This window comes from Mauremys mutica, unplaced genomic scaffold (assembly GCF_020497125.1).
Source record: "Mauremys mutica isolate MM-2020 ecotype Southern unplaced genomic scaffold, ASM2049712v1 000845F_np12_obj, whole genome shotgun sequence".
NCBI lineage: Eukaryota > Metazoa > Chordata > Testudines > Geoemydidae > Mauremys > Mauremys mutica.
In genome coordinates, this window is record NW_025423062.1 from 61,524 (window position 1) to 132,745 (window position 71,222).

The following is a 71,222-nucleotide window of genomic DNA, read 5'->3' on the forward strand; positions in this document are numbered from 1 at the left end:
TAAGAAGGCCCAGGAAAATGTTTAGGCTCAGTGCAAATAGGATCCTCCTACAGCAGTGACTGGAGCAGGGAAGGAGCTGGAAGAAGCAGAGAGATCTGGTGCCTACAGACCTGTCCTGGCCTTTTCTCAGCAGCAAAGAAATCAATTTGCCCTTCCAGTGAACAATCTACTGAAACTAATGGCAGCACAGGGGCGATGTTTCTAAAGTATGCACCCACCTCTACATTTTAGAACTTACTCTCCTTTTTCTAGTGTAGCACTTTGTATATGAATTAGGCAAAACAAACTACACAGGTAAGAGAAACAAGGGCTTGAGAGAAAGCTTGAACTCATAACCCCAACAGATGGCCCCTCTGCACTAGCCAGTTGCACCCCTAAAGATGTTTTTTAAACACAGTTGGGAAGCAGGCAGTTATCAGTCTCTGTGGTTCACACCTTTGCCTGGTAATTGAAAGGCTGCTGGTTCAAACTTAACTCAAGATGCGGCTTTTCAGCGATGAGACTCCAGTACATTTTAACAGGAAGAAAATCTCTATTCTGGCTTTGCCCCATTAGACTCCTTCTGCCCATCTTCTCCCCCTCCCCCAGTCTCTTTCCTTCCCCACTGGGGCCATGCAGAGAGGAGCCCCAGTCAGTCTCTGTCACAGAAAGTCTGTATCCCATAAAGGAAGGGAGGGGTTACTTTAAAACACTGATAATGGGGAGGGGAGTGGTGCGTGGTTAGGGGGGAGAAAGGATGGAGAACTAACAGTGGGGCACAGAGAGATTCCCCCAGATTTGGGAGATCCCCTGCTGACCCCCATCAGCCAGCTGTGAGAAGAACTGTGGTGGTGGTGGGGTCTCCACATGCTGCCCCCGCCCCAACTGCCAACTGTGGCAATGGGAGCTGCAGGGGTGGAGTCTGCGGGCAGCGGTGCGCAGAGATGCCCCCGGCCCTCCAGCTTAGGGGCTGTGGGTTGCTTTTGGGAGATGCCCGAGGTAAATGCTGCACCCCTCACCCTCTCCTGCAACCCCAACCCCCTGCCCCAGCCCAGACCCTACACCTGCACCCAATCTCCCTCCAAGAGCCTGCCCCCCACACCCACTCCTGCACCCCAACCATCTGACTGAGCCCAGACCCTGCACCCAAACTCTCCCAGAGCCCAACCCCTCTCCCTCCCACAACCAAACTCCTTCCCAGAGCCTTACACAGGTGTGTGGGGCAGGACTTGGTCCCATTCTGGGCACCACCAAAAATTATACAAACCTGACACCCCTGTCCAGCCCAACCTTCTGCTGATGCACCTCAGCCCACACCCGTGCAGAGTTTGAAGCTTTCATTGCTTAAATTCCAGGACACGGAGGGATTTCAGCTCCCCTTTGCCCAGAGGGAACCTTCACCCCACTCCTAACCAGGTTCTTGTCCATGGGATCACTGTAGGGGGGCTGGGTCCCTCTGTGTCTTTTCTCTCTCTAGGACAAGTCAGGGTGCAATAACTGGGGGCATCTGAGCACCCAGGACCTTCTGTGGGGCTGCCATTCCCCTTCCCCTTCTGTGGTCCCATCTGCCATTTACTCCAGCCTTTTTTCTATCCATCGTCAGCACCATCCCAAGCCAGCAGCACTCGCCTCAAAAAGACAAAGAGTCCCGTGGCACCTTACAGACTAACAGACGTATTGGAGCATAAGCTTCCGTGGGTGGATACCCACTTCGTCAGATGAATGTAGTGGAAATTTGCAGGGGCAGGTATTAGTATGCAGGCAAGAAGCAGGCTAGAGATAAGGAGGTTAGTTCAATCAGGGAGGATGAGACCCTCTTCTAGCAGTTGAGGTGTGAACACCAAGGGAGGAGAAACTGCTTTTGTAGTTGGCTAGCCAGGCACAGAATTCCCACTCCATTCATCTGACGAAGTGGGGATTCACCCACGAAAGCTCATGCTCCAATACATCTGTTAGTCTAGAAGGCGCCACAGGACTCTGTTGCCTTTTACAGATCCAGACTAACACGGCCACCCCTCTGATACTCAAAAAGACAGTGTCCCCTGCTGGGAGTAAATCATTGACCTCTCTCCTCCCTGAGCACTGACTGCCCCTCTGTTTCCTTGCCTCTCAGGCTGTGCAGAGGGGCCTTTCCCTCCAGTGCTGGAGGATTCGCCCTTCTCATCTACCATTGTCCCAAGCAGCACAGCAGGTGCGAATCTTAAATGTACCGAGGTGACTTAGGAGCAGAACCCCCCCCCAGACCTTCCATATAATTGTCACTTGCCCCTCACTAAGCAGGACTGAAACTGGTGCAGGGAGACTGGTGGGCCACATCCCCTCTGGGCATTAGCAAAGCAGCAGGGTGAAAAAATGATCATGAAGATGCTGGGGATTGAACCCAAGGCCTCATACATGCAAAGCATATGCATAACTACTGAGCTACATCCCTTAGCAGGTTGTGTGTGCTATGGGTTACACTCAGAGCCCTCCTGTTTCCAGAGCATCCAGTGATCTATAAGCTTCACGAGAAGCCCATTCCCCTCTCTGAGGACCAATCCTGCTCTCCTGGAGGTGACTTGTTCATAGGGGGCACTTTTCAGCAGGGCCAGATTCTATGTGTGGGGCAGAGAGAGTGGGTGCCCTGGTCTCAGGGTGTAGAGATACACTCAGCCATCTCTCCTGCATTGGGTTGGGGGTGCTGCAATCCCCTGCTGCAAGGTCATGGTGGGGGATGCTGTGAGCAGCTCAACACCTCACCCTGGTGGCAGAAGTGGTGTGGGAAGCTCCAGGTATTTCTAGGATCTACTATTTCCACTTGCCTGTGAAGTCCAGCCTTCCCCAGCACATTCACTGCGGTGCAATTGGGTCACTGTTTCCATGGCTGAAAAGCAAAGAATCGCTCCCAGTTTCCCTTCTATCGGCAGCAGGATTAGCCTGTGTCAGTGGTTAATTAGGTGGATCTTGTTGTAGATTGTTATTCGTTCCCCACCTTGACAATTCACACAGTCCCTTTCCCAGGCAGATTTCCAGCACCTCAGTGATCCTGGTAGCAGGGTTGGGTCCTGAGATTTTCAAGGTTCTTTTCCCCTCCACCTGGAGTGAACTCAGCTTTTTCCCCATCCCAGACAATCCATGAAATAGCAACAGGGGCATAAAGAAAGAGGGGAGGGAACATCTCACGGCCAGGGCTGGATGTGCCCAGAGCCCCCTGCTTGTCCATTGTTTCCATGGAATTTGGCCCCCTGCTTTGCACAAGGGACAGAGAAAGATCTTGCTGTTCCTGTGTCTGTGCAAAGAAAATTGTGCTTCTGTATGAAAGAGAGGCAGGAAATGGGCCCATGATGGAGCAATAGCCTCAGGGTTAAGAGCAAAGGACAATGATGGGAAGGTTCACAATTGACTCAGTAGTTGCATACAAAGGTGCACGTTTGGCAGTTACATTGGGAAATTCAGGCTCCTTCTCAGGCTCAGGTTGGCCACCCTGGTCTAGGTGTAGAAGTTACAACATTTAAACTTGAAAGAGGGGCCAATTTCCCCATCATTTCACACCTTTACACCCAAACACGATGACTTTCTGAATGAACCCTCCTCGTTCAGCCAGAAGATCTTGGGGTGGATGTAAAATTCTCTGGACTCTGTTCTGAATCAGGTCAGAGCAGAGGTACCTAGTGATCTAGTCTGGCTGTAAAAATCTATAGATCAACACCATTAATATGAAATTAATCCTCAGAAACGGCTGTTCCCCACCCAGACCCCAGCAAAGGGCTCTCCAGGGAAGGGGCTGTTGAGGAAGGAAAGAAGAAAGACGTCCTTCTCCCTCTGGAGGAACTGGGCTCTGCGCTTTGGACAGAAAGGAGGGGAAGGAAATGGCCACACGATGGCAGCAGAACCTAAGAAATGAAACACAATAGGGTTATGTCCACACTGCAATGAAACACCCAGGGCTGCCCCATACCAGCTCAAGCTCCCGGGGCTTGGGCTGTGGGGTGGTAAATTTGCAGTGTAGACATCTCGGCTCAGGCTCAATAACGGGCTCTGAGACCCCACAAGGCTGGGAGGGAGTGTAGCAAGTAAAAAAGGTGGAACGGCAGTGGAGTATTACCCTGGTCTCAATGGCATTTCTCCATTGGTCTGTCTGCTCTGAGGCAGGGACAATAACACGTCCTGCTGCATTCGTTATTTCAAAGGGCGGTTTAGGATTTTCATTCTCACACGTGGTGCACGAAGCAGGACTCAACCCTCGGCATAAACTAAACGAGCTGCCCACAGATTCTGGCAGCCACAATGAGGCATTTGGTGTGAGAGCTCAGACCTGCCCCTGTCCCACAGGGACGGGGTCATCTGTGAGGGGACTGGGCCACTGACCTACCAGCTCCTAACTCCCAAACTTTCAGTAACTCTATCATCAGTGCCTGTGAGTGTAATTTAAACCATCAAAACAGTCATAGTGGGTAGACCATAGTCTGGACTTCGGGTCTGGAAAAGAGCTGCCACAATCCATAGACCAGGTTGTTATATAAAATGCACATGGATTTTAACCCTTCACATACAGTAATGGGAAAGTTCTTGGTTCAGGCTTGTAGCAGTGATGGAATAAACTGCAGGTTCAATAAACAGCTGGGATGGGTCATTCAGTCCTTTGTACAGAGCTTCAGTTTGTAGCAAAGTCTCTCCAGAGGTATGAAGCAGGATTGAAGACAAGATGGAGATGAGGCATCAGCCTTTTATAGTCTCTTGCCATGTGGTCTTTGCTTTCTTTGTCCCAAGGACACTCTGTCCAGCACGTGGCATAGAAAAACCTTAGAGTTCTGTCCATAGGCAGGTCCCTGCAGACCTTGCTGAGTTACAAGGCATATCTGCCTTCTCTCAGTGGGTCGATTGTAGAGCTGATGGTCTTTAATGGGCCATCAAGCAGGCTAGGCAGAACTGACACCAACTTGTCTGGCTGGGGTGTTTCCCGGAAGCAGAGCACAAGTTTGAAATATGGACAGAACAGAGCCAATACTTATAAGGTCAACTACAAAAATGATACGCATCTAGAGATGGCATCATTATAATCAGCCAATCAGAACCTCTCCATAGACCCCTTACACGACAACCTTTCTACAATATTGGCTGCAAATATAGAACAGCGGTCGCAACGGTGATCTATACAGTTACAGATTATGTCAATAACGTCACAGGAGGTGACATGGCATCAGCGAGACTGATAGTGGAATACTGCCTCCAGTTTTGGTGTCCTCAGTTGAAAAAGATGTTGTGAAACTGGAGCTGGGGCAGCAAAGAGCCACCAAATCATAGAATCATAGAATTCAAGATCAGAAGGGACCATTATGATCATCTAGTCTGACCTCCTGCTAGATGCAGGCCACATAATCCGATCCACCCACTCCTTAGCAAGCGACCCCTGCCCCATGCTTCGGAGGAAGGCGAAAAACCTCCAGGGCCATTGCCAATCTTCCCTGGAGGAAAATTCCTTCCCGACCCCAAATATGGCGGTCAGCTGAACCCCGAGCATGCGGGCAAGACTCTCCAGCCATACCCTCTGGAAAAGGTTATATCATACCATTGACCCATTGGACTATTTACCAGTGTGGCACTTAATTGACCTATTGACTAAGCCCGTTATCCTATCATACCATCTCCTCCATAAACTTATCTAGCTTAATCTTAAAGTCATGGAGGTCCTTCGCCCCCACTGTTTCCCTCGGTAGGCTGTTCCAGTATTGCACTCCCCTGATGGTTAGAAACCTTCGTCTAATTTCAAGCCTGAATTTCCTGACTGACAATTTATATCCATTTGTCCTCGTGTCCACATTAGCACTGAGCTGAAATAATTCCTCTCCTTCCCTGGTATTTATCCCTCTGATATATTTAAAGAGTGTAATCATATCTCCTCTTATCCTTCTTTTGGTTAAGGAAAACAAACCGAGCTCCTCAAGTCTCCTTTCATACGAAAGGCCTTCCATTCCTCGGATCATTCTAGTGGCCCTTCTTTGTACCCGTTCTAGTTTGAATTCATCCTTCTTAAACATGGGAGACCAAAACTGCACACAATACTCCAAATGAGGTCTCACCAACGCCTTATATAATGGGACTAGCACCTCCTTATCCCTACTAGAAATACCTCGCCTAATGCAACCCAAGACCGCATTAGCTTTTTTAACGGCCACATCACATTGCCTACTCATAGTCATCCTACGATCAACCAGGACTCCTAGGTCCTTCTCCTCCTCCGTTACTTCCAACTGGTGCGTCCCCAGCTTATAACTAAAGTTCTTGTTAGTCATCCCTAAATGCATAACCTTACACTTCTCACTATTGAACTTCATCCTGTTACTAATACTCCAGTTTACAAGGTCATCTAAATCTCCCTGGAGAATATCCCGATCCTCTTCCGAATTGGCAATACCCCCCAACTTGGTGTCATCCGCAAACTTTATCAGCCCACTCCTACTCTTGGTTCCCAGGTCAGCAATAAATAGATTGAATAAAATCGGACCCAAAACCGAGCCTTGAGGAACTCCACTGGTAACCCCCCTCCAACCGGACAGTTCCCCCTTCAATACTACCCTCTGCAGTCTCCCCTTTAACCAGCTCCTTATCCACCTCTGGATTTTCATTTCGATCCCCATCTTTTCCAATTTAACCAGTAATTCTTCATGCGGTACCGTATCAAACGCCTTACTGAAATCCAGATATATTAGATCCACCGCATTTCCCTTGTCTAAAAAATCTGTTACTTTCTCAAAGAAGGAGATCAGGTTGGTTTGGCACGATCTACCTTTCGTAAATCCATGCTGTAATCTATCCCAGTTGCCATCGGCCTCATGCTCCGGAACCACTCTCTCTTTTAAGATTTTTTCCATGACTTTGCATACTACAGATGTTAGACTAACAGGCCTATAGTTCCCCGGGTCACTTTTTTTCCCCTTCTTGAATATAGGAACTACATTAGCTAATCTCCAGTCAGTCGGTACAATCCCCAAATTTAGGGATTTATTAAAGATTATCGCTAACGGGCTAGCAATATCCCTCGCCAATTCCCTTAATATTCTAGGATGAAGATTATCCGGGCCCCCCGATTTACTTCCGTTAAGCTGTTCAAGTTTGGCTTCTACCTCAGATACCATAATGTCTACCCCCATATCTTCATTCCCATCGGTCCCTCTATCACTATTCCTTAGCCCTTCATTAGCCTCATTAAAGACCGAGGCAAAGTATTCGTTCAGATATTGTGCCATTCCAAGATTATCCCTAATCTCCACTCCGTTTAAAGTTTTAAGTGGTCCCACTTCTTCTTTCTTGGTTTTCTTCCTATTTATATGGCTAAAAAACCGTTTGCTATTGGTTTTAATCCCCTTCGCTAGGTCCATCTCCACTCGTCGCTTTGCCTTTCTCACAGCTTCCCTGCACCCTCTGACCTCAATAAGGTAGGTTTCCTTGCTGATCCCTCCCATTTTCCACTCCTGGTACGCTTTCTGTTTTTTCTTAATGACCCCTCTAAGACGCTTGCTCGTCCAGCTCGGTCTAAAACTGCTACCTATGAGCCATTTCCCCCTTCTCGGGATATATGCCTCTGACAACTCCTGCAACTTCAACCTGAAGTAACCCCAGGCGTCATCTGCCCTTAGATCCCTAAATATGTTAGCCCAGTCCACTTCCCTAACTAGTCGCCTTAATTTAGTAAAGTTAGCCCTTTTGAAATCGTACATCCTAGTCTCAGATGCACTATTCATTATCCTCCCATTTATTTGGAAACGAATTAGCTCATGATCACTCGAGCCAAGGTTGTCCCCTACAACAATTTCCTCAACAAGGTCCTCGTTACTCACCAAAATCAAATCTAAAATGGCATCCCCCCTCATCGGTTCAGCAACCACTTGATGAAGGAATTCATTAGCTATCACGTCTAGGAAAAGCTGAGCCCTATTATTATTACTAGCATTTGTTTCCCAATCTATATCCAGGAAGTTAAAGTCCCCCATGATCAAGCAGTTCCTATTAGTGTTTACCTCCTTAAAAACATTAAAGAGCTCTCTATCTGTCTCCAAGCTAGATCCTGGCGGTCTATAGCACACCCCAATCACTATCCCGGGTGAGGCTCTGGTAGTTTTCTTCCCCAATGTGACCATTGCCCAAACAGACTCTGTATTATCCATTGCATTGCTAGTTATCTCATTACATTTCACCTCATTATTGATATACAGTGCTACTCCCCCACCTTTACCTTTGCATCGGTCTTTCCTAAACAGCACATACCCTTCCATACCTGTACTCCAGTCATGGCTACCGTTCCACCATGTTTCGGTTATTCCTACGATATCCGGTTTCAATTCCCGGACCAGGAGCTCCAGTTCCTCCATTTTGTTACCTAAGCTTCTCGCATTGGTGAACAAACATCCTAATTTTTCCTGTTGGGCTCCTCTCACTCTTTTCACCCAACTCGGTAGGGACACAGTACTTCCAGTATGACTTATAGATCTAGTATCCATCCCCCCCCCTCTTCCTTACACGTAACTGCCCCCCTCTGGCTATATCTGTTGTTATCTTGTTGTCCTCACTCCCAATGTATAAATTTGGTGTGGAGAGCACCAGGACCTCTCCCGACCGTCTCCCCCCAGTGTCTAGTTTAAAGCTCTTTTAATCAGATGAGCCAGCCTCCCTCCTAGAAGTCTACTTCCTTCCCTACTTAGGTGGAGCCCATCCCTTGAGAACAGTTGTCTGTCCCCAAAAGCCTCCCAGTGCCCATACATCCCAAAGCCCTCCTTGTAACACCACTCCCTCAGCCAACTATTAATCGTCACGATCCTCTCACCCCTTTGGCGCCCTTCCCTAGGGACAGGTAGAATCCCACTGAAGATCACCTGAGCCTCAATTTCCTTGAGCGTCTTACCCAACCTGGCATAGTCTCCCTTGATCCTCTCTAGCGAGAATCTAGCCGTGTCATTCGTTCCTACATGAAGGATGATCAAAGGGTTTTTACCCGCTCCTCTTAGGATCCTTTTCAACCTCAGGTCCACATCCCGTATTTTAGCACCCGGTAGACAGCACACCCTTCTGTTCTCCGGATCGGCCCTGGTCACAGGCCTGTCCAACCTTCTCAGTATGGAATCCCCAATCACGTACTAGCCCGTGAGGCATTGCAAACCCTTCCCAAAACACCCTGCAGCCAGTTGCACAGTGGGATAGTTACTCACAGTGCACTGCTCTCTCTTGCCATCCAAGAACTGCTAGCATGGATGTGCTCTGGTGACACAAGGGGCATAGGGAGGACATTCAATAGCTGTTTAGTTAAAACACTTTAACTAAAGCAGCAATGCCAGGGGGTTGGTGGCTCCTTTCTTTCCTCACCCTGGAGTAAACGCAGCTTTTTATTCCATTTTTGATGTTTCATGGAATAGCAACAGACGACCGAAGAAAGACGTGGACAGGGTGGGTCTCAGGGGAGGGGCAGAGAGGTTCGAGCGGTGGGCAGAGCAGGTCTCGGAGGTGGGGGCAGTGGGCAGGGCAGGTCTCAGGGGAGGGGCAGAGGTGAGAGAGGTGGGCAGGGTGGATCTCCAGGGAGAGGCACAGAGGTGTGGGTGGTGGGCAGGGTGGGTTGCAGGGACGGGTCAGCGAGGTGGCGATGGCGGCTGGTGGGCAGACCTTGTGGTAGGGAGTGGAGAGGCACGAGCAGGAGGCAGGAAGGCCTTCGGGGAGGAGAGGAGCGAGCGAAAGGTGGCTCAGCTGTCCTCAGCCAAAGAGGAAGAACGGGGATGGGAAGTGGCCAAACAGGAGCAAGAGGGGAGCACAGGTGGGGCCTCAGAGAGAGGAGAAGGGTGGGGGGGGCAGTGCCATGGTCTGGGCACCAATGGGCCCCCCACTTTTAGGGAGCTTCCAGCGCTCACACCCAGCCTCCCCAAATGCAAGAGCCATGGGCCACCTATTCTCTTCATCTTCACTAACCAAGCCCCTCCCCAAGCTATGCTGATGGGAGAAGCCCTCCTGTTGACACAGCGCTATCTGCACCGGGGTTAGGCTGATATAACTGCATTGCTGAGGGAGGTAAATTTTTTACACCCCTGAGTAATGTAGTTACACCGATCTAATTTTGTAGTGTCGACCTGTCCCCAAAGAACCTTGGGAGTAAAACTTCCCCTGCTCCTCTGCTTTACTGAATCCAAACAAGCAAAGCTTGTCAGGCGCAGATGGAGGTTGGCAGAGAGTCAGGTATGTGCAGACATGATCCCTTGAGCAGCTGTAGGCACCATGGCTTAGCTGGCTAAAACCACTGTTTTGTATACAGGAGATCCTGGGTTCAAGTTCCAGTGGTACCTTACTGAGTTGCTTTTGGGGCACCTGGTACTGGCTACTGTCAGAAGACAAGATTCAGAGCTAGATGGACCTTCGGTCTAGCCTAGTGTGGTTTTTCTTATGGTTTAAATTACACTCACAGGCACTGAGGATAGAGTTACTGAAAGTTTGGGAGTTAGGAGCTGATAGGTCAGTGGTCCAGTCCCCTCACAGACGACCCCGTCCCTCTGGGACAGGGGCAGGTCTGAGCTCTCACACCAAATGCTCATTGTGGCTGCCAGAATCTGTGGGCAGCTCGTTTAGTTTATGCCGAGGGTTGAGTCCTGTTTTGAGCACCGAGTATGAGAATGAAAATCCTAAACCGCCCTTTGAAATAACAAAAGCAGCAGGACGTGTTTCTGTCCCTGCCCCAGAGCAGACAGACCAATGGAGAAATGCCATGAGTCCAGGGTAATACTCCCCTGCGGTTTTACCATTTCCACTTGCTAAACCCCCTCCCAACCTTCTGGGCTTCTGGAGCAGGGGACTGAGCCTGAGCCGAGACACGGACACTGCAACTTTACAGCCCAAGCCGCATGACCCTGATTAATGTGACACGGGCCAGTCGTGGGTGTTTCATTGCACTGGAGACGTAGCCTAATGTTATGTCTGCACTGCGATTAACACACCCAGGGCACCTGTCGCAAAGCCCGGGTCAGCTGACTCAGGGTTATGCGGCTTGGGCTGCAAGACTATAAAATTACAGTGCAGACAGATGGGCTTGAGCCCAGTCTCTGAGACCCCACGAGGGGTGAGGGTTTCCAAACCCAGGCTTCAGTGTGAACACAAATATCTGCACCACAGTTTTTAGCCTCTCAGCTTTAGCTTCATGAGCCCACGTCAGATGGTCTAGGCCAGCCATGCTGCCATCTTTATCCCAGGAGAGATGGACTCTAAGGGTACGTCTCCATTGCAATGTCAGCCCAGGGGAGGCTCGCTGTGCTCAGAGCAGCACCCTGGAAGCCCCATATTCACCAGTCTCATATAATGATGATACGGTTTGTACAAAGTCTGCCTGGTGAGGTATCATTTCAAAAGTCTTGGTCTGTTGAACCTTAATATTGTGTTGGATTGTGTGTGTAGCATTGGCTGGGAAGTTGTGCTCTGTGTGTGTTACTGAGATGAGGTTGGGAAATGCCCACCACCAGCCTTTCAGGTGTGACAATGGAGGAGCCAGACCCGCTGGTGGCCTATTAAAGAGATCCACACTCCCAAGGACTATCCCAGGAACCGGGTACAATGCAGACTTCTCCGAGATAGCACAGCGACAATGGGCACTGCTTGACTCACATCCTAGCAAAGGTACTTCCTAGCCAGTTGGAAGAAACTATGAAAGGCGGGGTAGAGACATGAATTGGCCTCTCTCCCCCACAACTCCACACCTGTAAACACATCTGGAGGACAAACACTGTTAGGTGTGAGAAGTATAAACTGTTCAATATGTTCAGTTAGTTGGTTAATAAGATGTTTATGAAGTAAATTGAAATTTAATGTGGATAAATGTAAAGTAATGCACATTGGAAAAAATAACCCCAACTATACATACAACATGATGGGGGCTAATTTAGCTACAACGAGTCAGGAAAAAGATCTTGGAGTCATCGTGGATAGTTCTCTGAAGATGTCCATGCATTGTGCAGAGACTGTCAAAAAAGCAAACAGGATGTTAGGAATCATTAAAAAGGGGATAGAAAATAAGACTGAGAATATATTATTGCCCTTATATAAATCCATGGTACGCCCACATCTCGAATACTGTGTACAGATGTGGTCTCCTCACCTCAAAAAAGATATTCTAGCACTAGAAAAGGTTCAGAAAAGGGCAACTAAAATGATTAGGGGTTTAGAGAGGGTCCCATATGAGGAAAGATTAAAGAGGCTAGGACTCTTCAGCTTGGAAAAGAGAAGACTAAGGGGGATATGATAGAGGTATATAAAATCATGAGTGATGTTGAGAAAGTGGATAAGGAAAAGTTATTTACTTATTCCCATAATACAAGAACTAGGGGTCACCAAATGAAATTAATAGGCAGCAGGTTTAAAACAAATAAAAGGAAGTTCTTCTTCACGCAGCGCACGGTCAACTTGTGGAACTCCTTACCTGAGGAGGTTGTGAAGGCTAGGACTATAACAATGTTTAAAAGGGGACTGGATAAATTCATGGAGGCTAAGTCCATAAATGGCTATTAGCCAGGCTGGGTAAGGAATGGTGTCCCTAGCCTCTGTTCGTCAGAGGATGGAGATGGATGGTAGGAGAGAGATCACTTGATCATTGCCTGTTAGGTTCACTCCCTCTGGGGCACCTGGCATTGGCCACTGTCGGTAGACAGATACTGGGCTAGAAGGACCCTTGGTCTGACCCGGTACGGCCTTTCTTATGTTCTTATGTTAAATCACTGGCTTTAAAATAAGATCCAATCTGGAGCATATGAACTATTGACCCCTGGACTCCATCTCTGAGAGGGGACTTGTTTACCATCAGGGGACAGGCTCAAACCAGTCCAAACCGGTTTTTCCCGCCAAAACCAGCCCTCAGCGTTCCATCTCCTCAGCACTTTTCCCGCCACAGAAGTGATATAAGGACGTGCTCAGCGCCTGCGCGGGGCCGCCCCCCCCCCCAGCGACGGCCCCTCCACGGTCGGGTCTTCCCAGTGCTCCCGAGCCGGAGAGTGATGAGCCCCCTCGGTCCCGCCGTGAGACTGAGGCACAGGAGGCCTGTCACCCCCATTCCTGCCGTCCTGCATCCCTGGTGTCCAGCCTCCCACAGGGCCTCCCTGCCAGCGACGAAACCCACCCGTCGTCTGGACTCCCCAGGGCTCCTCCTCAACGGCTCTAAACCAGCCGGCGAGTGGAAGGTCCTGGGCCTCGCGCCGGCCTGTGGGACCCGCTGCACCTGCACAGGGGGGAAAGGTTTCTGTGCTGGGACATCGTTTAGTGTTTTCCGGTTTCCAAGGGAGGGTTTCTGGGCCTGAGTGTTAAGCTCCCAAAGCCAGTCGCTGTTTGATTGGATTCATTAAGTTTGCATTTTCCCTTCTTCCCCCAGGTTTCTGTACCTTTACCCTGACTACACTGACCTTTGTTTGTGCCAAACCACCTTGTTGCCTCTTTATTTTATTGACAGCTCACAAGGAGGGAGGCTAAATCCACTGGTGATAGAGACAGGAGGGAGTCGAGTTTGTATGTCCTGAGAAAAGGGGCGTTTTCCTTTCCTATTTCTCCCCTGCCACTTCTAACGTTTTCCTTTGAAGCGCTGCCTTATTCCCCTGGAGGTCACAGAGGGGACGTGGCCACCTTCCCCTCTGACAGTGAGATATTGGCTCGGCTCTTTCTTTACGCTGCTGCTGTTAGTCCATGAAACATCAGGGATGGATGCAAGGCTGAGCTCACGCACCAACCCCCTGAAACATTTCAGTGCCCCAGAGAAATCCTGCCCCCGGCTATTGGCATCATCTGGTGGCCTCTGGGTGACTGGGCAGTGCTAAGATGTAGCCACTTCTGGGGTGGATCCAGGGTGGCCATTATTTCCTAGTGACAGGCCATGGACATTTCTTACCTATTTTGTCCCTCCAGGCCTTCCATTCTCCTGTTCAAGAGACATCCCCCAGGGCTCCCTCTGCCTGTGTGACTGGCCAGCAGGGGGCGGTGGTCACTTTCTATCCACTTCTCAGGCACTGTGAGGTAACAGTGTTGCTGGGTGGGGGTGGGGCTGTGTGGGGAGGTAGCAGCTGAAGGGGGATTGTGGTAGGGGGAGGCCTCTGGGTGGCTGGGCAGGGGGTACCCTAGTGAGGTTGGTGGGTTCTGGAGGTGGGTATCGCTGGGGGCCTGGGGGCTGCAGAACAGCCGGGGTGGGCGTCTCTTGGGGAGGCGGGACAGGGGGTTAGAGGGAGCCTGGTGCTGTGCCAGGGGCTCTGTCTGGGCTTCCCCCGCAGACTCCTGGGATCGCTGCCCTGCCCAGTGCACAGAGTGTGTGTGGGAGAATCCCCGGCGCTAGGCCAGGGGGTGCCCCTGTAAAGCATCAGGGGATCCCGCAGGGGGGAGGAGGGGGTGCCAGGCAAAGGGCAGGGCAGATCCTGCTGGAGGGCGGAGGGGATCCTAGGCAGGCAGTGAGGGACTGAGTTCCCAGTGGGGGTCCCTTTTGGGGGGGTCTCTGGCTGTTGTGGTCTCTTGGTGGGGGGAACCTTTTGGGATTCCCAACCTGGCAATGAAGGTCTGGTGGGAGTTCTCTGGCCGGTGGGGCTCTGAGGGGTATCTGAGGTCCCTGGCCAGGGACTCTGGAGGCTGGGTCCCAGGGAGTATCTGGGGGGGGGGGGCTGGCTGGGGCTCTAGGGGCTGCTCCTGACCCCTCTTCTTCTCCCTGATTAGCTTATGCCAGAATCCTGGCTCCAAGCACTGCCCGACATTCCCCGGCCAGGCCCAGTCACTGTGATAACTTTCTAGCCACTTATCAGACACTGTGAGGTGAAATCACAGATTTTTGTTCTGCTCCCCTCTTGAAAACTGCAGGAACTTCCAGTTCCATTGTCCTAGATTGTCTAGTCCATTGTCCAGTCCTTGTCCTAGATCTGGGGGGTGAGGGAGGTGGGAGGGGGGTCAGCGCTGCCGCACAATGGTCTCTTCCACAGCATTCTGGACTCTTTTTTTCTGAACTCTGGTTTCATTGAGACCATTGTTAATCCAGAGTCACTGTATGGAAAGACAAGGAGTGACTCCGGATGGACAGTGGGGCAAATGAGATCAGCAATTCTCCCTGTGAGGAGGGGCTCTCATTAGCTGCTCTCCCCAGAGAGCTAAAGGAGGGAAACTGCTCAAACGCTCTGTCCCTCTCTGCTCAGGATACTGGGGTTCAGCTTTCTGGGTCAGACGTTGCAGCCTCCATTGTGATCTGGGAGACCAGGCTTAGCAGCTGCTGCTCCCCCAGCGGGGTTCTGTGCTGGGAAGTGAACTGAATTCAAGCTGCTTCTCTGCCCGGCCCAGGGGATGACTTTCTCCAGCTGGTCCTAGCCCCCTAGGGCAGCCCTGGGCCCTGTTAATACTAAATTCTGAGCCAGAGTCTCCAGGTAACTGAAAGACCTCAGGGAAAGTGCTGGGGTCTGGTAAGAAAGTGACTCTGCACAAACAGCCCCTCCTCGTTTCTCCTCCCAGTAGCAATTGCCAGGAGAAAATCCAGCCATGGGAAAGCAAAGCCCACAGGAATGGGACTTTCCCAGCCAGAGGGGCAGGGAGAGAGGACGAGGAAGGAGAGACTGAAAGGGGCAGTGGGAGAAATGAGTGGGGGGAGAGATTTCCAGCTCTCTAGTCCACCCAGACACATGTATTGCTGCATCCCTGGGCAGAACCACTTTCCAGTGAACAAATCAAGGATCAGAGAGAGGAAAAGCCAGTTCCTGACTCCATATTCCCCCTTCTGGGGTGTGGCTGCCGTGGGGTCAGAGTCTGAGGGAATCCCCCACAGTGACTCCTTTGGTTCTGCTCTTTTCTAGCCTTGTGTTCAGAGACTTTGTTACAGGGTGAGGGGAGGGAGAAGGGAGGTTAAAAATGTGTCTGGGCTTAGCCTGTCAGGAGGGGCCAGGTCTACATTGTAATAAACAGATTGAGCATTTCCCAGCATGGCAGAATCTAGGGTGTCTGTCTGCAGGGAAAGGGTCTGGGGGAATTGTGATGTGAAATTAACTAAAACCTGTTCTGAAACACCCACAACTGCCCTTCTCCCCCAGACAGGCTGCAGAATGACGTCCATGTCTTGCTCCAGCTCATCCCAGCCTGCCGTGGGACAGGGAAGAGAAATGGCTGCAGTGGAGCCAACTCAGGTAGAGATTATCGGGGGGTTGCTGGTGGTTCCTGCTGGAGGAGAGGGAGAGCTAATACACCAGAGATGGGAAGGTTTGCACAGTCTGGTTTGGAGGTTGGAGCAAGGCAGGAAATTCACAGCGTGGGGAAAGGAGGAGGCCAGGGTGTGGCAAACCTGCTGGGAGTTATTTAATAAGTGGCCTAGATTCTAGGAACAGACCCAGGAGGTTGGGAGGTGGAAATGCCCTAATTTGTGAAGAAAGAAAATAGCCCACCTACATGGAGCTAGTCAAACTGACCAGACTCCCAGTGCTGGAGCCTGAGCTCACTAACCAGCGGCTGCTGTGAGATATGAAGGGGGCACCCATGAGTCAGGCTTATTGGAGCTGCCTCTCCCTTCATATCCCGCTCCTCACAATGAGGAGGTTATTGGGCTTCCTACCAGGGAGCTCTCCCTGGACCCTACTAGGGGCTCCATCTCCTGTATCAGTCGGTGTCTAGTAGGTGTGTGATGGATCTGCTGGGAGAGACAAGGGGCTCTCTCTTCGTCCCCTCACCCTGGTATTTGCTGGATACGCTGAGCGGGGTCGGGGTGGGACTCTGTTGACTGCGATCCACCCAGAGCTTCCATTTGATTGGCTCCTCTCTGCCACAAATAGTGGGGCTGTGAGTGGGGCAGCAGGTCCTGAGTGTTGGACTCTTGCTCTTTCAGGGGCCGGTGACCTTCGAGGAGGTGGCTGTGCATTTCACCAGGGAAGAGTGGGCTCTGCTGGACCCCGCTCAGAGAGCCCTCTACTGGGATGTCATGCAGGAGAACTATGAGACGGTGACCTCGCTGGGTAAGGGTTCTTGTCCCCTCGGATCTTGGAAGGGGAAATGAAGAGTGAAGGTTCACGCCAGCCCCACAATGCCACCTCTACTCTGTCCTGTTTCAACATCACGCTCAGGGAGGGGTCGGGTGGCGCTCGCGGGGACAGGGTGGCGTGCTTTTTTTTTGCTTGGGGTGGCAAAACTGTTAGAGCCGGCCCTGGCAGCATCACCCCAATATGCCAGTGACACACACACTACCAGAGACCCTCCCCTGCTGCAGAACACTTTGGGAACAGAGCACAGGAGCAGTATCACACAATGTCAAATATCTCCTCTTTACTGAAGTAAAACTGGGGGTTAGGTCCAGCCTAACGAACAGAAGCTTCCTACCCCCGGCCTTCTCTCAAACCCTGAGCCTTCTCTACCCAAACCAGAATGTGCTTGGGGTGTAACAAGCAAGCGACTGGAGTCAGAGCTGCTGGTCCAAGGTTACTTATCACACAGACACTCAGTGCGTCCTTGAATGCTGGCTGGGAGTATCCAGACAGGGGATCTCCAGCAGCAGAACACTGAATCTCACCCAGGATTATAGATGACACAACTCCTGACTGCTCTGGATTGCGCCCCAGCATGTGAAAATGGCCTAAATTGGTAGTGACATTTCTTGAGACATGCAGAGTCTTGCTCCGATATCACCAGGTGTAATAACAATAACAGGAAAGGCCAAATATGGAAAACTTATTGTTCAGCTCGCTTTTGACCTGCATCATATTTTGCAATATATTCCAAATAAGGAAATTAACGTGCAACATATGTGTCATTGTTTGGGGTTTTGAGTTTTAAAAGGCTTGTGTGATTTTTAGCTCAGGGGGACAGTATTCCAATAGCTGTTGCTCCCTGCGCACTTTTAACCAAAAGAAGAGCCTCAGGCTGAGCTGATTCAAAATCAATCATGTGGTTGTTTTCCACAACAGCTTCAAGAGGTCCCTGTGATGGAATGTAAATGTCTTCTTCACACCGTCCCCCTGCAGGAGACTGGCTGTTTGACCAGCTGTTTGCCTTGCTGTCTCTGAGGAACTGCTCTGTGGGTGTTCCCCAGAATTGTAACTTTTTCAGTAATATCATACAGTAAAATCTCATAACTTTACATACAGTGTTACTACACATTTTAACAGGAGGATAATATTCAGTAGATTATGTGTTTTCAAATGATACCTCACAAGCCATACTGTGTACAAAATTGATCATAATTTTCAGGAAGAGTGAACACAGGGATATAGACTGACACAGTGTCTGTGTGTGTGTTCCCAGCAGATATGTTGGTATTTCAATCCCTCATAAGCATAGTGTTCAGCATCTTCAAGGACCTGGAGAACTGGTCCTGGGAATTCACTGGTTTACCAAGTGCGACACTGGATGGAATTGTGAGACACTGTGGTATTAATAATAAAATAATAATATAATCTGATAAAATTGCAATGAATCATGCTAGATATGCCATGCCAGGTGTCAGTGAAAATGTTATGATTTTCCACGTATGATAATATTGTTTCTATGTTTGTATCACCTTTGTATTGTGAGTTATAGATATGCAGGGTATATCTGTATTTCCAGACTTGTGTAGTGTTTCTGGGTGACACCCCCAGACATATTGGCATCAACACTGCTTAGCCTGTTTGATGGCCCATTGAGAGTCATCAGCTGTACAATGAGCCCATGGAAAGGACCAAGGGGATACACCTATTGAGTCAGCAAGACATGCCGGGGTATGCCTGTCTACTGAGAACTCCAAGGCTTTTCCATACCATGTGCTGTGAATCTTGTGTTTGGGACACAGGAAGTACAGGCCACATGGCAAAAGGAATATATAGGGCAGCTGCATCATCTCCATTTTGTCTTCAATCCCCCTTCCTACCTCTGGAGCAACTTCTCTACAAACTGAACCCTGGAAGAAAGGAGTGAATGACCCATCCAATCTGTGGATGTGTTCCAGACAGACTTTCAACTCACCAATACTGCTAAGAACCTGATATATCCATTTTGGAATGTATCTGACTGCTTTTCCATTTAACTTCTTTCTGTCTTTCTTTCGTTTAAACCTTTAGTTTAGATGCTAAAGGATTGTCTGGAAGGATGGAATTTTGGGTAATATCCAAACCTATACTGACCTGGTGATGTGGCTGACCCTTTGGGGTCAGAGGAACACTTTGTTTATGTGAGCAGAGTTTTTAAATAACCTCTCACTGTACTGGACCTAAGTGCTGATTAGGAGTCAGAGAACTGGGATGCAATAAAGGGGGCCGTGTGATTTCTTTTTTCAGCTTCTCGATAACCCATGTGGGGGATCAGAAGCACAGTTGGTGACTGGTCAGTGAGTTTAACTTCAGTGTTAACCAGCAGTTTTGGGCGCATCTGCTCTCCCTTTTTCAGCCTGTCCTAACTTTGGCATTTTCAGTGAGAACTGCCCCTGGCCCACCAGGTCACACTAAGCACTGAAGTTAAATTAATAGAATGTTTGTTTATGACCAAGTCTTATGAAATCAACTGAACTCCTTTGTTTTCTTTCATCTGAGCAGGGTTTCTAGTTTTCCAACTTAATGAGATCTTTCAGCTGGAACAAGGGGAAGAGCCATGGGTCCCAGACCTCCAGGGTTCAGAGGAAAGAGAGATCCTGAGAACTCCCTGCACCGGTGAGGAAACATTAAACCACCTCAGAATCTGTAAGCGCCTGAAGGAAACGTCTGGGATGCCCAACAAAGCCCTTGGGGAGGTCTCTCCATTCATTATTGTCCCTAACAGGAGTCGTATCCTCAGGGTAAATATAGTTCATGGCTTCTGTAGATCCTAGCAGACACCAGGCAGTAGCTTCCTCTCTTCCCCCTGCATATTTGGATGGGATGTGAAGGCTGAATTCATCCTCCTCCTCTCTCCTATTTGGGGGAAGAGTTTGGGGGAGTTCAGCTCCTGATTTTTATTTGACCTGTCTTCAGCACTTGTTTTCGTTCGGACTTCCCCTTTCCATCCCTGTTTGAGGTTTCTGTCTCTGTCACAGCAGGTGATGCAATGGCATGTGAGAAAGAGGAGCAGAATTCTCAGCCTGAAAATGTTGAGCCAGTGGGTAAAAACAGAGCATTATCGCAAAGATCGAAAAGGAATGTGTCTAGGAGTCCTGAGCAGGGAAACTCCTGGGAGATTCAGCACAGACCAGAAACAGATCAAGGAAACCAGCCAGGGGAGAAAGTGGATAAATGTATTTCCTCTTGGGGAACTTATAAGGTCCTCATGGAAACCACAACACAGCAGGATATCCTCAGACGACAGAGAAAAAATACATGCACTGAGTGTGGCTTCACTCACAGATCAGACCTTTCTAGACATCAGAGGATCCACACAGGGGAGAGGCCCTATGAATGCCGTGAGTGTGGGAAAAGCTTCACTAGCAGCTCAGGCCTTTCTAAACTTCGGAGAATCCACACGGGGAGAGGCCCTATGAATGCAGTGTGTGTGGGAAAACCTCTTGGCACTCAGCCCATATTAGGCATCAGAAAATCTGCAAGGGAGATCAACACTGTAAAAATCTCTAGGGCTATCAATACTTTACTTTTCCTGATTCCCACATACTAATTTTTAAAGCTTTTTGAACTTTTTGCAGCACCGTTATCTCTCAGCTTGACCAGATGAGTGGCCCATTTTTGCCTTTTGCAGTTCACCCTCTTTTGAGATGGACCCATTTGTCCTTTCTATTGTCCCACAAGTAATCTGACTGTGCCCTTCGTATGAGGAACCAGGGAGCATCACATTTATACCATTGCTCCTATTGCAAAGTTATTGTTAGAGTCACCAATGATTCAGATTGTATCATTGCCAGTTGTTCTTGCGTTGCTCTCGGTTCCGCTGAAGAGCAGATATATTGGAAACTTTTCAAATTTTATATGTAAATGAAGAGGAGTGGGAAAAAAGTGTCATTTCAGCCTCTGTGACACCGGGAGAATACATGGTGACACAGAGATTCCCTCCTTCCCCATCACCGCAGAACTTTTACCTTTTGTCTGAGCCATGCAGAGTTTATCTTCATCACATTCTATCCATCCACTTCTCAAAGTGTCATGCAATGAAGCATTCTGCATTGTCTGTGCTTGCAGATGATGTTTTGACTTCTTTAATCCTATATCAGAGTCGCTATGACTGGAGATGAAAGTGAAATTATAGGTGAAGTTATTGGTTAAAGATATTATTGTGTGATAATCTGAATTATTTTGGAAAACTGAAAGTAATCTTGTTTTTGTGTTTTGTTAGTCGTACAGGAAATGATGGCTAATCTTGAAAAGTTAATTAGATTTAATTTACCCTGGTTCCTCAACTGTTGCTACAGCTCTAGTACCCATCAATCCAAAGACTGAGAGAAATGGAGAGTTCCAACCATTGTCCTTTTAGTATCTTATTGTTCCTCTCTCCGTTTTTTGTGCTGGCCTTTCTATTCTATTACTTTCTGCCTTTGTTTAGTGGTAACAGTTGGTTTCCATCACTCACGTTTGTTTAAATCTCTGTTGTGAAATAAATGTTTTGCTTGTTCGATAACTGTACTCAGGTGCTGTGTGAGATGCAGTAGCAATGGTCCACAGTAACAACTAGTAACCTGGAATACCTGGGGAAGAGAGGATCTGGGATTTCACCGGGTATCTGGTGATCCGGGCTGGACCCCAGAGGGGGACACATTGAAGGAACTCAAGGGTTAAGGTGGCTCCTGTAGCTCAGAGGAGGGTCCTTGATTTCCAGCAGGCTGGTGAGTTTGGTCACTAACATCCAGCTGCCAAATGCAAAACTCCCTCTTCCTTGTGGCAGGTGGCAACAAGGAGACTCACAGCCCTCAGCAGCCTGAGAAGGGTCACAATGTGTCTCTATGTTGATCCACCTGTCAAATTCACACAGGGAAAGCTCCCGATAGCACAAAACTCTGCCCTATGAAATCATGGAACATGTGCTCTTTGCTCTGTGAAAGCATGTAAAGAATCCAAGCGCTGGAGGACAGGGTTTGGGTCCAGAGCGACCTAGACAAATTGGAGGATTGGGCCAAAAGAAATCTGAGGAGGTTCAACAAGGAGAATTGCAGAGTCCTGCACTTAGGACGGAAGAATCCCAGGCACTGCCACAGACTGGGGACTGACTGAGTGAGGGGGGTTTGATAGCAGCCTTCAACTATCTGAAAGAGCAGCATTGTGGGGTTTCTCCTGGCCACTTTTGCTGGGCTGGGCAGGCATCCTGGAGGCCTTTCTAGAAGAGAATTGGGAACGGAGTTAGAAAAACCAATGGGAAAACCAGAACCTCAGGTTTAGACTCATTTATTTATAATATTAAATCTTCAATTCTAGTGTCACAGTCAATACAATTGCTTCAGCCTGATAGTTGCCCAAAGGGAAACTTAACGTCTCTCCAAGGGGAGTGGAGAGAAAGCACTTCTCAGAGTCCAAGAGAGACAAGGCGGGTGAGGGTAAGAGCTTGCAGAGGACCAACCTCTGTTGGTGAAAGAGACAAGCTTTGGAGCTAACCCAGCACCCTTCTTCAGTTCTGTGTAGCCTGGAAGGTCGTCTCCTCCATAACCAGCAGTTAGAATATAAGAACAGCCACACTGAGTCAGACCAGTTCATCTAGCCCACTCTCCCGAAAGTGGCCAATGCCCGGCGCCCCAGGGGACCCCTGGAACCAACATGGATACAACACCACAAACAAGGTTAAAAGTCAATGCACATGGGAGAAGCATCTTGTGTTTCATTCCTTATGTCCTAGTCCCATCATGTGGCCATTTCCTTTTCTTCTTTTCTGTTAAAAGCTTTGGTGTTTTGCACAGAAACATTATTTCCCCAGGAGAGATCCAGGAGTGGGGGCTGCATTCCTGTGCCAAACAGTCACTGGAAGGGGGCAGACAAAGGCCTTTAGGACGAGGCATCTGTCACTGTCAAAAGATCATTTCCCTCCTGCAGGTCACTGGCAGCCTGAATTTGTTCCTTATCCTCCCAGAGTCTGGGGGCTGGAATCAGCACTACCCAGCCCCTCCGTATGTAGCAGGAACAAACACAAACCTGGTCTTTAAAACAAGCTGTCCCCTTCCTCCTCAGGGAAGATTTTTCTGTGATTGAAGTTGAGCTTTAGTTCCCCTCTCCTAGGGGCGGGGCTGGTGTGGGGCCAGCTCCCAGTGAGATCTGTTTTCACCTTTGCCCCCTTTCAGCCACTCTGGGATGGTAACTCTGCTCCCAGCTGTCAGGCAGCTTCCAGCCCATCCACCCTGCTCACTAACTCCATGGTCATGTGTCACCCCCTTTCACAGCACACAGAACCTGCAGGAAAGCTACTCCTGCCAGATGCATTGGTGGTATAGTGGTGTGCGTATGTGTCTTCTAAGCCGTTGATCTGGGTTTGATTCCCAGCCAATGCAATAATGGCTTTTCCCTTCTGTTGTTTCCTCATCTGGAAGTGGTTTAATTTCAGTCACATTGTGTTACAATCACATTATCTATAGAATGAATAGAATGAAGTCCAGCAGGTCGTACAGGATGGAGGCACACAAGGGGCTGGAATGTGTCATCTGAGAAAGACAGAAACCTGCATCTCCCATCCCCTGGCCTTGCGTGTTATGATTCCAGCTGCGTGAGCTGTTTGTAGGATGTTCCGGCATGATGGGGAAATGAAGTTTTGAGTCAGTTTTTGCTCCTGCAGATTCCTTTGCTGTTATAATGATAATGACATGAACAACAGGGAGGCAAAATAAACATAAACCCCAAATTGCAATACAGGTGGGGAAAGAGACGATCACGGTTAAGCCAAACACGTCAAAATAAAAATTAATACTAAAACAGGGGATGGGGGAAGAGATCAGGTATGTGGAGATCCCCTTGATATTTCAATGCACATTGTTAGAATCAAAGTTCAGACTTGACACTGGAAAACTACCTGTCTCTCTCAACACCTGTGATGAGCAAGATAGAGTTGGGACACCTGTTCTGCTTCAATCATTTATTGTCTCTCTGTTCTCTCCTTCTTCTCCCCCCAATTCCTCATCTCCAATGTCTCTGCCTTTCTCCTCTTGCTCCCTCTCCCCTGCCCTTTCCAGGAACTCACACTCTACAGCATTTAGGACAAGCCAGAGCTCCCATGTTCTGCACATGAGCCTGTGTCAGAGGACGTGTGACCCCGTCAGAACCAGTCACCAGATCAATATGACCCTTTATGGGCGACTTCTCTGCCTGCTCTGCAATTTACATCTCCCCTCTTCCCCCCCCCGCAAACAGGGTGGGGTACAGCTCTGAGTGAGAGGCCTCACAGGAGAAATTTCAGCCCAAAGACAAATTTGTGTGAAATGTTGAGAAATGAAGAGCCCCCCAAATCCCCAGAACTCTAGTGTCACCCCCATGGCACCAGCACAGGGAACCCAGTGAGATGGGGTTACAGAATACAAGGGGGGAGGCAGCAGGGAGAGAGGTGACAGGGAATCTCTCTTTTTCTTTCTCTCGTCACTTTCTGTTCTTCTCTTTCCTTCCAGGAACTGCAGTCACAGCAGGGAAGGGTTTGTCTCCGTGTCTGTCACGGAGGTGGTGGAAGTCACGGATTCTGTGATTTCCTGCAACCTCCGTGACTTCTGCAGTGGGCACAGTGGCTGACTCCAGGGCCATTCAATCAACTGGCTCCAGGGACTGCCCAAGCAGCGGCCAATGCGGCTGGCCCTGGGGACCACTTGACCAGTGGTCCCGAGGGCAGCAGGAGCAGCCACAGCTTGGTGGCCTCTGGCAGCACTTCTGGGGTGGCCAGAGCAGCAGCTGGCCCCCTGGGGCTCCCCCCTGCCCCAGCAGCAGCTGGAGTGGCAGCGACTCTCAGGGCTTCTCCCCTGGTAGCTGGTGCTCATTATCCATCAAATAAATCAAAACACTTCCCCCTGCAAGTGGATTTAGCCCAGGACCCTCAGAGTCAGCAGCTGTTACGCCCCCACTGAGCTCTCTGGTCAGGTGTCCTAGTGCCGGGAGCCTCTGATGTAGATCCTAAAATAGCGTTTTTGCACCACGGGCGGCTGAAATTTTGGACCAGACATTGTAGCTCCACTGTTATTTTACTGAATTGCTTCAAAACAGCAAGTGTAGAAAGTCTCCTAAGTGCCAGGCTCTCTGCCACAGCTGCCCCTGCTCTGCAGGAGTCTGTGCGTTCCACCCAGCAACGCACACACCTGCTCCGCACTGAAGGGGGGTCAGACAGTGACGGTAACGCAAATCTTCCGACTATTAACCCAGGTCCCTTTCTTTAACCCAGGATGTGCTAGTCACCTGTTAGCCATGGCGTTATCTTCACCTTCAAATACCTCTCAGGACATTTAACAGAGGAAGTGAACCCCCCCCCCCGAATGGCTCCCTGTTGAGGCGTTGTCCCGGACCTGCCCCTGGAGACCGTCTGGTTTTATACTCTTAGAGCTTTTTCTCTTCAAACCCCTTATCCCAATCTCTGGGCCAACCTCCGCATTTCAGAGTTTAGAATTTACTCTCATCACCCTCCTATGGCACTTTCCATGTGAATTGGGCAAAGCAAGTAGGGGAAGCTGCATGGCTAATGAAAACCAATGCTCTGGGTGAGGCCTGAACTCATACCCACAGCTGTATTTCCCCCTGCATGAGCCACTATAGGTGCTTCTTAGACAAACTTGGGCTGTAGGTGGTTATGTGTGTCTGTGCTTCACCACTTTTGCTGCTCTGTGAAAAGCTGATGGTTCAAGCAGAAGCTGGTGGGTTTTTGTTTTGGTTTAAGCAATTAGAGTCTAGTACATTTTAACAGGCAGAAAATGTCCTATTCTGGTCTAGCCCCATTTGACTCCTTCTGTCCATCTTCTTCCTTCCCCCTCAGTGTCTTTCCTTCCCCATTGGGGACATGCAGAGATGAACCCCAGTCAGTCTGTGTCACAGAGAGTCTGTATCTCCTAAGGAATGTGGGTGAAGGATTCCAGCTGAATTAACGCCGCTCACCTGGGTTAGAAACATTTGTTTCTTTCGAGCACATAGTGGGAAATGGGACATTAATTCAGAGCCAGGAGGCAAGGCAGAGGCTTCATGATCTTGATCTCCATGAAGGGAGAGAGGATCCCCAGGAAGGAACAGAGCTTCCTTTAGACTCAAGCTGGGTCTCCTGGAAGTTGGAAAAGACCCTTGGTCACTGAGGATCTCATGGGATCGTGCTGCTCCAGAGGCTCCAGAGTCCTGGGTGTGGGGAGGGTGTCACTGCACAGTCTGAAATGGAAGGGAGGACCCTGGAAGGGACGGGGAGGAACAGAAATGGAGAGGAATGAAACAGAATAAACACCTCTTCTCTCTCCCCTCCCCAACCCAGCAAGAACTGTTATCAGTGGGGAAACTCCCCACCATGAACGGCAGAGAACACAGAGACATTTGCCTCACACTGAGCAGTAGGGTGACCAGTCACCAAGTGTGAAAAATCAGGAAATTTCACCAGCTGTATTGGTGCTATAGTGGTGAGCATAGCTGCCTTTCAAGCAGTTGACCTGGGTTTGATTCCTAGCCAATGCAGTGATGTGATGTTTCTTCCCCTGGGAATTGGTTTAGTTTCAGTCACTTTGTACCTGTTTATCAATAGAATGAGAGAATCAGTGTCCCAAATCCCAACAGGTCATTAAACACCCAAGGGGTGGGACTATATAATGAGCAGTTGGAGTCATCCTTGTATTACAATGCTTGGTTTATTTTTTTTTTTTAATTTCCTTTACTTCCCTCTCCCTTTTAGACTCAGAGCCTTTAAGGTCAGAAGGGACCAGTGTGATCATCTTGTCTGACCTGCTGCACCTTGCAGGCCAAAAGACCCCACCCACCCACTCCTGTAATAGACCCGGGAGGAGAGGCAGCTCCGTGCTCTGCCCCTACCCCAGGCAGCGCATGGAGGCCCTCTGCTCCCCTCCCCCTCCAATGGGTGAGCAGAGATGTGCCAGAAGCACTAAGGTGGCTCCCTGCCCACTCTGCCTCTGTCCCTCCGTGCCGCTCCCAGAAGTGGCTGGCATGTCCCAGCATCCCCTGGAGTGGGGGGAGTGTCTCCACGTGCTGCCCCTGCCCCGAGCACCAACTCTGCAGCTCCCATTGGCCAGGAACTGTAGCCAATGGGAGCTCTGGGGGCAGCGCCTGCAGACAGCAGCACATGGAGATCCCCTGGCCCCACCCACCTAGGAGCTGCTGCCAGAGGGTTGTGTGTACCAGTCACTTTGGGAGCTGCACCACCCCTCCTGCACCCCACCCCCACCCCCAGCACAGCGCCCACACCCAAATTTCCTCCCAGTGCTTTGCTTGTCTTCCTTTCACCAGAACCATCCTTCTTCTCCTGGGCTGCAAGTAGCCACCCCTGGGAAGCCAAGAGGCAGGCACAGGATTCTGCAAGGTAAGTGTCCCCCTTCACAGGCATTCAGAGAGGAAGAAGAGACAAAAATGGGAATGGGGGAAGTATAACAGACCTATTGAGCATAGAAATCACTGCTGCTCCTACAACAGCAGGGACAGGCCACTGGGAGCTGGGAAAAATTAAGCCATCATGTTTCTGCCTGGTTTTGTTAGGCAAACATGATAACCACTACACTACAGAAACTCTGTTTCAGGGCTCTGCCCCTCCCTTCATAAGAACATAAAAACGGCCAGACTGGGTCAGACCAAAGGTCCATCCAACCCCATATCCTATCTGCCAACAGTGGCCAATGCCAGGTGCCCCAGAGGGACTGAACCTAACAGGTGATGATCAAGTGATCTCTCTCCTGCCATCCATCTCCATCCTCTGACAAACAGAGGCTAGGGATACCATTCCTTACTCAGGCTGCCTAATAGCCATTAATGGACTTAACCTCCATTAATTTATCTGCAAAAATAATGAGGAGTACTTGTGGCACCTTAGAGACTAACAAACTTATTTGAGCATAAGCTTTCATGGGCTAAAATCCACTTCATCAGATGCATACAGTGGAAAATACAGCAGGAAGATATATATATACACAGAGAACTTGAAAAAATGGGTGTTGCCATCCACACTATAATGAGAGTGAGCAGTTAAGGTGAGCTATTATCAGCAGGAGAAAAAAACTTGTAGTGATAATCAGGATGGCCCATTTCCCACAGTTGACAAGAAGGTGTGAGTAACAGTAGGGGGACAAATAAACATGGGGAAATAGTTTTACTTTGTGTAATGACCCACTCACTCCCAGTCTTTATTCAAGCCTAATTTAATGGTGTCCAGTTTGCAAATTAATTCCAATTCAGCATCTCTCGTGGGAGTCTGTTGTTGAAGGTTTTTTGTTGTAATATTGCGACTTTTAGGTCTGTAATCGAGTGACCAGGGAGATTGAAGTGTTCTCTGGCTGTGTTTGAATGTTATAATTCTTGATGTCTGATTTGTGTCCATTTATTCTTTTATGTAGAGACTCTCTGGTTTGGCCAATGTACATGGCAGAGAGGCATTGCTGGCACATGATGGCACATATCACATTGGTAGATGTGCAGGTGAATGAGCCCCTGATGGCATGGCTGATGTGATTAGGTCCTATGATGGTGTCCCCTGAACAGATATGTGGACAGAGTTGGCAATGGGCTTTGTTGCAAGAATAAATTCCTGGGTTAGTGTTTTTGTTGTGTGGTTGCTGGTAAGTATTTGCTTCAGGTTGGGGGGCTGTCAGTAAGCAAGGACTGGCCTGTCTCCCAAGATCTGTGAGAGTGAGGGATTGTCCTTCAGGATGGGTTGTAGATCCTTGATGATGCACTGGAGAGGTTTTAGTTGGGGGCTGAAGGTGACGGCTAGTGGGGTTCTGTTCCTTTCTTTGTTGGGCCTGTCCTGTAGTAGGTGACTTCTGGGTACTCTTCTGGCTCTGTCAATCAGCTTCTTCACTTCAGCAGGTGGGTACTGTAGTTGTAAGAATGCTTGATAGAGATCTTGTAGGTGTTTGTCTCTGTCTGAGGGGTTGGAGCAAATGCGGTTGTATCTTAGAGCTTGGCTGTAGACAATGGATTGTGTGATGTGGTCTGGGTGAAAGCTGGAGATGTAGGTAAGTATAGCGTTCAGTATGTTTCCGGTATAGGGTGGTGTTTATGTGACCATCGCTTATTAGCACAGTAGTGTCCAGGAAGTGGATCTCTTGTGTGGATTGGTCCAGGCAGAGGTTGTAGGTGGGATGGAAATTGTTGAAATCATGGTGGAATTCCTCAAGGGTTTTCTTTTCCATGGGACCAGATGATGAAGATGTCATCAGTGTAGCACAAGTAGAGTAGGGGCATTAGGGGACGAGAGCTGAGGAAGCGTTGTTCTAAGTCAGCCATAAAAACGTTGGCACACTGTGGGGCCATGTGAGTACCCATAGCAGTGCCGCTGACTTGAAGGTACACATTGTCCCCAAATGTGAAATAGTTATGGGTGAGGACAAAGTCACAAAGTTCAGCTGTGACATTATCGGGGATACTGTTCCTGACGGCTTGTAGTCCATCTTTGTGTGGAATGATGATGGAGCGTCTACATAGCCAGACAATCCTGCTGTCAGGGTGCCAATGCCTGAGATGATGGGGCATCCAGGATTTCCAGGTTTATGGATCTTGGGTAGCAGATAGAATAACCCTGGTTGGGGTTCTAGGCTGTCTTATTGCCAAGGGACGGAGAAACTCAGCCAGCCGCAGGGGATGCATAACACCACCCTAGTGTGGGGGTGACAATGCCTCTGGGATCCTGACACCCCTATTGGTTCCACTGCTGGTTGTTTTTCTTTTCTGGTGGGACTTTGGGCAAGTTGCTCCCCCCTCTAGGGCTCCGTCCCCAGCAGGCAAATGGGGATTTTGTACCTTCCCGCTATTGGAAAGTGCTGGGAGAATCCCCCAGCCAAAGCTGCTCTGACAGCGCTAAGCAGCATCTGACCATTCAAGGTCGGAGCGCACGGCCCAGGAGGAGGAGTGTCTGGCTCTGGGGTTTCACTTCAGCCCAGTCTAGAGAGAGGGGCCCAGCCATGGGGTTTGGCTCAAGAAGACCAAGTCTCCAATTCGTTAAGGGCGTTTTGAATTCCAGTCCTGTGCTCCAAAGTGCTTGGTGTCATTTCCACATTTTAGAAGCATGATCTCCACTCCATTTTCCAAATCATTCATGAAACTATTGAATAGTACTGGACCCCAGACTGATCCCTGCCGGACCCACGAGGTGCCCCCTCTCTGTTGGGCAGCCAACCATGGAGAAGGGCCCTTGGAGTCTGGGGTTTCAACCAGCTCTGCACCCACGTGACACTGATTGCAGCTGGACCGCATTTCCCTCGTTTGCTTGTGAAAATGTCCTGCGGGACTGTGTCAAAAGCCTTAGTATTCCCAAGATAGATCCCATCTACTGTTTACCCACCTCCACTAGGCCCGGAACCCTGCCAAAGAAGGAAAGAGGATTGGTTTGGGATGATTTGTTCTTGACAAATCCATGCTCGCTTGTCCTAAGAACCAAATTCTCCTGTAGGTGCTGCTGACAAACTGTTTAAGAATGTATTGCAGTATCTCTCCAGCTATGGAAGTGAGGCTAGCTAGTCTGTAAGTCGCAGGGGTCTCTTTGTTCCCCTTTGAAAGATAGGTCCTGTCTTGTTCATGGATGGGAAGATGTTCTTTTTCAGGGATCTCAGATGAGAACTGGGGCACAACACCTGGTTTGTTAAGGCCACAAAAATGGAGGCAGGAACCGCTTCTCTCCTGCTGGCAAAGAACCCCAGGTACTTAAAAGACAGGGACTCACATCCCTGAATGGGCTTTAGAAAAGGCAGTGGTTAAAAAGTTTGGCCCCGACCATTTCTTGTTTCCGCAGACTAGACATTTTAGCAAACTTTAGAATTCCTTGGTGTTAAACACCGTGAAATGCCCCTTTCTCCTTCAAAGAGGGCTTTATCGCCCCTTATCTCACTCAGGCTCACGACTGCCCAGAGTTTGAGAACTGTCCCTGTTCCCATTGGGCAGCTGGGGAGGAGCCTGAGGTATAGAGAAGGGAAGTGACCTGTCACCAGATGGATCAGACTGAACAGGTTTCAAACCTCGAGGAGGCTCTTACCTTCTAAACAGGGACGACTGTTTTCTAGTAAAATGACTAAAAGGGAAGGAGAAAACTCGAAAGAGGTTCCTCCTGGCGCTCACGTCCGTGAACCCGAATACGCTCTCAGTCCTCAGAGAGAGACCTGGAAAAGGAGACTTGCTGCAGCAAAGCCACAGGGGTCTCTGAGGTTTCCCTGGCCCCTCACCCCTGTCCTGCCTGGCTGATGTCAGCATCTCTCTGTGAGGTCACCACCTCCCCACCACCTTGGACCAATAGTCTGAGGTCCTGCAAAAGGCCTTTGTGATGTCACTGCCCCACCCCTCCTTTGCTGTGCCAATGTCCTGCCCCTGGCCAGGCACTTTGCAGGTTTGAGCTACTCCCTGTGGATCACCCCACTCAAGGAGTGTTCGTTCTAGGCAGCAAGCCGGCTAGACAGGGAAACATCAGACGCTGCTCCCAATGCTAAACTCAGTTTTTCAGAAATGAGTCGACTTTATGGCCAGAAGAGACCATTAGAGCATCTAATCTGACCCCCTGCATATCACAGGCCTCCTGTATGACACAAGAGCTATTTTGGGGGCAAACACATTCCAGAAAGGCATCTAGTCTTCATTGACTGACATCAGGAGATGGAGAATCCACCACTTTCCTTGGTAGCTTGTTCCTGTGGTGAATCATCCTTGCTGTTGAATTTTTGTGTCTTAGTTGTAATACGAATTTGTCTCTTTTCACCTTCCAGCCATTGGGTCGTCTTATGCCTTTCTCTGCTTTATTCAAGAGCCCTTTAATACCCAATCTTTTCTCTCCATTAAGGCACTTCAATGAAGTCACCTTTCAATCTTCTTTTGATAAGCTAATCAGGTTGAGCTCTTTCATTAGCTCACCAGAAGGTATTTTTTCCAGTCCTCAGAACATTTGGTGGCTCTTTGCTGCCCCAGCTCCAATTTCACAAGATTTTTTCAAATGAGGACACCAAAACTGGAGGCAGTATTCCAGTATCAGTCTCACTGATGCTGTGTAATCTTCTGTGACATTGACTTAATCTGTAACTGTACAGATCACCGTTGCAACCACTGTTCTATATTTGCAGCCAATATTACAGAGAAGTGGTCGTGTAAGGGGTCTATGGAGAGGTTCTGATTGGCTGATTATAATGATGCTATCTCTAGATGTATATCATTTTTTGTAGCTGACATTATGAATATTGGCTCTATGCTGCCTGTATTTCAAACTTGTGCTCTGCTTCAGGGAATGATGCCTTTGTTTAACTGATGAAAACATAAACTAGACACTTATAGGATTGGAACTGATTTCAGCTGATGGACAGGTGTGCTAGGTTTTTATGCATTTGGACAGTGAAATGTTGAGTGTGCCCATTCATTTCAAGCATCCTCGTATGGTGGAGCAACTGAACATAATGGAGAATGAAAATGTTTTTTTCAAGAGGGCACGCTGGTTTGAACAAAGGACCACTTGATCTGCAATCAAACACTCTACCCCTGAGCTGTACCCCCAGTGCAACAGGAATATGGAATCGTGGTCTCCAGGACTTTGAAGGACAGACCCTGCTTCATCGAGCTCCTTTGCCATTCCCAGACCACAGGTGGTTTTAAAAATGGGGTTTGATTAAACTTCTTAAATGTGGTAAACACCACAGCTTGCACACCCACTGATATAGCTTCTCCCCATGACAGAGCTGCCACCTCCTGGGGAAGTGGATTGACTATACCAACAGGAAAACTCTTCCCCCTCAGCATGGAGCAGTGGTTCTCAAGCTGTGGGTCAGGACCACAAAGTGGGTCGTGACCCTGTTTTAATGGGGTCACCAGGGCTGGCATTAGACTTGTTGGGTCCTGGGGCTGAAGCCAAAAGTCTGAGCCCCCCCCCACCCAGGGCTGAATCCCTCAGGCTTTGGTTTTGCCCTCCCCACACTGGGGCTCAGTCTTTGGCACTCCCCCCCCCCTGAGTGGGGGGGGGGCTTGGTCCCTTTTTCCAGGGCTACGTATTAAGTTATTTTGGCAGAAGGAGGTTGTAGTGAAAGGATGTTTGAGAAACCCTGGCATAGAGCATCTCCATTACTGAGCTGCAGCAGCCTAGACTCACTGTTTGAAACATTGACCTGGCCTTAGCCTCTGAATATGTCTAGGCTTCGCTCCCTATGGCACTGTTGTGATCAGACCCTGAAAGTACAGCCATGGAGACACCACACACCAGCCTTGCCTAGCTGGCAAGGATCAAACCTTCACAGAAAGGCACCCATGGTTTTCTAGCCCAGCTACCTAAGGCCTCAGCCACAGCCACTTAACACAGGGGCCTTTCTACACTCTGGTTCTGTTCTCACTGAAGGGTCATTTCCAATTGTTTGCTCAGACCAGCTTCCCCAGCACACTCACTGCTGTGCAGCTCTGTACGTGTGCTCACACCCAACAATTCAAAGTAGCCATTCAAAAAAAACTTCAAAAACAGACTTCAAAGAGAAATTGCAGACGTTATGAATATTGGCTCTATGCTGTCTGTATTTCAAACTTGTGATATGCTTCTGGGGAACACCCTGGACAAGTTGGTGTCAGTTCTGCCTAGCCTGCTTGATGGCCCATTAAGGACCATCAGCTATACAATCGACCCACTGAGAGAAGGCAGATACACCTTGTGACTCAGCAAGGTCTGTAGGGACCTGCCTATGGAGAGAACTCTAAGGTTTTTCTGTGCCACGTGCTGGATAGAGTTTCCTTGGGACAAAGAAAGCAAAGACCACATGGCAAGAGAGTATAAAAGGCTGATGCCTCATCTCCATCTTGTCTTCAATCCTGCTTCTTACCTCTGGAGGGACTTTGCTACAAACTGAAGCTCTGTACAAAGGACTGAATGACCCATCTCAGTGGGGGATGTACTCCAGAGACTTGATTTGAACCTGCAGTTTATTCCATCACTGCTACAAGCCTGAACCAAGAACTTTGCCATTACTGGATGTGAAAGGTTAAAATCCATGTGCATTTTATATAACAACCTGGTCTATGGATTGTGCCACCTCTTTTCCAGACCCGAAGTCCAGAGTATGGTCAAGGGACCAGAGGCCTAGCAAATAGTGACCAGCTAAGAGAAAGCTGGGTAAACAGAAAGCCTTGCTTGCTAAGATAGGCCTGGCCAGCAAATTGCCAGGTGTTGGAGCTGAGAACTAAATAATTGTGTCTTATTCAGATTTGCAGATTGAGCAAAGAATCCCTATTCCTATTGTGTTAGTCTCTTCTGTAGGGAGACGTTTTTCCCACAGAGCCAACCTTGAGTTTATGAAAAGTTGGCACGTCAGTATAAGATATGGCATCCTTCCACCTCCCTTCCCAGGGACCAATGCCTGCCGTTAGACACACAAAAACAATCTTTATTGCCATTTTCTTTCACTGTTTCTTTGCTTTAACCCCTAGGAATGTTACTGTTGGACAATCAATGGAGTTGCTCCATTCCTATGGACCTCAAATCAGAATTCAACATATATATTTTATACTAATAACACATTATCAAAGTATTAATGAAATGTTAACTTGCTAACTTGAGACCATGGGTGGAGACATTATGTAACCTATTAACCATTGGCTACTGTGCTATCTTGTCTTGCTGCAAAACCTATCCCAGGGTTTGGAACTGCCTACGCCGTCACTTTCCCCCACCCATGGAAAATCTATATATTCTATTGTAATTAATTAATTAATAGTGTCTCTGAGCCTAATAAGCCCACTCCGCCATCACTGTGTGTAATAAACTCCTATTCTTTTCCTCTACACAGTGGAGATTTGTGTCCTTCACAGACACCTGCTGAAGAAAGAGGAGATTCAGCATCCAGCTTGGCTGAATGTGTCTCCTCTCCCCACAGCTTGGTGATTTTTAGGAAATGGAGAAGACTGCCTTTGCCTAGCTGTACATTGCTTGCAAAAGAAACAGGTCTTTTTGGTGACAAGTGTTGAAAGGAGCCATTAGACAAATATGGAGACAGGAAAAATGTCCCCCAACTAAACTGGCATCTCTGGATGCTGAAGCCACAACACAAAGTGCTAAACAGTCTATGAGAACGGGTGGTGTTAGAAGAGTCTCTACCAAAGCCTTTTGCCACCAGCAGGGGCGTCTCTGTGCACAGAACTCCTGGTAGTGTGATGGCTGCAGGCAGTGGAGAACTCCATTTTGGCATCTCTTTGTCGGTGAACATCTGCAGTGGCTGTTTAAAGGTCTCTGGATAGTGATCTTTGGGAAGAGCTGGCTGAAGTGTCTTCCTAGTAACCAGAAGATCCTGGCTTGGCCTGCCAGTTCTTCCTTGCAAGTCTTGAGGGAAACGGGGAACGGCTGTAGTTTGGAATTTGCAGGTGTTGTCCTGGACCATCAAATGGAACAGTTGCAAGTATTTTCTTGAGGCAGGCACCATGGCTTAGCTGGCTAAAGTACCTGTCTAGCAAAGAGGAGATCCTAGGTTCAACTCCTAGTGGTGCCTTGTTGTATAGCTTTGTCTCCTCTGCTTACATTTTCCTGTGTCTTTCCGGGAAACAGAAGAGACCTCCCTTGTTATCCAAGTAATTGCTTGCTAAGGAAAAGGTTTCTTTGGAGAGAAACATTGGAAAGAATCAAATCACAAGCCTGGAGTTGATGAAAAGGCTGCTGTGACTGGCATTAGCATGTTGGTTGCTTCAACTGCAATTGCTGCAACACGAGAGCCTGCGCCACACGTCCTTGTGATTCGCTGGGGATGTCTGCACACAGATGTCATGTCATCTTCCTTTTGAATGTCACTGATGAAAAATGGAGCAGCTGGGAGAAAAGTCCCAGAGGCACCTGCCAGGTAAAGTGGAGGTTAGAGATGCAGCACCCAGTGGTGCCTTGCCAAATGTGTCCACTCCTCCCACCTTTTGGTCAATTTTTGAGGAAACAGAGAGGACTGCCTCTGCCTTGCAATGCAAATGCTTCCAAAAGAAACCGGTTGTTTTTTCTGACACGTGTTGGAAGGAGGCACCTAAGAAACGTGGAGACAAGGAAAAGGTCGCCATAACTCAACTTGCATCTATGGCTCTTGAGGCCACAACGCAGAGCACTAAGCACTGTACGACCACAGCTGGGGACAGAAGGGTCTTTTCCACAGGCATTTTCCACTAGCAGAGTCCTCTCTGTGCACAGAATTCCTGATAGTTTGATGTCTGCAGGCCCTGGAGATCACTATTTTGCCATCTCTCTCACTGTTTCAGTGAACATCTGCTGTGGTTGTTGAAAGTCTGTGATGGGATCTATGGGATGCAACCTGAACAGTGGGACCCCTGAGCCTGTGTCCCACTGCCTGGGCTCCCTCTCACACTGTGATGCTGTGAGGAGCTGTGAATCTCTGGCAGATATTGCACTTACACAGACATCCACAGGTAGGGACACATCCAACTGTTACATGAATGCTTCTCCCAGCCACTCAGAACACTAATGACAGAGAGCTTCCCGCCAATTCCCCCCAGCTCTGCAGCCTTGTGCCCCTGGATCATACCATCTTGCCTTAATCAGAAGCCTGATCAGTGTGAGTTTATTACGCCGGGTCCACCCCTCCCTCACTGTGAATCGTACATGAACCAGCCTTGTAATGGAGCTGCGATTTCCCAAGAACTTCAAGCAAAATACACCAGTTTAAGTACAGCATAAAACAGATTTATTAACTACAGAAAGATGGAGTTTTAAGGATTATAAGTGGTAGGCATAAAAGAGCAAAGTAAGTTACCATGGAAATTAAAGATAAATTCACAATCTAAACTTTACACCTTATTACACTAGGCCGTAGTTCGGTTATGCCACAGGAAGGCTTAATGCTCGAGCTGCAGTGCATGCTGGGCAGGCTCTAGGCCGGGCTCCCCATGGCAGGAGAGAAGAAGATGACTCGGCCCCTGGAGGGGCAGGCTGAGGCTTTCTGGATCCCATTTGCTCACAGCCAGTCCCCCGCCCCTACCCCCAAGTCATTAATGGCTCCCCCAGGTCAGCCAGAATGGAGCAGCGGTTTTCACTCCACCAAGTCCACTTATGGCTTACAGGCAACTCCCAGACCCACCATCTCGGCCAGAAAGGAGCCCACTCAGCCTCGCCATTGCTGCTTTTCCTTCCCCCCAGAACCCCGCTTCTCCTGGGCTGCAAGGAGCCACCCCTGGGAAGCCAAGAGGCAGGCACAGGATTCTGCCTCCCAGCAGCCAACCGCACCTCCCCCGGCTTTGCAGAACGAATGGTGATGCTCTACTAACCCCACTTAGCCGCAATGATGTGCTTACTTTCTGCCCTGCCTTCCTCAGCTCGACTTTCCTCTTTGGCCCCATTCCTGCCTCACTTCCTCCTTTGGCAAGTCACGCAGAGGAGGCCAGCAGGAAGAGTCGGCCTCCACCAGCCAACCTCCAACAGCAGAGGAGACCAAGCCACAAGCCTCCAAAAGGTGACACGCCGCACTCCTCTAGGTTCTCCAGCCTGACACCAAGGTGCTTTCTCCACTGCTGTCAGCACCCTCTGTCATGCGGGGGTTGGAGTTATCCCAGGGACAGGCCAATAGGAGAAGGAGGAGCATCTTCCTGAACAGCAAGGGGATCTGGCAAAAGGAAGCCAGCATGTTTCTGCCTGGTTTTGAACCAGGGACCTTTTGCGTGTTAGGCTAACGTGATAACCACTACACTACAGAAACTCCATCTGTTTGGTTCTTGCTCACCCTAGCACAGACCGATGGACAAACCTAGAGAAAGTGGTGGCAGCCCTTCGATGGGACAGCTGGCAGAGCAGAGGGCTGGAGCCAGACTCAGGAAGTCGTCCTTACGTCGCCCTTGTGACTCCAGCTTGAGGGAGAGCTTCTTTTTCTTCCCCTTGCTGACAAAGAGCAAGAGAAGAATGAAAGGTCAGGTGGGCCAACTCGGTGCAGAAGCCCATGCTGCCTTTTCCTGCTGCATAGCCTGAAATGAGGGACTCGTGGCAGTTAAAGGAACTGCTGCACTTTCAGAAAACATCCCACCCGTGCACACAGGGGGACAGAAGAGCCTGTTAGTCTAGCACGCTCCCAACTGAACTACTTGAGCAGCTGCTCGGTTTCTTTTTGGCCTCCTGCTTTTCTGTCTGGGATGTTGTTGTCAGTTGTGGCACAGAAAAAGGACGTCATTGCGAGCGGCCCATGCAGACAAGATTCACTTTTGCCTTCCTTGCTCGGCTTTACTTGCTTCCTCGCCCTATTCCTGCCTTAGTTCCTGGGTTACCTGAAGGCGACGGGGGGCCAGCAGTACCAGGAGGAAGTTGGGCATCTAGACCCTGGTGGCAAAAGTCCTGCCGCCACTTGCCACCCCACTCTCTTCTCCCAGCTTCACATATTGGCCACCAGGGACTTGGGGCCCAGCAGCGCAACGGAAGGCAGTGGACAGAGCCACCCTCGCCTTGAAGCTCCGGCTCATTAAACCACATCTTCAGTCGCTGATGGCCAATGAGAGACTGACATCGCTTGCTATTTTAGCACTTGGAAATGCCATTGGCCAATCTTTGGATCTCTGTAATGCTGCGCTTCAGTTCATGGGGGAAAGGCGAGAGAAGCGACCTTTCAACTAAAGGCCTGGGGTTAACATCCTAACGCTGTCTCCGACTGTAACACTATTTAATACCGGCCCACCCTGTGCTACTGACAGTTCCATTGCTAGATGTTAGTACATTTCAGTTACTGTCAAAATTAAAAAGTTTCTATATGCTTAAAGAAAATGCATTTGTTTTATTTGCTTATATATGGCATGAATAAATACAGGTTTACAGAACCTAGCCTGCAAATTTATCATCTTATATGACAGAGAAAATCATGCATCGAAATTGTGCGTCAAAATCATGAGCTGAGCTACAAATGCAATGAAAAATAAGATATTCAAAATTTTAACATGGGGGGGGCACCGAAGACACGTCTTGCCTGGGAGAGGCACTTGTCCGGGAGAACAGGAGTTAGTCTCACATGCCTATTTCCAGGCTGTAATCTGTGGGCACCCTGCTCTGGGGGAGGGATCGCGGTAGCCCAGACTCAGGGCTGGAACAGGCCCCGGATTGAGGGGGTGGCTGCAGGGTTTGCAGCGCTCTGATGTCTCAGACAATGTGTCTCTCCCAAAGCCTCAGATCTGCGTCCCCAGAAGGCTCCTGCGCTGCCTCCGCTCCTTTCACATTCTACAGCAAGGAGCAGCAGCAAGGGTCAGGGATGAGCCATAGGGCACTAGGTGGGGGGCAGAGGCTTCAGGAGCCCAGAGTGTTTGCCTGTCTGGGCATTTTGGCTGAGACCTCAGGGACACATTGTGAGGCAGAATCCCAGGCATCTGTATGGAAGGAGCATAAGGTCGTACGAATGGCCAGACTGGGTCAGACTGGGTCCATCTAGCCCAGTATCCTGTCTTCCCATAGCGGCCAATGCCAGGTGCCCCAGAGGGAATGAACAGAACAGGGAATCACCAAGTGACCCATCCCCTGTCACCTATTCCCAGCTCCTGGCAAACAGAGACTAGGGATACTATCCCTGCCCATCCTGGCTCAGAGCATGTCCTCCATGAATTGATTTAGCTCTTTTTTGAACCCTGTTATAGTCTTGGCCTTCACAACCTCCTCTGGCAAGGAGTTCCGCAGGTTGACTGTGCGTTGTGTGAAAAAATACTTCCTTGTGTTTGTTTTAAACGGGCTGCCTATTCATTTCATTTGGTGACCCCTAGTTCTTGTGTTATGAGAAGGAATAAGTAACACTCCTTATTTACTTTCCCCACACCAGTCATGATTTTATAGACCTCTAGCATATTTCCCCTTAGTCAGCTTTTCTCCAAGCTGAAAAGTCCCAGTCTTATTATTCTCTCCTCATATGGCAGACACTCCATACCCGTTTCTGAACCTTTTCCAATTCCAATACATCTTTTTTAAGATGGAGCGACCATATCTGCACGCAGTATTCAAGATATGGGCGTACCATGGATTTATACAGTGGCAATAAGATTTTCTCTCTTATTCTCTATCCCTTTCTTAATGATTCCCAACATTCTGTTCGCTTTTTGCCTGCCACTGCCCATTGAGTGGATGTTTGCAGAGAACTAGCCACAGTGACTCCGAGATCTCTCACTTGAGTTGGAACAGCTATTTTACATCCCATCGTTTTATATGTAGAGTTGGGATCATGTTTGCCAATGTGCATCACTTTGCATTGATCAACATTGAATTTCATCTGCCATTTTGTTGCCCTTTCACCCAGTTTTGTTAAATCTCTTTTTAGCTCCTCACAGTCTGCTTTGGACTTAACTATCCTCTGTAGTTTTGGATCATCTGCAAATTTTGTCACCTCGCTGTTTAGCAGATCGTTTATGAATACGTTGACTAGTCCCAGTACAGACACCACTAGTTACCTGTTTGCATCCTGAAAACTGTCCATTTATTCCTACCCTTTGTTTCCTGGCTTTTAACCAGTTATTGATCCACGTGAGGACCTTCCAGAAGTGAACGTAAGCTGGTACATTCCGGTATGAGGTACTGGCAAGAGTGGGTACGCTGTGCCAGCCCGGCCCGGCTTCCCCAGGGTGGTGATTTAAAGGGCCCAGGGCTCCCTGCAGCCTCCCAAGCGCCCCTGGCGGAGCCCCGGGGAGCAAATCACTGCCCTGGAACGCTGCTCTCTCCCGCACTACCAACACAGAGCAGGGGCGGCGGGAGCTTCCTTACAGTGGGGGGGTCACTATTGTCTGAACTGTGGCACTCCCATGAAAACCCTTCCCCAAGGACCCACACTCACACCACCTCTCCCCCTGAGGCCACACCCACAGAACGCCTCTCCCCCCCCCCCAAGACTCCCCCTTTCCCCCCTCCATCATTTGTCCTAACAGCCAGTTAAGAGTGGTGGGGCCACGGCCCTCTAAACCCCCTGTTCCAGCACCCCTAACACAGAGCTCAGCAGCAGCGGTGTGTGTGTGCGTGTGACAGAGGCTGCTGTGCTGAGCTGAGCCAGTGAGGGAAGCGGGGGCTGATGTTGGGGCTGCCCCCACCCCCTGCCTCAGGACTGGTTGCTTGCAGCAGCTGTCTGAACATAGAGACAGTGTGCCGACACACTCCCTCTCCCCACACACACACTCCCTCTCCCCACACACACACAGTCTCTACCCCGCCACGCACACTGCAGTTGAAAAGCAGCTGGCAATCTAGTAAGATGCCCGTGGAATGGTGGGAGTGAGAAACCTGCATCATGTGATGCTGTACCAGCCCATGAGGCACTGCAAACCCTTCCCAAAACACCCTGCAGCCAGTTGCACAGCTACCCACAGTGCACTGCTCTCTGTGGCCATCCAAGATTCTAGCGTGGATGTGCTCTGGTGACACAAGGGGCATAGTGTGGACATGCAGCAGCTGTTTAATTAAAACACTTTAAAGCCGCATTACCCAATAGTGTAGACACAGCTTGAGAGTGAGACAAGACCCAGCTCTCTTGAAACTGAAGAATTACAGCTTTCTCCGTAGTTGGCAGGATTTGAACCTGCACAGTGAGACCCCAATGGATTTCTAATCTACCATCTTAACCACTCAGCCACAACTACTTGGTTGAGATGTGTCTCTCACTGCACTCTAGTTCTGTTCTCACTGAGTGATCAATTCCAGTTGTTTCCTCAGACCAGCTCCCCCAGCACACACACTGCTGTGCCATTGTGTAAGTGTGTCCATGGCTGAACTGCAAGAATTCCTGCTCATTTCCCTTCTGGCTGGAGCATGGTTAGAGTGTGTTTGTGGTCAATGACATTGCTGTAGATTGTTGTCCATTTCCTGCCTTGATCATTCAGACAGTCCCTTTCCTGCCATATCCACAGCACATCAGTGATTGCAATAGCAGGGGGCAGGTTTTCTCTGGGGCACTGAGATTTGTCAGGGGGTTGGTGGCTCCTTTCTTTCCTCACCCTGGAGTAAACTCAGCTTTTTATTCCATCCTTGATGTTTCATGGAATAACAACAGACGACCGAGGAAAGAGGTGGGCAGGGCGGGTCTCAGGGGAGGGGCAGAGAGGTGGGGGCGGTGGGCAGGGCGGGTCTCAGGGGAGGGGCAGAGAGGTGGGGGCGGCGGGCAGGGCGGGTCTCAGGGGAGGGGCAGAGAGGTGGGGGGGGTGGGCAGGGCAGGTCTCAGGGGCGGGGCAGAGAGGTGGGGGCGGTGGGCAGGGCTGGTCTCAGGGGAGGGGCAGAGAAGTGGGGGCGGTGGGCAGGGCGCGTCACAGGGGAGGGGCAGAGAGGTGGGGGGGTGGACAGGGCGGGTCTCAGGGGAGGGGCAGAGAGGTGGGGGCGGTGGGCAGGGCGGGTCTCAGGGGAGGGGCAGAGAGGTGGGGGCGATGGGCAGGGCGGGTCTCAGGGGAGGGGCAGAGAGGTGGGGGCGGTGGGCAGGGCGGGTCTCAGGGGAGGGGCAGAGAGGTGGGGGCGGTGGGCAGGGCGGGTCTCTGGGAAGGGGCAGAGAGGTGGGGGCGGTGGGCAGGGCGGGTCTCAGGGGAGGGGCAGAGAGGTGGGGGCGGTGGGCAGGGCAGGTCTCAGGGGAGGGGGCAGAGAGGTGGGGGCGGTGGGCAGGGCAGGTCTCTGGGGAGGGGCAGAGAGGTGGGGGCGGTGGGCAGGGCAGGTCTCAGGGGAGGGGGCAGAGAGGTGGGGACGGTGGGCGGGGCGGGTCTCAGGGGAGGGGCAGAGAGGTGGGGGCGGTGGGCGGGGCGGGTCTCAGGGGAGGGGCAGAGAGGTGGGGGCGGGGGACAGGGCGGGTGTCAGGGGAGGGGCAGAAAGGTGGGGGGGTGGGCAGGGCGGGTCTCAGGGGAGGGGCAGAGAGGTGGGGCGGTGGGCAGGGCGGGTCTCAGGGGAGGGGTAGAGAGGTGGGGCGGTGGGCAGGGCGGGTCTCAGGGGAGGGGCAGAGAGGTGGGGGCGGTGGGCAGGGCGGGTCTCAGGGGAGGGGCAGAGAGGTGGGGGCAGTGGGCGGGGCTGGTCTCAGGGGAGGGTCAGAGAGGTGGGGGCAGTGGGCAGGGCGGGTCTCAGGGGAGGGGCAGAGAGGTGGGGGCGGTGGGCAGGGTGGGTCGCAGGGGAGGGGCAGAGAGGTGGGGGCGGTGGGCGGGGCTGGTCTCAGGGGAGGGGCAGAGAGGTGGGGGGGTGGGCAGGGCGGGTCTAAGGGGAGGGGCAGAGAGGTGGGGGGGTGGGCAGGGCGGGTCTCAGGGGAGGGGCAGAGAGGTGGGGCGGTGAGCGGGGCGGGTCTCAGGGGAGGGGCAGAGAGGTGGGGGCGGTGGGCAGGGAGGGTCTCAGGGGAGGGACAGAGAGGTGGGGGCGGTGGGCAGGGCGGGTCTCAGGGGAGGGGGCAGAGAGGTGGGGGCGGTGGGCAGGGCGGGTCTCAGGGGAGGGGCAGAGAGGTGGGGGCGGTGGGCAGGGCGGGTCTCAGGGGAGGGGCAGAGAGGTGGGGGCGGTGGGCAGGGCGGGTCTCAGGGGAGGGGCAGAGAGGTGGGGGCGGTGGGCAGGGCGGGTCTCAGGGGAGGGGCAGAGAGGTGGGGGCGGTGGGCAGGGCCGGTCTCAGGGGAGGGGGCAAAGAGGTGGGGGCGGTGGGCGGGGCGGGTCTCAGGGGAGGGGGCAGAGAGGTGGGGGCAGCAGGGAGGCCTTGGGGTAGGGGGTGGAGAGGCACCAGGAGGCCTTCAGGGAGGAGAGGAGCGAGCGGAAGGGGGACCAGCAGGCCTCAGCCACAGTGGAAGAGCGGGGGTGGGAAGTGGCCAATGGGAGTGAGGGCGGAGCACAGGTGGGGCCTCAGAGAGAGGAGAACGAGGGAAGGGGGTGGAGGGGGCAGGGCCGCTCAGAGGATTCAGGGGGCCTGGGGCAAAACAATTTCGGGGGCCCCTTCCATAAAGAAAAGTTGCAATACTCTAGATTCCTGTATTCTCGTAGGGGCCCTGCTGGACCTGGGGCAAATTGCCCCCCCTGCCCCCCCTCTGGGTGGCCCTGCCCTCAGCCTCCCCTCGTAAGTCCCCTGCCCCCTAATCATATTTGTTGCCCTCCCCTAGACTCTCTCCAATTTGTTTCTGTAGTGGAGGGGGCGGGGCGAAAGCTGGACGCAATGCTCCAGATGTGGCCTCCCCAGTGCCGAATAGAAGGGAATAATCACTTCCCTCGATCTGCCGGCAATGCTCCTACTAATCCAGCCAATACGGCCAGGTACCCATATTGAATGCAGACCCAGCAATATTTGATACATTGGTTACTGTCCATTCAGGAGGTTATTTCCCACCTATTCATAAATAATGTAGATGCTCTAAGCGGAGGGGAGAGAGCTGTCCCGTCCGTGTAGTTAATCCATCTCCCCGAGAGGTGGTAGCTATGTCACTGGGGGAAGCTATGGGGGTGGGGGTGCAAGCTGTGGTGTTTACATGGATCTATAAGTTTAATCAAACCCCATTTTTAAAAGCACTGTGGTCTGGGAACAGAACAGGAGATCGCTGAGGCAGGGCCTTGTCCTTCAAAATCTTTAAGATCTCTGACTTACTTACACAGCACTCATGGGGGTATAGCTCAGCGGTAGAGTGTTTGACTGCAGTTCAAGTGGTCCTTGGTTCAAATCCAAGTGCCCCCTTACAAACCTCTTCCTTCAACAAAAATAATGGCATTTCTGTTATGTTCAGGAGTTCCACTGAATAGGGATTCCTGAAATGAATAGAAACACTCAATGTTTTCCTGTGCAAATGCATAAAAACCTAGCAAACATGTCCCTTCACTGAAATCAGTTCCAATCCTCTAAAGGATTAAAGAATCCTTATTGAGGTTGCAGGAAAAACCATCCTGATGTGTAGAAAGAATAGTAAATATGGCAGGCGACAAGCTTGGCTTAACAGTGAAATCCTTGCTGATCTTAAACACAAAAAAGAAGCTTACAAGAAGTGGAAGATTGGACAAATGACCAGGGAGGAGTATAAAAATATTGCTCAGGCATGCAGGAGTGAAATCAGGAAGGCCAAATCACACTTGGAGTTGCATCTAGCAAGAGATGTTAAGAGTAACAAGAAGGGTTTCTTCAGGTATGTTAGCAACATGAAGAAAGTCAAGGAAAGTGTGGGCCCCTTGCTGAATGAGGGAGGTAACTTAGTGGACAGAGGATGTGGAAAAAGCTAATGTACTCAATGCTTTTTTTTGCCTCTGTCTTCAAAAACAAGGTCAGCTCCCAGACTGCTGCACTGGGCAGCACAGCATGGGGAGAAGGTGACCAGCCCTCTGTGGAGAAAGAAGTGGTTCAGGACTGTTTAGAAAAACTGGACGAGCACAAGTCCATGGGGCCGGATGCGCTGCATCCGAGGGTGCTAAAGGAGTTGGCGGATGTGATTGCAGAGCCATTGGCCATTATCTTTGAAAACTCATGGCGATCGGGGGAGGTCCTGGATGATTGGAAAAAGGCTACTGTAGTGCCCATCTTTAAAAAAGGGAAGAAGGAGGATCCGGGGAACTACAGGTCAGTCAGCCTCACCTCAGTCCCTGGAAAAATCATGGAGCAGGTCCTCAAGGAATCAGTTCTGAAGCATTTAAGCCTGGTCTACACTAGGCATTTAAATCGGTTTTAGGAGCATAAAACCGATTTAACGCCACAACCGTCCACACTAGGAGGCACCTTATATTGATTTTAATGGCTCTTTAAACCGGTTTCTGTACTCCTCCCTAACGAGAGGAGTAACGCTAGTATCGGTATTACCATATCGGATTAGGGTTAGTGTGGCCGCTGATCGACGGTATTGGCCTCCGGGCGGTATCCCACAGTGCACCAGTGACCGCTCTGGACAGCATTCTGAACTCAGATGCACTGGCCAGGTAGACAGGAAAAGCCCCGCGAACTTTTGAAATTCATTTCCTGCTTCCCCAGTGTGGAGATCTCATCAGCACAGGTGACCACGCACAGCTCATCAGCACAGTTAACAATGCAGTCTCCTGAGAATCGTAAAAGAGCCCCAGCATGGACTGCACGGGAGGTACTGGATCTGATCTCTATCTGGGGAGAGGATTCAGTGCTAACAGAACTGCGTTCCAAAAGACGAAATGAAAAAGTATTTGAAAGAATTTCTAAGGCTATGACGGATAAAGGCCACAGCAGGGACTCAGTGCAGTGCAGAGTGAAAGTTAAGGAGCTCAGACAAGCCTACCAGAAAACCAAAGAAGCAAACGGAAGGTCAGGGGCAGGTCGAAAAACATGCCGCTTCTATGCTGAGCTGCATGCAATTTTAGGGGGCTGCGCCACAAGTACCCCACCCCTGATCGTGGATTCCGAGGTGGGGGTTGTAATCTCTGCCATGGCTGAGGATTATGCAGACGGGGAAGATGAAGATGAAGAAGAGGAGGAAGACCTAGCAGAGAGCACACAGCACTCCGTGAGCCCCAGCAGCCAGGAGCTTTTTATCACCCTGACGGAATTACCGTCCTCCCAGCCCTCACAAGCCACTATCCCAGACAATGACGCCATGGAAGGGAGCTCTGGTGAGTGTACCTTTGCAAATAGCAAACATTGTTTTTTAAGCAAGCCTTTTTTAATGATTGATTTGCCCTGAGGACTTGGGATGCATTCGCAGACAGTATAGTTACTTAGAAAAGTTTGTTAACATGTCCGGGGATTGAGAGGAAATCCTCCAGGGACATCTCGATGAAGCGCTCCTGTAGGTACTCCAGAAGCCTTTGCAGAAGGTTTCTGGGCAAGGCAGCCTTGTTCCGCCCACCATGGTAGGACACTTTACCACGCCATGCATGTAGCAAGTAATCAGGTATCATTGCGTGGCAAAGCATAGCAGCGTATGGTCCCGGTGACTGCTGGCATTCAAGAAGCATCCGTTCTTTATCTTGTTCTGTTATCCTCAGCAAAGTGATATCGTTCAGGATAACCTGGTTAAAAATCAGGAATTTAAGTAAGGGGGGTGGCCATTTTTCTACTGGGTTCGTGGACTGCATCAGCTTAAAAAAAAAACTTTCCTGCACGTAGCGAAGCGGGGGGAGGGGAGGAGTGAAATGCCGATGATCTTTTCTGTGTTTGGTCACCGGCAATCTTCCCCAAGCTACCAGACACGCAGTGGGGGGTGTGTGGGAAGGTTGTTGATTAGCAGGGAGCTAGCGTGGTATTAGCCATGCGTTGGGGGGAGGGGTAAATCACTACAGAAGCCGAAAGACAGTGGCTTACCATGGCCGCATGCAAGCTGAATTCTGATGCCTGGACCTGTGTCTGTGAGATCTGTAACTCCAGAGCTGCAGGCACTCACTATTAAGATGAAAAATGCGACCTTGTAGGGAAATCACATGTGCTAGGTGAATAGTGCTGTTCACTGTGAAAGAGTATAACCATTGTTCTGTAAAATGTATCTTTCTAAATATTTATCTCCCTCATGCAGCTGCAAATTTTTCAACCATCCCTCCTCCATCCCAAAGGCTAGCACAGATAAGGCGGAGGAAAAAGAAGACGCGAGATGAGATGTTCTCGGATATTATGGAAGTTACACGCAATGAAAGAGCTCATCTGAATGAGTGGAAGGACGTGGTTTCAAATTACAGGAAAGAGGCCAGTGAACGTGAGGACAGGAGGGATGAACGTGAGGACAGGAGGGACAACCGAGATGAGAGGTGGCGGCAGGAAGACCGGCAGGAAAATCAGCGGTGGCGGCAGGAAGATCAGCGGTGGCGGGATGCAACTCTGGGGCTGCTGCGTGATCAAACTGACATGCTCCGGCGTCTTGTGGAGCTTCAGGAACAGCAGCAGGATCACAGAGTGCCGCTGCAGCCCCTGTATAACCACCCTCAACCCTCACCATGTTCCACATCCTCCTCACCCAGACGTGTAAGAACGCGTGGGGGGAGGCTCCGTGCACCCGCCCACTCCACCCCCGTGGACAGCCCAACCAGAAGGATGTCGTTACTGTGAATTTTTTTTTAATGGCCTTCTCCATCCCTCCTATCCTCCTCCCAAACCACACCCTTACTTCTCTCCCTCTTTTTATAATGAATCAATAAAGAATTCATGCTTTTTAAATGAGAGTGACTTTATTTGCATAAGTAAGCTGTACTCGAAGGGGGTGGGGGAGTTGCTTACAGGGACTGAGTCAATCAAGGGGGTTGGGTGTTCATCAACAAACACAGCAGTCACACTGTACCCTGGCCATTGATGAAGCTCGTTTTCAAAGCTTCTCTGATGCGCACCGCTTCCTGGTGTGCTCTTCTAATCTCCCTGGTGTCTGGCTGCGCGTAATCAGCGGCCAGGTGATTTGCCTCAGCCTCCCACCCCGCCATAAAGGTCTCCCCCTTACTCTCACAGAGATTGTGGAGAATACAGCAAGCAGTAATAACATAGGGGACATTGGTTTGGCTGAGGTCTGAGCGAGTCAGTAATGTGCGCCAGCGCGCCTTTTAAACGGCCAAATGCACATTCCACCACCATTCTGCACTTGCTCAGCCTGTAATTGAACAGATCCTGACCACTGTCCAGGCTGCCTGTGTATGGCTTCATGAGCCATGGCATCAAGGGGTAGGCTGGGTCCCCCAGGATAACGACAGGCATTTCAACATCCCCAACTGTTATTTTCTGGTCTGGGAAGTAATTCCCTTGCTGCAGCCGTTTAAACAGAGTAGTGCTTCTGAAGACGCGAGCGTCATGAACCCTCCCTGGCCATCCCACGTGGATGTTTGTGAAACGTCCCTTGTGATCTACCAGTGCTTGCAGCACCATTGAAAAGTACCCCTTGCGGTTTACGTACTGGGTGCCCTGGTGCTGCGGTGCCAAGATAGGGATATGGGTTCCATCTATCGCCCCCCCACAGTTAGGGAATCCCAGTGCAGCAAAGCCATCCACTATGGCCTGCACATTTCCCAGAGTCACAACCTTTCGTAGCAGCAGCTTAGTGATTGCTTTGGCTACTTGCATCACAGCAGCCCCCACAGTAGATTTTCCAACTCCAAATTGATTCCCGACTGACCGGTAGCTGTCTGGCGTTGCAAGCTTCCACAGGGCTATTGCCACTCGCTTCTCTACTGTGAGGGCTGCTCTCATCTTGGTATTATGGCGTTTCAGGGCAGGGGCAAGCAAGTCACAAAGTTCCATGAAAGTGCCCTTACGCATGCAAAAGTTTCACAGCCACTGGGAATCGTCCCACACCTGCAACACAATGCGGTCCCACCAGTCAGTGCTTGTTTCCCGGGCCCAAAATCGGCGTTCAATGGATAGAATCTGCCCCATTACCATCAGGATCTCCAAAGCGCAGGGGCCCGCGGTTTGAGAGAATTCTGTGTCCATGTCCTCATCACTGTCATCGCCGCGCTGCCGTATCCGCCTCCTCCTCGCCTCGGATTGAAGGTCCTGGTTCATCATAGACTGCACGAGAGTGCGCAAGGTGTTTAAAACATTCACGATTGCGGTATGGAGCTGAGCAGGGTCCATGCTTGCTGTGCTATGGCGTCTGCACAGTTCACCAAGCAAAAAAAGGCGCGAAACGGTTGTCTGCTGCTCAGGGAGGGAGGGGTGAGGCTGTACCCAGAACCACACGCGACAATGATTTTTGCCCCATCAGGCACTGGGATCTCAACCCGGAAATGCCAAGGGGCGGGGGAGGCTGCGGGAACTATGGGATAGCTACGGGATAGCTACCCACAGTGCAACGCTCCAGAAATCGACGCTAGCCTCGGACCATGGACGCACACCACCGATTTAATGTGTTTAGTGTGGCCGCGCGCACTCGATTTTATAAAATCTGTTTTACAAAACCGGTTTATGCAAATTCGGAATAGTCCCGTAGTGTAGACGTACCCTTAGAGGAGAGGAAAGTGATCAGGAAGAGTCAGCATGGATTCACCAAGGGCAAGTCATGCCTGACTAACCTAATTGCCTTCTATGAGGAGATAACTGGCTCTGTGGATGAGGGGAAAGCAGTGGATGTGTTATTCCTTGACTTTAGCAAACCTTTTGATACGGTCTCCCACAGTATTCTTGCCAGCAAGTTAAAGAAGTATGGGCTGGATGAATGGACGGTAAGGTGGATAGAAAGCTGGCTAGATCGTCGGGCTCAACGGGTAGTGATCAACGGCTCCATGTCTAGTTGGCAGCCAGTTTCAAGCATAGTGCCCCAAGGGACAGTCCTGGGACCGGTTTTGTTCAATATCTTCATTAATGATCTGGAGGATGGCGTGGACTGCACCCTCAGCAAGTTTGCAGATGACACTAAACTGGGAGTAGTGGTAGATACGCTGGAGGGTAGGGATAGGATACAGAGGGATCTAGACAAATTAGAGGACTGGGCCAAAAGAAACCTGATGAGGTTCAACAAGGACAAATGCACTTAGGACGGAAGAATCCCATTCACTGCTACAGACTAGGGACCGAATGGCTAGGAAGCAGTTCTGCAGAAAAGAACCTAGGGGTTACAGTAGACGAGAAGCTGGCTATGAGTCAACAGTGTGCCCTTGTTGCCAAGAAGGCTAACGGCATTTTGGGCTGTATAATTAGGGGCATTGCCGGCAGATTGAGGGATGTGATCGTTCCCCTCTATTAGACATTGGTGAAGCCTCATCTGGAGTACTGTGTCCAGTTTTGGGCCACACACTACAAGAAGGATGTGGAAAAATTGGAAAGAGTCCAGCAGAGGGCAACAAAAATGATTAGGGGGCTGGAGCACATGACTTATGAGGAGAGGCTGAGGAAAATGGGCTTGTTTAGTCTGCAAAAGAGAAGACTGAGGGGGGATTTGATAGCTGCTTTCAACTACCTGACAGGGGGTTCCAAAGAGGATGGATCTAGGCTGTTCTCAGTGGTAGAAGATGACAGAACAAGGAGTAATGGTCTCAAGTTGCAGTGGGGGAGGTTTAGGTTGGATATTAGGAAAAACTTTTTCACTCAGAGAGTGATGAAGCACTGGAATGGGTTACCTAGGGAGGTAGTGGACTCTCCTTCCTTAGAGGTTTTTAAGGTCAGGCTTGACAAAGCCCTGGCTGGTATGATTTAGTTGGGGATTGGTCCTGCTTTGAGCAGTAGGTTGGAGTAGATGACCTCCTGAAGTCCCTTCCAACCCTGATATTCTATGATTATATGATTAGATGCTCTAATGGTCTCTTCTGGCCATAATTTCTGAAAAACTGAGTGTAGCATTGGGAGCAGCGTCTGATGTTTCCCTGTCTAGCCGGCTTGCTGCCTAGAACGAATGCTTCTTGAGTGGGGTGATCCACAGGGAGTAGCTCAAACCTCCAAAGTGCCTGGCCAGGGGCAGGACATTAGCCCAGCAAGGGAGGGGTGTGGCAGTAACATCACAAAGGCCTTTTGCAGGACCTCAGACTATTGGTCCAAGGTGTGGTGGGGAGGTGGTGACCTCACAGAGAGATGCTGACATCAGCCAGGCAGGACAGGGGCGAGGGGCCAGGGAAACCTCAGAGACCCCTGTGGCTTTTCTCCAACATGTCTCCTTCTCCAGGTCTCTCTTTGAGGACTGAGAGAGTATTCGGGTTCACGGACGTGAGCGCCAGGAGGAACCTCTTTCGAGTTTTCTCCTTCCCTTCTAGTGATTTTACTAGAAAACAGCCGTCCCTGTTTAGAAGGTAAGAGCCTCTTCGAGGTTTGAAACCTGTTCAGTCTGATCCATCTGGTGACAGTTGAATTCTAGGCATGGAAAACACGAGCTTAAGGAGGCAGAATTTTATTCCACACCTGGGATTTTGTCCCTGAGAATCACTGGGGACATTGGGGTTTGTCCTTTTTGTTTTACCTTTTCCTCCCTCCTTTCTCTTTATCTCTTGCTTCTTTTGTCCTTTCTCCTGTTCCCCTCCCAACACCAGGAGGGGTGTGTGTGTGTGTGTGTGTGTGTGTGTGTGTGTGTGTGTGTGTGTGTGTGTGTGTGTGTGTTTTGCGGGGGAGTGCTCTGCAGCTCCCACTGTGGGAGGTCCACACAAAAATGTGGGGCTGAAATAGTGCTCGGGCAGTGATCCCCATCAGTGACCTGGGCCATCCTTTGGGCTCTCTGGTGAGAACCCTCAGCCTCCCGTGCTCAGTCTCTACCTGATTGGCTGAGCAGGGGGTTATTGACAGGGAGGAGACTCAGGTCCTTGTTCTCTTTTAAGACCAAGGAAATAAGTCAGAACCAGTTCTATGTTTGATGGATTTTGCTGCTTCTCTGCATTAATGGTCTCTGAGCAGTTCATGATTCTCTCTAACATTGCAGTTCTCCTCAAATACTTGCTGAATAATTCCTGTGCACTGTTGTTGGTCTGTAGCTCATGTGAGAGCACTTTATTCAGGTCATTCAATGTCTGAAATTCAAGATCCGATGGTTAGTTTGAAAATCAGGGCTCTTGGGTCCTATTCCCAACTCTGCCACTGACTGGCCGTGTGACCTCAGACAAGTCAATTCTTCTTTCTCACATGTAGCTTCTCCCTCTTTCAAGTAGGGATAATAATGATCTGCTCCTACCTAGCTCAACACACTCACTCTTCCCCAAGACACACACACTGTCTCTCCCCACACACACACACACAGTCTCCACACTGAAGTTGAAAAGCAGCTGGCAATCTAGTAGGATGCCCATGGAACAAGGGAGAGAGAAACCTGCATCGCTGAAAGTGCAGCCATGGAAACACCACACAGCAGCCTTGCCTAGCAGGGGCAGGGGGGCGAGAAGTGACATCATCCGAGCTCCCTGCATCCAGGTCACGTTCCTCAGCCGGGCTGCGTCAGGGGAGGACAGAGAGCAGCAGCTTCTGATGCTCCCCTCACAGCCCAGCCCAGGTGGGGAAAGTGACCAGGACGCATGGAGCACATAGTGTTGCTCCTCGCTCCCCCCACCCTCTGTGGGGCCACGGAGGAGCATTGGGGCAGGGGAGAGCAGTGAGCACCTTTGCACGGCCACACGGTGCCCTTTGACCCCCTGGAGCCCTAAGGCCGGCCGGGCTCCCCAGCACGAACAGCAGAGACACAGGGAGACTGGCCACCCACTGAGCAGAGGTAGCCTGGGCGGCTCGTAATGGAGGCTCGGGGGGGCTCAGCCTCCCCAAACCTTGCGTTGCCAAGGGGACAGTGGGGCCCATGACTAGGGGCCCTGGCCAAATTGGGCCCCCCTGGAAAAGTCTCCCCCATGTCAGCGCCAGGGCTGGAGGAGCTCCCACTCCCTGCTACGGCCCGGGGGCTGCAGCAGGGGCACAGAGCTTCTCTGGTCTCGGGGCTGCAGCGGGGCAGGGGTAAAGGAGTGACCGGGTGGGGCCAGTGGGGGAAGGGGTGGCACAGCGGTGACAGTGGGTGGGGCCGTGGGTGGAAGGTGTGGAAGGGGGCAGAGCCACACACAGAAGTGGGGGGGGCAGGGTTCCGGTGCTGGGGCCCCCGCACTTGTTCTCCCTTTCCCTGGGCTTTGGCATCACTAGCCCCTGCTTAGCGAGTAGGGGTCAGTGGTCCCCAAAATGTGGGGCGTGACTCCTAGGGGGACACAGAGGAAGATTGATGGGGGCACCTCAGGGCCTGAGCCAGCCCCCAGGGAGGGCAGGGAGGGAGCCCCACTCAGCCCCACTCTGTCCCAGCTCTTCCCCAACCCCACCCTCAGCCTGGGTCCCTGGCTCCCAGCCCGGCCTCGACCCCCTTACCCCTGTCCGCACCCCCGTCCCCAGCAAGCAACGGCCCCACTCCGAGCCCCGGTTCTCGACCGCGGCTTCCGAGGGGCCACAGCCATGGGTACGAGGGCGCAGTGTGAAATGTTTGGGGACCACTGGGTTAGGGTGACGTCCTCAATCACTTCTCTGCAGTCCAATGAAAGCGATTCCTCCTCCACCCACCCCTCCGTCAGGACGGCCTAGGTACGTTCTGCTGCCCTTCACTCGTACAGGGAGGAGAATAACATTTCATTCCACTCAATCCTAAAGTGATTTGTAACCCACCACCATCCCAAACTGGTCATTTTGGGGAAGCGGCCCCGTCATGCTGCATAGCTAGGCAGAGTAGGGGTGTCTATGCAAACACGGCCTGTTCCTGAAGTCTTCCCCCAGCTCCTCACTAGATGTGAGGGGGAGCTCATTCAGACCCTGCTTACGCTTAGTATTTAAAAACTCCTTAGTGTCCCTATCTCTGCCGGCCTTAGATTTCTCCTCCTGTCCCTGTTTTAGCAGCTCAGATGAGGTGGCCAAGTGGTTAAGGTGATGGACTACTAATCCATTGTGCTCTGCATGCATGGGTTCAAATCCCATCCTCGTTGGATGCATTTAGTCTTCACCCTCCTTTATAGACAACCACCTCCCCCCTTGGTACAATGACAGATCAAACAATGTTGCTTCTTGCAAACAAAAACCTTCTCAGAATCTCAGCTGCTCCCCCCCCCTTGCTTCAAATAAAATGTCTAAATCCCAGATTTCTAAAAAAATTCTCTAGTCCTGCATTTCTTAGCTTTTATCTCAAAAGGGAACAGCCTCATAATCTCCCCCAAACACCCTGGGACCTCCCCAAATAATTAAAATACCCCCAACCTGAGCAAGGCCACAACAGTGAACCAGAGCTAGTGGCTAGGCCAAGCTGTTCTGAAGGAGACAACTCAACCATTTTCTCCCTGCTTCCCTTGGCAAAGTCTGACAGAAAACAAAATTCCCCAAACTGAAAATTTTCTGCTGAAAAACCACTACTAGTCTGTTTGGGGACTTTGGTTTGAATGTACTATTATTCTCTTCTGATTTCTGAATCAGTTTTGTCATCCAGGTGTATTTCCAGCTGTTGAGATGTGGGGGATAGAGGCCAACTCATAATGTCTCAACCCCACCTTTCATAGTTTCTTCCAACTGGCTAGGAAGTACCTTTGCTAGGATGTGAGTCAAGCAGTGCCCATTGTCGCTGTGCTATCTCGGAGACGTCTGCATTGTACACGGTTCCTGGGATAGTGCTTGGCAGTGTGGATCCCTTTAATGGGCCAGCAGCGAGTCTGGCTCCTCCATTGTCACACCTGAAAGGCTGGTGGTGGGCATTTCCCAACCTCATCTCAGTAACACACACAGAGCAAAACTTCCCAGCCAATGCTACACACACAATCTCTCACAATATTAATGTTCAACAGACAAAAACTTTTGAAATGATACCTCACCAGGCAGACTTTGTACAAACTGTATCATCATTATATGAGAGCGGTGAATATGGGGCTTCCAGGGTGCTGCTTTGAGCACAGCGTGCCACCCCTGGGCTGACACTGCAGTGGAGACGGACCCTTAGAGTCCATCTCTCCTGGGATAAAGATGGCAGCACGGCTGGCCTGGACCATCTGACGTGGGCTCATGAAGCTAAAGCTGAGAGGCTAAAAACTGTGGGGCAGATATTTGTGTTCACACTGAAGCCTGGGTTTGGAAACCCTCACCCCTCGTGGGGGTCTCAGAGGTTGGGCTCAAGCCCATATGTCTGCCCTGTAATTTTATAGTCTTGCAGCCCAAGCCCCATAACCCTGAGTCAGCTGACCCAGGCTTTGCGACAGGTGCCCTGGGTGTTTTAATCACGGTGCAGACATAACATTAGGTTACGTCTCCAGTGCAATGAAACACCCATGACTGGCCCGTGTTACATTAATCAGGGTCATGCGGCTTGGGCTGTAACGTTGCAGTGTCCGTGTCTCGGCTCAGGCTCAGTCCCCTGCTCCAGGAGCCCAGAAGGTTGGGAGGGAGTTTAGCAAGTGGAAATGGTAAAACCGCAGGGGAGTATTACCCTGGACTCATGGCATTTCTCCATTGGTCTGTCTGCTCTGGGGCAGGGACAGAAACACGTCCTGCTGCTTTTGTTATTTCAAAGGGCGGTTTAGGATTTTCATTCTCAGACACAGTGCACAAAACAGGACTCAACCCTCGGCATAAACTAAATGAATCGCCCACAGATTCTGGCAGCCACAATGAGCATTTGGTGTGAGAGCTCAGACCTGCCCCTGTCCCAGAGGGAGGGGGTCATCCATGAGGGGACTGGACCACTGACCTATCAGCTCCTACCTCCCAAACTTTCAGTAACTCTATCATCAGTGCCTGTGAGTGTAATTTAAACTATAAGAAAAACCACACTAGGCTAGACCGAAGGTCCATCTAGATCTGAATCTTGTCTTCTGACAGTAGCCAATACCAGGTGCCCCAAAAGCAAACTCAGTAAGGTACCACTGGAACTTGAACCCAGGATCTCCTGCATGCAAAACAGTGGTTTTACCCAGCTAAGCCCATGGTGCCTACAGCTGCTGAAGGGATCATGTCTGCACATACCTGACTCTCTGCCAACCTCCATCTGGGCCTGACAAGCTTTGCTGGTGTTTGGATTCAGTAAAGCAGAGGAGCAGGTGAAGTTTTACTTCCAAGGTTCTTTGGACAGGTCTACACTACAAAATTAGATCTGTCGAAGAAAAACTCAGTTCTCGCTTTTTGTTTGGGTGCAGCAAAATCAAATACTTTATTCTTTCTCTAGTAATCACAAGAGGGAGAGAGTGTCCTAGGAAACAGGGTTGCCCCTTGTCCCGGACAGGTCTCTCTCAATTAGTAAACAATCACAGCAAGCATTTATACCTTTGTTACAGACAATAGCTAGCAATCCTGGAGACAGTAAAAAAAAACATTTGCATTTGTTTATACATAAGCCTCTTCGTTATCTTATTTGTCTCACTACTAGAAAAAAACCAAGACTGCATATTGCAAGGTCGTAATGACTTTTCACACAGTTCACTCTGTTCCACATTATCTTGCTTCTACAAATCTCACATCATTAGGGTCACAGCTAGCCTAACTCATGCTAACTTAACTAACACACATTTAAGATCCCTTCAAATCCTTATTAAATATTTCCTGGCCTCCACAGATCGGTGTAACTACATTACTCAGGGGTGTAAAAAATTTACCTCCCTAAGCAATGCAGTTATATCAGCCTAACCCGGTGCAGATAGCGCTGTGCCAACAGGAGGGCTTCTCCCAACAACACAGCTTGGGGAGGGGCTTGGTTAGTGAAGACGAAGAGAATAGGTGACCCATGGCTCTTGCATTTGGGGAGGCTGGGTGTGAGCGCTGGAAGCTCCCTAGAAGTGGGGGGCCCATTGGTGCCCAGACCATGCCACTGTCCCCCCCACCCTTCTCCTCTCTCTGAGGCCCCACCTGTGCTCCCCCCTTGCTCCTGTTTGGCCACTTCCCACCCCCGCTCTTCCTCTTTGGCTGAGGACGGCTGAGCCACCTTTCGCTCGCTCCTCTCCTCCCCCAAGGCCTTCCTGCCTGCTGCTCGTGCCTCTCCACCCCCTACCACAAGGTCTGCCCACCAGCCGCCACCACCACCTCGCTGACCCATCCCTGCAACCCACCCTGCCCACCACCCACACCTCTGTGCCTCTCCCTGGAGACCCACCCTGCCCACTTCTCTCACCTCTGTCCCTCCCCTGAGACCTGCCCTGCCCACCGCCCCCACCTCTCTGCCCCCTCCTCTGAGACCCGCCTTGCCCACCGCCCCCACCTCTCTGCCCTTACCCTAAAACCCGCCTTGCCCACCCCCCGACCTCTCTGCCCCTCCCCTGAGACCCTCCCTGTCCACGTCTTTCTTCGGTCGTCTGTTATTCCATGAAACATCAAGAATGGAATAAAAAGCTGAGTTTACTCCAGGGTGAGGAAAGAAAGGAGTCACCAACCCCCTGGCCTTGCTGCTTTAGTTAAAGTGTTTTAATTAAACCGCGGTTGCGTGTCTACACTATGCCCCTTGTGTCACCAGAGCACATCCACGCTAGCCTCTCTTGGATCGCCACAGAGAGCAGTGCACTCTGGGTAGCTATCCCACTGTGCAACTGGTGCAGGGTGATTTGAGAAGGGTTTGCAATATCTCACAGGACGGTACAGGATCACATAATACAGGTTTCTCCATCCCATTGTTCCATGGGCATCCTACTGGATTGCGAGCTGCTTTTCAACTGCAGTGTGGAGACTGTGTGTGGGGAGAGACAGTGTGTGTGTTAGGGAACAGTGAGTGTGTTGAGGTAGGTAGGAGCAGATCATTATTATCCCTACTTGAAAGAGAGAGAAGCTAAGGCTGAGAAAGGAGAATTGACTTGTCTTAGGTCACACAGCCAGTCAGTGGCAAAGTTGGGAATAGGACCCAAGAGCCCTGATTTTCAAACTAACCATCGGATCTTGAATTTCAGACATTGAATGACCTTAATAAAATGATCTCAGATGAGCTCCAGACCAACAACAGTGCACAGTAATTATTCAGCAAGTATTTGAGGAGAACTGCAATGTCAGAGAGAATCATGAACTGCTCAGAGACCATTAATGCAGAGAAGCAGCAAAATTTATCAAACATCGAACTGGTTCTGACTTATTTCCTTGGTCTTAAAAGAGACCAACAAGGACCTGACTCTCCTCCCTGTCAATAACCCCCTGCTCAGCCAATCAGGGTAGAGACTGAGGACGGGAGGCTGAGGGTTCTCACCAGAGAGCCCAAAGGATGGACCAGGTCACTGGTGGGGATCACTGCCCGAGCACTATTTCAGCCCCCCAGTTTTGGGTGGACCTCCCACAGTGGGAGCTACAGAGCACTTCCCCAAAACACACACACACACACACACCCCTCCTGGTGTTGGGAGGGGAACAGGAGAAAGGACAAAAGAAGCAAAAGACAAAGAGAAAGGAGGGAGGAAAAGATGAAAAAAAAGGACAAACCCCAATGTCCCCAGTGATTCTAAGGGACAGAATCCCAGGTGCACAATAAAATTCTGTCTCCTTAAGCTCGTGTTTTCCATGCCTAGAATTCAACTCTCACTATATGGATCAGACTAAACAGGTTTGAAACCTCCAGGAGGCTCTTACCTTCTAAACAGGGACGGCTGTTTTCTTGTAAAATCACTAAGAGGAAAGAAGAAAACTCGAAAGAGGTTCCTCCTGGCGCTCACGTCCGTGAACCCGAATACTCCCTCAGTCCTCAAAGAGAGACCTGGAGAAGGAGACTTGCTGCAGCAAAGCCACAGGCGTCTCGGAGGTTTCCCTGGACCCTCGCCCCATCCTGCCTGGCTGATGTCAGCATCTCTCTGTGAGGTCACCACCTCCCCACCACCTTTGATCAATAGTCTGAGGTCCTGCCAAAGGCCTTTGTGATGTCACTGCCACACCCCTCCCTTGCTGTGCCAATGTCCTGCCCCTGGCCAGGCACTTTGGAGGTTTGAGCTACTCCCTGGGGATCACCCCACTCAAGGAGCGTTCGTTCTAGGCAGCAAGCCGGCTAGACAGGGAAACATCAGATGCTGCTCCCAATGCTACACTCAGTTTTTCAGAAATTAGTCGACTTTATGGCCAGAAGAGACCATTAGAGCATCTAATCTGACCCCCTGCATATCACAGGCCTCCTGTATGACACAAGAGCTACTTTTGGGGCAAACACATTCCAGACAGGCATCTAGTCTTCATGAAATGACATCAAGAGATGGAGAATCCACCACTTTCCTTGGTAGCTTCTTCCTGTGATGAGTCATCCTCGCTGTTGAATATTTGTGCCTTTGTTGTAATATGAATTTGTCTCTTTTCATCTTCCAGCCATTGGGTCTTGTTATGCTTTTCTCTGCTAGATTAAAGAGCCCTTTAATATCCAATCTTTTCTCTCCATTAATGCACTTCAATGAAGTCACCTTTCAATCTTCTTTTGATCAGCTAAACAGGTTGAGCTCTTTCAATAGCTCCCTGGAAGGCATTTTTCTTCAGCCTTCAGAACATTTGGTGGCTTTTTGCTGCCCCAGCTCCAATTTCACAACATCTTTTTCACATGAGGACACCAAAAATGGAGGCTATTCCAGTATCAGTCTCACTGATGCCGTGTCACCTCTTGTAATGTTATTGACATAATCTGTAACTGTATAGATCACTGCTGCGACCACGGTTCTATATTTGCAGCCAATATTGTCGAAAGCTTGTCGTGTAAGGGGTCTATGGAGAGGTTCTGATTGGCTGATTATAATGATGCTATCTCTAGACATGTATCATTTTTGTAGTTGACGTTACGAATATTGGCTCTATGCTGCCCGTATTTCAAACTTGTGCTCTGCTTCCAGGGAACACCCCAGCCAGACAAGTTGGTGTCAGTTCTGCCTAGAACGAACGCTCCTTGAGTGGGGTGATCCACCTGGAGTAGCTCAAACCTCCAAAGTGCCTGGCCAGGGGCAGGACATTGGCACAGCAAGGGAGGGGTGTGGCAGTGACATCACAAAGGCCTTTTGCAGGACCTCAGACTATTGGTCCAAGGTGGTGGGGAGGTGGTGACCTCACAGAGAGATGCTGACATCAGCCAGGCAGGACAAGGGCGAGGGGCCAGGGAAACCTCAGAGACCCCTGTGGCTTTGCTCCAGCAAGTCTCCTTCTCCAGGTCTCTCTTTGAGGACTGAGAGAGTATTCGGGTTCACGGACGTGAGCGCCACGAGGAACCTCTTTCGAGTTTTCTCCTTCCCTTTTAGTGATTTTACTAGAAAACAGCTGTCCCTGTTTAGAAGGTAAGAGCCTCCTGGAGGTTTGAAACCTGTTCAGTCTGATCCATCTGGTGAGAGTTGAATTCTAGGCATGGAAAACACAAGCTTAAGGAGGCTGAATTTTATTCTGAATTGTATTTGATCCCCACCAGTGAGCTGGGCCATCCTTTGGGCTCTCTGGTGAGAACCCTCAGCCTCCCATCCTCAGTCTCTACCCTGATTGGCTGAGCAGGGGGTTATTGACAGGGAGGAGACTCAGGTCCTTGTTGGTCTCTTTTAAGACCAAGGAAATAAGTCAGAACCAGTTCTATGTTTGATGAATTTTGCTGCTTCTCTATATTAATGGTCTCTGAGCAGTTCATGATTCTCTCTAACATTGCAGTTCTCCTCAAATACTTGCTGAATAATTCCTGTGCACTGTTGTTGGTCTGGAGCTCATCTGAGAGCACTTTATTCAGGTTATTCAATGTCTGAAATTCAAGATCCGATGGTTAGTTTGAAAATCAGAGCTCTTGGGTCCTATTCCCAACTCTGCCACTGACTGGCTGTGTGACCTCAGACAAGTCAATTCTTCTTTCTCACATGTAGCTTCTCCCTCTTTCAATGAGAGATAATAATGATCCGCTCCTACCTACCTCACGGTAGGTGGAGGATGGGGATCCATTGGAGAGTGTCACTAGGAGTAGTGCATAATATGAGGTGTCCTATCACATTTACTCAGAGCAGATTATGACATAATAGAATAGCTGAAATACTCTATTTGATTTGGTTATTTTTAATTTTGAAATTGTTAAGAGCAGCAATGACTTAGCTCAGACTGAAGCATCTTATCTAATGTTTGAGATCGAAGTGTCTCCTCTTTGTGTGTGATGAGACAATTTAATGTACTGTGACAAACAGGAGATGCTTTTGTTTTCCAACAAAATATTTTTGCAAAGAACTTTCATCCCACTTGTTATGATTTCGAGAAACAAACTGGTTTAGTCTGAATGGGATTTTCTGACAAACGGTTTCAATGAAATTTCCCCACCATCTCGATTCCTGGGCTCCGTCCCTGCCTCTGGGGGTTTGCTGTTTGTTAGAACAGGAGTAAGGACTGGTGGCTTCTCTTTCTGGCTCTGCCACTGCCTTGCTGACCCTTGGGTAGGTCACTTCCCTTCTCTGTGCCTCAGGCTCCTCCCCATCTGTCCAATGGGAACAGGGACAATTCTCGAGCTCTGGGCAGTCGTGAGCCTGAGTGAGAGAAGGGGCGTTAAAGCCCTCTGTGAAGGAGAAAGGGGAGTTTCTTGGTGTTTGCACCAAGGAATTCTAAAGTTTGCTAAAATGTCTAGTCTATGGAAACAAGAAATGGTTGGGGCCAAACTTTTTAACCACTGCTTTTTTTTTAAAGCCCATTCATGGATGTGAGTCCATGTCTTTTAGGTACCTGGGGTTCTTTGCCAGCAGGAGAGAAGAGGTTCCTGCCTCCATTTTTGTGGCATTAACAAACCATGTGTTGTGCCCCAGTTCTTGTCTGAGATCCCTGAAAATGAACATCTTCCCATCCATGAACAAGACAGGACCTATCTTTCAAAGGGGAACAAAGAGACCCCTGGGACTTACAGACTAGCCAGCCTCACTTCCATAGCTAGAGAGATACTGGAATATATTCTTAAACAATCAGTTTTCCAGCAGCACCTACAGGATAATTTGGTTCTTAGGACGAGGGAGCATGGATTTGTCAAGAACAAATCATTCCAAACCAATCCTCTTTCCTTCTTTGGCAGGGTTCCGGGCCTAGTGGAGGTGGGTAAACAGTAGATGGGATCTATCTCGGGGTTACTAAGGCTTTTGACACAGTCCCGCAGGACATTCTCACAAGCAAACGAGGGAAATGCGGTCTAGATGCAATCAGTGTCATGTGGGTGCAGAGCTGGTTGAAAGCCCAGACTCCAAGGGCCCTTCTCCAGGTTTGGCTGTCCAACGGAGAGGGGGCACCTAGTGGGTCCGGCAGGGATCAGTCCGGGGTCCGGTACTATTCAATAGTTTCATGAATGATTTGGAAGATGGAGTGGAGATCATGCTTCCAAAATGTGCAACTGACACCAAGCACTTTGGAGCTCAGGATTGGAATTCAAAACGCCCGTAACAAATTGGAGACTTGGTCTTCTTGAGCCAAACCCCATGGCTGGGCCCCTCTCTCTAGACTGGGCTGAAGTGAAATCCCAGAGCCAGACACTCCTCCTCCTGGGCAGTGCGCTCCGACCTTGAATGGTCAGATGCTGCTTAGCTCTGTCAGAGCAGCTGTGGCTGGGGGATTCTCCCAGCACTTTCCAATAGCGGGAAGGTACGAAATCCCCATTTGACAGCTGGGGACGGAGCCCTAGAGGGGAGGGGGGGAGCAACTTGCCCAGAGTCCCCCAGGAAAAGGAAAACAACCAGCAGTGGAACCAATAGGAAACCCAGCAATGGAACCCAGGAGTCCTGGGAGTGTGCTAGGGTGACCAGATGTCCCAATTTTGGGGTCTTTTTCTTATCTAGGATCCTATTACCCCCCACTCCCTGTCCCGATTTTTCACACTCGCTGTCTGGTCACCTTAGGGTGTAACCATGTGGGGTCCCAGCTGCTCCGTGCCCCCCTCATTGAAGCAGGTGTGCAGGGTTACTGCCCTGGGAAGTGCAGGGCACCAGTGGCCATGGGGCTGGCTGCAGGCAGGGCAGGAGCTGGCTGGAGGTAAGGTCTGACTGCAGGCAAGGGGTGCGGGGCTGGCTGGAGACAGGGGTGTGCGGGACTGGCAGGCGTCTGGCAGGCTGGCGTGGCAGGGGGGCTGGCAGGAGTTGGCTGGAGACAGGGCAGGGGGTGTGGAAGGGGCTGGCTGTGGGCAGGGGGTGTAGAGCTGGCTGCAGACAGGGCAGGGAGGATGTGGCTGGTGCGGGCAGGGCAGAGGGTGCAGGGCTGCAGGCAGGGCGTGGGGTGCGGGGCTGGCCGCAGACCGGGGCTGGCTGGCGGCAGGGGGGGGGGTGCGGGGCTGGCTGCAGACGGGCTGGCTGCGGGCAGGGCAGGGGGTGCGGGGCTGGCTGCAGATGGGCTGGCTGCGGGCTGGGCAGGGGGTCCGGGGCTGGCCGCAGACGGGGGCTGGCTGCGGGCAGGGCAGGAGGTGCGGGGCTGGCTGCAGGCAGGGCAGGGGGGTGCAGCAGGGGTTGGCTGGAGCCGGGGCATGCGCGGCTGGCTGGAGACGGGCTGGTGCGGGCAGGGCAGGGGGTACAGGGCTGACCGCAGACAGGGTCTAGCTGCGGGCAGGGCGTGGGGTGCGGGGCTGGCTGCAGACAGGGGCTGGCTGCGGGCAGGGCAGGGGCTGCGGGGCTGGCTGCAGACGGGCTGGCTGCGGGCAGGGCAGGGGGTCCGGGGCTGGCTGCAGACAGGGGCTGGCTGCGGGCAGGGCAGGAGGTGCGGGGCTGGCCGCAGACAGGGGCTGGCTGCGGGCAGGGCAGGGGGTGCGGGGCTGGCTGCAGGCAGGGCAGGGGGGTGCAGCAGGGGTTGGCTGGAGCCGGGGCATGCGCGGCTGGCTGGAGACAGGTGCTGGTGCGGGCAGGGCAGGGGGTACAGGGCTGACCGCAGACAGGGTCTGGCTGCGGGCAGGGCAGGGGGTGCGGGGCTGGCTGCAGACAGGGGCTGGCTGCGGGCAGGGCAGGGGGTGCGGGGCTGGCCGCAGACAGGGGCTGGCTGCGGACAGGGCAGGGGGTGCGGGGCTGGCTGCAGACAGGGGCTGGCTGCAGGCAGGGCAGGGGGTGCGGGGATAGCTGCAGACAGGGGAGGGCTGCGGGCAGGGCAGGGGGTGTGGGGCTGGCCAGAGGCAGGGGCTGGCTGCGGGCAGGGCAGGGGGTGCGGGGCTGGCAGCAGACGGGGCTGGCAGCGGGCAGGGCAGGGGGTGCGGGGCTGGCTGCAGGCAGGGCAGGGGGTGCAGGGCTGGCCGCAGACAGGGCATGGGGTGCGGGGCTGGCTGCGGGCAGGGCAGGGTTGCAGAGCTGGCTGCAGGCAGGGCAGGGGGTGCGGGGCTGGCTGGAGGCAGGGCAGGGGGGTGCAGCAGGGGTTGGCTGGAGCCGGGGCGTGCGGGGCTGGCTGGAGACAGGGGCTGGCTGCAGGGAGGGCAGGGGGTGGAGGGCTGCTGAAAATGTACTGAGAGGTATTTTAAGGTGAAGATAACACCATGGTTACCAGGTGACTGGCACATCCTGTGTTAAAGAAAGGAAGGGACCTGGAGTTAATAGTCTGAAGTATTTGTGTTACCAGCCCTGTCACTGTCTGACCCCCCTTCAGTGCGGAGCAGGTGTGTACGTTGCTGTGTGGAACGCACAGACTCCTGCAGAGCAAGGGCAGCTGTTTCCATGGCAGAGAGCCTGGCACTTAGGAGACTTTCTTGACTTACTGTTTTGAAGCAATTCAGTAAAATAACGGTGGAGCTACAATGTCCGGTCCAAAATTTCAGCCCCCCCTGGTGCAAAAACACTATTTTAGGATCTAAACAGGAGGCTTCCAGCACTAGGACACCTGACCAGAGAGCTCAGTGGGGGCGTAACAGCTGCTGACTCTGAGGGTCCTGGGCAAAATCCACTTGGAGGTGGAGGCGTTTCGATTTATTTGATCGATAATGAGGAAGGCGAAGATTTAATCCCAGGTATTTTTAGTAAATGTCATGGTCAGATCACGGGCAAAACCCAAAAGCTCATTGCCCATGACCTGGCCATGACTTATACCATAAATACCCCGCATTGAATCGTGGGGAGGGAGGCCCAGGGGGTCCGTGGCACCAGCTGTGGGCGCAGGGAGTCCAGGGGGCCCGTGGCACCATGTACGGGGGGAGAAGCCCCGGGGACCCACTGCCACTCCAGATGCTGCCAGGTCAGGGGAGCCCCAGAGGCCAGCCCTGCTCCGGCCACCTCGGGACAGGTGCCAGGAGCCACTGAGCTGTGGCTGCTCCTGCCACCCTTGGAACCACTGCTCAAGCTGTCCCCAGGCCAGCTGCTGGGGCAGCCACGGAGTCAGCCGCAGTGGCCACTGCAGAAGCCACAGAATCTATGACTTGTGCAGCCTCCGTGACACAGAGGGATCCCTAATAAAGAGACAAACCCCTCCCTGCTGTGACTGCAGTTCCTGGAAGGAAAGAGAAGAACAGAAAGTGACGAGAAAAGGAAAGAGAGAGACTCCCTGTCACCTCTCTCCCCTGCTCCCTCCCCCTTGTATTCTGTAACCCCATCTCACTGGGTTCCCTGTGCTGGTGCCATGGGGGTGACACTAGAGTTCTGGGGATTTGGGGGGAGGGGAAGGGGGCTCTTCACTTCTCAGCATTTCACACAAATTTGTCTTTGGGCTGAAATTTCTCCTGTGAGGCCTCTCAGTCAGAGCTGTACCCCACCCCCTTCAGTGGGGGGGGGGTGTAAATTGCAGAGCAGGCAGAGAAGTCGCCCATAAAGGTTCATATTGTTCTGGTGACTGGTTCTGACCGGGGTCACATGTCCTCTGACACAGGCTCATGTGCACAACATGGGAGCTCTGGCTTGTCCTAAATGCTGTAGAGTGAGAGTTCCTGGATAGGGCAGGGGAGAGGGAGCAAGAGGAGAAAGGCAGAGACATTGGAGACGAGGAATTGGGGGGCGAAGGAGAGAACAGAGAGACAATAAATGATTGAAGCAGAACAGGTGTCCCAACTCCATCTTGCTCATCACAGGTGTTCAGAGAGACAGGTAGTTGCGGGTTTTCCAGTGTCAAGTCTGAACTTTGATTCTAACAATGTGCGTTGAAATATCAAGGGGATCTCCACATACCTGATCTCTTCCCTCTCCCCTTTTTTGTATTAATTTTTATTTTGACGTGTTTGGCTTAACCGTGATCGTCTCTTTCCCCACCTGTATTGCAACTTGGGGTTTATGTTTATTGTGCCTCCCTGTTGTTCATGTCATTATAATTGTAACAGCAAAGGAACCTGCAGGAGCAAAAACTGACTGAAAACTTCATTTCCCCATCATGCCGGAACATCCTACAAACAGCTCACACAGCTGGAATCATAACACGCAAGGCCAGGGGATGGGAGATGCAGGTTTCCAAGTGTTCTGTCTTTCTCAGATGACACATTCCAGCCCCTTGTGTGCCTCCATCCTGTATGACCTGCTGGACTTTGACACATTTATTGTCTCATTCTATAGATAATGTGATTGTAACACAATGTGACTGAAATTAAACCACTTCCAGATGAGGAAACAACAGAAGAGAAAAGCCATTATTGCATTGGCTGGGAATCAAACCCAGATGAATTGCTTGGAAGACACCTACGCACACCACTATACCACCAATGCATCTGGCAGGAGTAGCTTTCCTGCAGGCTGTGTGTGCTGGCAATGGGGTGACACATGACCACAGAGTTAGTGAGCAGGTGGATGGGCTGGAAACTGCCTGACAGCTGGGAGCAGAGTTAGGATCCCAGAGTGACTGAAAGGGGGCAATGGTGAAAACAGATCTCACTAGGAGCTGGCCCCACACCTGCCCCGCCCCCAGGAGAGGGGAACTGAAGCTCAACTTCAATCACAGAAAAATCTTCCCTGAGAAGGAAGGGGACAGCTTGTTTTAAAGACCAGGTTTGTGTTTGTTCCTGCTACATATGGAGGGGCTGGGTAGTGCTGATTCCAGCCCCCAGACTCTGGGAGGATAAGGAACAAATTCAGGCTGCCAGTGACCTGCAGGAGGGAGATGATCGTTTGACAGTGACGGATGCTTCGTCCTAAAGGCCTTTGTCTGCCCCCTTCCAGTGACTGTTTGGCACAGGAATGCAACCCCCACTCCAGGGTCTCTCCTGGGGAAATAATGTTTCTGTGCAAAACACCAAAGCTTTTAACAGAAAGGAAGAAAAGGAAATGGCCACATGATGGGACTAGGACATAAGGAATGAAACACAAGATCCTTCTCCATGTGCATTGACTTTTAACCTTGTATTGACTATGACACTAGAATTGAAGATTTAATATTATAAATGAATGAGTCTAAACCTGAGGTTGTGGTTTTCACATTGGATTTTCTAACTCAGTTCCCAATGCTCTTCTAGAAAGGCCTCCAGGCTGCCTGCCCAGCCCAGCAAAAGTGGCCAGGAGAAAGCCCACACTGCTGCTCTTTCAGGTACTTGAAGGCTGCTATCAAACCCCCCTCACTCCGTCAGTCCTCAGTCTGTGGCAGTGCATAGGATTCTTCCGTCCTAAGTGCAGGACTCTGCACTTCTCCTTGTTGAACCTCCTCAGATTTCTTTTGGCCCAATCCTCCAATTTGTCTAGGTCACTCTGGACCCAAACCCTGTCCTCCAGCGCTTGGATTCTTTACATGCTTTCACAGAGCAAAGAGCACATGTTCCATGATTTCATAGGGCAGAGTTTTGTGCTATTGGGAGCTTTCCCTGTGTGGATTTGACAGATGGATCAACACAGAGACACATTGTGACCCTTCTCAGGGTGCTGAGGACTGTGAGTCTCCCTGTTGCCACCTGCCACAAGGAAGAGGGAGTTTTACATTTGGCAGCTGGATGTTAGTGACCAAACTCACCAGCCTGCTGGAACTCAAGGACCCTCCTCTGAGCTACAGCAGCCACCTTAACCCTTGAGTTCCTTCAATGTGTCCCCCTCTGGGGTCCAGCCCGGATCACCAGATACCTGGTGAAATCCCAGATCCTCTCTTCCCCAAGTATCCCAGGTTACTAGTTTTACTGTGGACCATTGCTACTGTATCTCACACAGCACCTGAGTACAGTTATTGAACAAGCAAAAAATTTATTTCACAACGGATAGAGATTTAAACAAACAAACGTGAGTGATGGAAACCAACTGTGACCAACTAAACAAAGGCAGAAAGTGATAGAATAGAAAGGCCAGCACAAAAAACAGAGAGAGGAACAATAAGATACTAAAAGGACAATGGTTGGAACTCTCCATTTCTCTCAGTCTTTGGAGTGATGGGTAGTAGAGCTGTAGCAACAGTTGAGGAACCAGGGTAAATTAAATATAAGGTCTGAGCTGCTAGTGAAGCATTTTCCACACTCACGGCATTCCTAGGGGCTCTCTCCTCCGTGGATTGTTTGATGCCTAATAAGATGCGAACTGCGATTGAAGGTTTTCCCGCACTCAGTGCATTCATAGGGCCTTTCCCCTGTGTGGATTCTCTGATGTCTAGAAAGGTCTGATCTTTGAGTGAAGCTTTTCCCACACTCACGGCATTCGTAGGGCCTCTCCCCTGTGTGGATTCTCTGATGTTGAGAAAGGTTTGAGCTGCTAGTGAAGCATTTCCCACACTCACGGCATTCATAGGGCCTCTCTCCTCTGTGGATTGTTTGATGCCTAATAAGGTGCGAACTGCGATTGAAGGTTTTCCCGCACTCAGTGCATTCATAGGGCCTTTCCCCTGTGTGGATTCTCTGATGTCTAGAAAGGTCTGATCTTTGAGTGAAGCTTTTCCCACACTCACGGCATTCGTAGGGCCTCTCCCCTGTGTGGATTCTCTGATGTTGAGAAAGGTTTGAGCTGCTAGTGAAGCATTTCCCACACTCACGGCATTCATAGGGCCTCTCTCCTCTGTGGATTGTTTGATGCCTAATAAGGTGCAAACTGCGATTGAAGGTTTTCCCACACTCAGGGCATTTGTAGGGCCTGTCCCCTGTGTGGATTCTCTGATGTCTAGAAAGGACTGATCTTTGAGTGAAGCTTTTCCCACACTCACGGCATTCGTAGGGCCTGTCCCCTGTGTGGATTCTCTGATGTACAGAAAGGGCTGAGCTGTGAGAGTAGGTTTTTCCACACTCCCTGCATGTATTTTTTCTCTTTCGCCTGAGGATTTCCTGCTGTGTTGTGGTTTCCATGAGGATCATCTGAGTTCCCCAACAGGAAATAAATTTATCCACTTTCTTCCCTGGCTGGTTTCCTTGATCTGTTTTTGGTCTGTGCTGAATCTCCCAGGATTTTCCCTGCTCATGACTCCTGGACACATTCCTTTTCGATCTTTGAGATAATGCTCTGTTTTTACCCACTGGCTCAACATTTCCAGGCTGAGAATTCTGCTCCTCTTTCTCACATGCCATTGCATCACCTGCTGTGACAGAGACAGAAACCTCAAACAGGGATGGAAGGGGGAAGACCAAACAAAAACAAGTGCTGAAGACAGGTCAAATAAAAATCAGGAGCTGAACTCCCCCAAACTCTTCCCCCAAATAGGAGAGAGGAGGGGGATGAATTCAGCCTTCATATCCCATCCAAATACGCAGGGGGAAGGGAGGAAGCTACTGCCTGGTGTCTGCTAGGATCTATAGGAAGCCATGAACTATATTTACCCTGAGGATATGACCCCTGCTAGGGACAATAATGAACCGAGAGACCTCCCCAAGAGCTTTGTAGGGCATCCCAGATGTTTCCTTCAGGCACTTACAGATTCTGAGGTGGTTTAATGTTTCCTCACCTGTGCAGGAAGATCTCAGGATCTCTCTTTCCTCTGACCGCTGGAGGTCTGGGACCCATGGCTCTTCCCCTTGTTCCAGCTGGGAGATCACATCAAGTTGGAAAACTAGAAACCCTGCTCAGATGAAAGAAAACAAAGGAGTTCAGTTGATTTCATAAGACTTGGTCATAAAAAAACATTCTATTAATTTAACTTCAGTGCTTAGTGTGACCTGGTGCGGCAGGGGCAGTTCTCACTGAAAATGCCAAAGTTAGGACAGGCTGAAAAAGGGAGAGCAGATGCTCCCAAAACTGATGGTTAACACTGAAGTTAAACTCACCGACCAGTCACCAACTGTGCTTCTGATCCCCCACACGGGTTATCGAGAAGCTGAAAAAAGAAATCACACGGCCCCCTTTATTGCAACCCAGTTCTCTGACTCCCAATCAGCAACTAGGTCCAGTACAGTGAGAGGTTATTTAAAAACTCTGCTCACATAAACAGTGTTCCTCTGACCCCAAAGAGTCACCCACATCACCAGGTCAGTATAGGTTTGGATATTACCCAAAATTCCATCCTTCCAGCCAATCCTTTAGCATCTAAACTAAAGGTTTAAACAAAAGAAAGACAGAAAGAAGTTAAATGGGAAAGCAGTCAGATACATTCCAAAATGGATATCTCAGGTTCTTAGCAGTATTGGTGAGTTGCTGGCTTGAAAGTCTGTCCGGAACACATCCATAGCTTGGATGGGTCATTCAGTCCTTTGTTCCAGGGTTCAGTTTGTAGAGAAGTTGCTCCAGATGTAGAAAGGGGGATTGAAGACAAAATGGAGATGATGCAGCTGCCCTTTACATTCCTTTTGCCATGTGGCCTGTACTTCCTGTGTCCCAAACACAAGTTTCACAGCACGTGGCATGGAAAAGCCTTGGAGTTCTCATTACACAGGCATATCCCAGCATGTCTTGCTGACTCAATAGGTGTATCCCCTTGGTCCTTTCCATGGGCTCATTGTACAGATGATGACCCTGAATGGGCCATCAAACAGGCTAGGCAGTGTTGATGCTAATATGTCTGGGGGTGTCACCCAGAAACACTGCACAAGTCTGGAAATACAGATATACCCTACATATCTATAACACAATACAAAGGTGATACAAACGTAGAAACAAAATTATCATACTTGGCAAATCATAACATTTTCACTGACACCTTACATGGCATATCTAGCACGATTCATTGCAATTTTATCAGATTATATTATTATTTTATTATTAATACCAAAGTGTCTCACAATTCCATACAGTGTCACACTTGGGGAAACCAGTGAATTCCCAGGACCAGTTCCCCAGGGCCTTGAAGATGCTGAACACTATGCTTATGAGGGATTGAAATACCCACATATCTGCTGGGAACACACACACAGACACTGTGT

General features: G+C 50.6%; 4 non-coding genes across 4 annotated transcripts; 3 read left to right on the forward strand and 1 right to left on the reverse strand.

The window, feature by feature from the left end:
- The first annotated feature begins 35,345 nt into the window (after positions 1-35,345).
- TRNAA-AGC lies at positions 35,346-35,419 on the forward strand. Its single transcript has one exon. It is a non-coding gene; the product is annotated as a tRNA-Ala (tRNA).
- A 2,123-nt stretch (positions 35,420-37,542) lies between these two features.
- On the reverse strand, positions 37,543-37,615 carry TRNAV-AAC. Its single transcript has one exon. It is a non-coding gene; the product is annotated as a tRNA-Val (tRNA).
- Positions 37,616-44,452: 6,837 nt separating this feature from the next.
- On the forward strand, positions 44,453-44,524 carry TRNAC-GCA. The gene has a single exon. It is a non-coding gene; the product is annotated as a tRNA-Cys (tRNA).
- A 9,514-nt stretch (positions 44,525-54,038) lies between these two features.
- On the forward strand, positions 54,039-54,120 carry TRNAS-ACU. Its single transcript has one exon. It is a non-coding gene; the product is annotated as a tRNA-Ser (tRNA).
- The last annotated feature ends 17,102 nt before the right edge of the window (positions 54,121-71,222 follow it).